The sequence below is a fragment of the Peromyscus maniculatus genome, chromosome 13 (assembly GCF_049852395.1).
Source record: "Peromyscus maniculatus bairdii isolate BWxNUB_F1_BW_parent chromosome 13, HU_Pman_BW_mat_3.1, whole genome shotgun sequence".
NCBI classification, from domain to species: Eukaryota; Metazoa; Chordata; class Mammalia; order Rodentia; family Cricetidae; genus Peromyscus; species Peromyscus maniculatus.
The window spans coordinates 9,196,427-9,266,379 of NC_134864.1; the positions used below are offsets into that span (position 1 = coordinate 9,196,427).

The 69,953-nt window shown below is 50.0% G+C and overlaps 1 protein-coding gene and 2 long non-coding RNA genes across 3 annotated transcripts; 1 reads left to right on the top strand and 2 right to left on the bottom strand.

The window, feature by feature from the left end:
• The first annotated feature begins 1,980 nt into the window (after nucleotides 1-1,980).
• Ramp1 (receptor activity modifying protein 1) lies at nucleotides 1,981-52,519 on the top strand. Its single transcript, XM_006988681.4, has 3 exons — nucleotides 1,981-2,148; nucleotides 20,779-20,917; nucleotides 51,939-52,519. Exons 1-3 carry the CDS (start codon nucleotides 2,097-2,099, stop codon nucleotides 52,192-52,194), a joined length of 447 nt encoding a protein of 148 aa, XP_006988743.1. The 5' UTR covers nucleotides 1,981-2,096; the 3' UTR covers nucleotides 52,195-52,519.
• On the bottom strand, nucleotides 22,327-26,376 carry LOC121821989 (uncharacterized). The gene is made up of 3 exons (XR_006062892.2): nucleotides 26,229-26,376; nucleotides 26,072-26,144; nucleotides 22,327-23,125 (listed from the first exon to the last, which is right to left on the bottom strand). It is a non-coding gene; the product is annotated as an uncharacterized LOC121821989 (long non-coding RNA).
• A 2,944-nt stretch (nucleotides 52,520-55,463) lies between the features above and the next one.
• Nucleotides 55,464-59,787, bottom strand: LOC121821888 (uncharacterized). The gene is made up of 3 exons (XR_013043978.1): nucleotides 59,729-59,787; nucleotides 57,247-57,386; nucleotides 55,464-56,888 (listed from the first exon to the last, which is right to left on the bottom strand). It is a non-coding gene; the product is annotated as an uncharacterized LOC121821888 (long non-coding RNA).
• Between the last annotated feature and the right edge of the window lie 10,166 nt (nucleotides 59,788-69,953).

Consider the following 69,953-nt stretch of genomic DNA (forward strand, 5'->3'; position numbering starts at 1 on the left):
TTGCCTCCATTATTGGCATCAAACAATTGCGTGCGCCGTACCTTCCTGCCTTTTCCTCATGGGGTTGGCATTCTTGAGTTTACAGCTTCGTGTGCATATTTCACGCCCCTCTTCCAGGACTACGGCCACTCAAGGTGGGGTCCCAGCCCTCTGGTGCACGGTTCTTTTGTTTCCTAAGCCTGCTGTGGCTGTAGTGGTCACATGGAGCCATGTGCTGTGTGTGGTCTTGCTTCTTGCTGTCCATCAGCTTGCACTAGAGCTGTGTTAGATTTTCCTAGTCCTGAGACAGTCCTGCTCTAGCCACCGTCTGCTGCTCTGTGTCCTTCTGGTTCCCCTCCGCTGGACGCTTCCAGACTGAGTAAGCTCTTTGGTTCTTTTCCTCGGCTCAGGCAGTGTGCTTACATCCAGGTGTGACGCCTGCAGTGGTCCTCGCAGCTCGCTCTGTTATTCAGAATTATTCCCTGGACTCTGGCTTTCCTTCCTACTATGGTCTGGAAACTTAGTGGACAGTCCCAGGCTGCCCTGTCCCTCGTGTCAGGGCTCCCCGCACCGCACCGCACTGTGACACTTGCTGAGGTTGTTACTTTACAATGGATCTGTGGAAACTTTGTGTCTATTGGAGATGTAGTGCTGACCTGAGACTGTCTGTCTTCCACCATTAATGCCGTCCAGCATTTAGCCTCTCTTCCTCTGCCAGTGTTTAACCTGCTGTCAGCACACAGACCTCCCTGTGGGAGGGGAGATCTGAGGCTGCCCATTACGAGTTGCAGTGTAAGTCATCGACTTCAAGGGGCCAGCCTGTGTTCCCAGGGCAGCCTCACTAAGGCTCCTTTATGTGTGAATTGGGAGAAATGCGTGGCAATTACGGGGGAACCTCTTAGGCTAGATTCTCATCTGCAGACATGAGTCACCCATCAGATTCTTGACTGCAAGGCAGGGCCCAGCAGCTTCCCAACACTGACTTGCCAGTACTCTATGTCTGTCAATGCAGGGAGGCTGGCATCATAAGGTTCAAAACGGAAGGCTGGCCAAGTCAAAGAATGTGTTTCCTTTTTCATGTCCCCTTGACATTAGGACGTTTGGGGCCCCCAAGTCTTAGGTATGCAGATTCCAAATGTCCTGGCCTGTGTTGAAGATACCAAGCTTGCTGTGACTGTGACGGGTCCTGAGCGCTTGGCCAGAAGGTGGCAGCAACCTCTTACTTAGTCTTGTTCCATTTCTTCTGAGGAATGTTGGTCACCCAACAGTCTTGTCCGCTGGCCCCTGAGTGTAGCCTCTGCCATTGCCTCTGCCATTGCATGGGGCCGGTGATAGTCTGCTCAGTTGCAGGGTACTGCAGGCCGGCCACCAGTGAAGCCTCAGAATGCAGCCATACTCTGACAGTCTGAGCTCTCAGCTGCTGCCTCCAGGACTCCAGCTCAGGCCCTACCCTGTACTTAGGGCATCTGCCCCAGGTTTCTCAGCCTGCCAGTGTTACACAGCCTTTCTTGCTTATATTAACACACCCAAGATTCCTACCACTACTGGTCCATTCTGTGTGCAGTCATGGCCAGTAGCCAAGCCCAACCGAAGTCTGTCACCTCTTTACCTAGCCGTTCCTTTTGTCCATAGTTGAGTATTTATGGACTCTGCTGCCCTACCCTGGCCTATCACCAGCTGCTGGCAAGTGCACCTTTGTCCCTCTGAGGAGCCTTGTTCCTGAGGGTTCCACCCCTTGTCCTGCAGATGTTGGCAGGGCTGGTTTTTGTCCCCACCACTCCAGCACTCCCACGGGAAAAGGAGATGGGCAACTGGCTTTTTGCAGAGCAGACCACAGGATAAAGCTGCCGAAGCCGGCCCTCAGGGAGAGGTGCCGGGTCTAAGGACCTGGAGACCCTCCAAGCCCATTCGCCCCAGAGACATTCCAGGAACCTCCCCTCCAGTCCCAGCTGCGCTCCAGCCTCAGGTGCCGCCCGCCAGCTTCCGCCCTCGACAGCGGGCGTGGGAGCCGCCGTGGGTCGGGCGCGGCCTCTTTCCCTAGCTCCCGCCCCCGGCGCGTCTCCAGCGGGCTCAGAGCTCGGCGAGGCGCTGGGACGGCCGCCGGGGCTCTGCTTGCCATGGCCCCCGGCCTGCGTAGCCTCCCGCGGCGCGGCCTCTGGCTACTGCTGGGTGAGTAGCCCGGGCTGGCGGTGACCTGGGGCCGGGAGGGCAACACCTGAATGCACCTTTCACCTTAGAGCGCAGGCTCCGCCAGGGCAGAAGAGCGGTGATGCGGGCAGGGGGCTGCACCACCTGACGCTACCGCGGAGACGGGACGGCTTGGGCACATCACCCAGCCGGCCATCTGAAGGCACCAGCAACTTTTGTCCATACAATGGACAGCTTGCTTTCCGGGAGGGATGGGAGCGCGGGGGATCGCTTGAGTTCTCTGGCGGGCTCCAAGGTGATGCAAGCTCCCTGAGCGGGCAGCAGCTTGCAGATGTGTTTGACTTCATCAGAGCCACAGCTTAGGGATCTGGACACTAGCTATAACTGGAAACCTGACTGTCACCTACAGCAGTTGCTTGTTGAGGCCGTTTCCACGGGGAGTTTGTTGTTGGCTAGATAACTTGGCACTTGTGGCTAATAAAAATTAGAGGTGGCAGACTTGCTGGGTTTCTGTTTTAGAGTGATCACGAACTACAGCCCAGGGGTGGCCGACAAAAAACTACTCATCTCACTTCCCTTGTCTGTAATGCGGCAGAGTGCTGTCAGGACCCTGGGCTGCCATCCCTATTGAATAGATTTCAGGTGCACAGCTACCTTTTAATGAGAGCAAAACAAGGAGTCCGTCTGTGTCCCTGGAAAGGCCTTGTGATTGAATGGTTCTTGTGGTCTTTACCACACCCGAGGTATTGGTCAGAGGCACCTGCTGCTCTGGCTCTGGTGCTGGTAGAGGCTGGCCACAGGCATGTTTATAGACAAGGAAGCCGCTCGGGACAGTGTGGCCTGTCCGGGGAGCCTGGGCAGGAACGGCACTGAGAGACCTTCCATTTGTGAGCAGATCTCACTCATTTGTAAACCTCGCCAAGGAGTGTCGGGTCTGCAGAAAAAGTCTGTCTCTGTGTGAGAGAATCTGAAGGTGGATCTTGCTCCTTCCATGTCTCAGCTACACTCACATGAAAAGCAAAACCTTATAATAATATTGCTGTCTTCAGCTGTGTTAAGATCCTCTTGGCTTGCTATGGAATTTTAGCTTCAATTTCCGAAGAAATGAACATTTCTGTATTAGCAAGGCAGAGAGCTGGTGGAGCAATTTTTTCTTTTTTTAAGAATAAGCAAATAAATAAAAGTTCTTTACCAGTGCACCAGAGTCTACACCCTGGAAGGCTTGTGTAAATAGAAGACTATGTCTGACCACATATAAGGACCTCCCGTGTTTACCAGGAAGAGGACTCTTCTCGCAGTCCAATGTCCTGTGCTCCTGACATAGCCCTGAGTGGCCTGGCGATGTTATGTCTTGGAGAACAAGCACAACTTTATGAGGTTATCGGTGAATTAATGTCTTTGGAGCCCAGCTGTGACGAGTGGAATCTCTGAGCTCACACTGTTCTTCCCGGGCCCTGCTACTGGCCAGATCTCCTTGGTGATAGAGTTTGGTATCCTGAATGGCTGTGTGGAAGGGTTTCTGTTTTTACTTTGAAGTTATCGAATCTTCAGGGCTAAGATCTTATCTGGGACAATTTTATAAACAAGCTAGTTCTTTTCTTATTCTACCTGCTGGCTTTATTTGTAGTTTTCAAAATATCAGCAGATATATCGTTTTCTTTTCTCCCTGAGTACTGTGTGTGCCATTGTGTTTACAGAAGCCATCTCCTGGAAGACCACGTGCATTTTTTTTTAATTTCATATATAATCATCAAAAAGTTCATCAGCAGTCAGCAAAGATGTGAGCTGTGCGGTTACAGGGCAGACCAGCTTGGACGACTTTGGTGACTGCTTGGCAAGCCGCCCCTGTTTTTGCAAACTTCACTTGGGGCATGCCAGCCGTGGGCATGATCAGCTCCCAAACTTCTGTACCCGAGGTTCTATACCATGCCTCTCTTGTCTATCACACTGGGAACCTAGGAGGGGGGATTTGAGAGTCTGTTTGAGAAGCGGGGAGTTGAGAGACTATTTGTTAAACTACAAGTGAAGCGAGCATCCCAGGAAGCCAGAGTGTGGCTATGATGCTGTTTTTATCTGGATGTAGTTCTAGCAGCCAGAGTCCAGATCCAGGCTCCCACTTGCTAATCAAATCACCATGTCTGTTTGCTATGACTGTGAGCTTGGAGGCAGAGTAGGATTCTCGGGTGTTTGTCCTTCCCTGCACACATACTGGATCCGTGTGAGGATTGTCAGTCTAGCCCAGGGCTGCAGAACAGTATTTTCGTCCATGCTGGGCTACAGGGAGTCGTAACATAGGGAACTGTTTTTAGATGCAATCCTTACTTGGGGCAAATAGTTTATTGGAAAAGTCTGGTGATTTCCCCACACACGCGCCCCAGAATGAACCAATTTCATTGTTTCTGATCAATCTTAAGCTGGCACCTAGTAGTGTGTGTGACGTGGGTACCACATGTGGTAGGAATTCTGGTGAAAACGCTGAATCAGGGAGTGCCTTCCTAAAGGCACCCCTCCCTCAGGCCACAGCCCCTCCTCCCTGAGATTCCATGTGTCCTGCTGGCCTATACCTTCAGTGGGGGCACTGGCCACTGGGATGGTCACAGGCTGGACAGGCAGTTTTTTTCCTGGGGCCCTGGAAAAGGTGGGTCTGTTTTCAGAGTGGATCTGAGTACCAGTTGCCAGTGTACAGCCTGCAGGCCACAGGCTTCCCAGCCAAGAGTCAGAGAGACAGATGTACTCCTCATAACTTGTGAGCCCCAGTTAGAACCCACTCCAAGAACCCATCCAGTTTGGGCCAAGTATCCAACCTTCTACAGGTCCCATAGCTCAGAGGTCAAACAATGTCAACACAAGGAGGGCTAGAAGCCTGGGTGCTGCTCAATAGCTCTCCTCAGCTGTGCCCTACAGCACACGACATGCCCCACTCCTCTGACAGAGTGCTGTGTCCCCAAATGTCCATGATGCCAAGGTGGAGAAATGCCCCGTTTCAACCATGAAGTTGCCCCCTGCCCTCACCTCTTTATCTGCTACAACCGGCCATGTGGTCAACATGCTTTTTAACTGGGAATGGCGGCCCACGCCTGTAATCCCAGCACTCAGGCTGAGACCGAAGGATCACAGAACAGACCAGCTTGGACAACATAGGGAGACCTTGTCTCAAATAATCCAGATGTATCAACAACAAAAATACCGCAGAACTTGGAAAGATGGCGTGCTGGGTAAAAGCATGGCTGTACATGTCTGAGAACCCGGGTTTGAGTCCCCAGAACCCACATACAATCCAGACACACGGCTCAAAGGTCTGTCATGGCAGTGCTCTTAGGGAGATGGGAGACAAGGGAGGCTGGACGTTCTCAGGCATGCTGGTCTGCCAGATGCCACAGAAAGGCAACAGATCTGCCTCCACTCGGGAAGTTGGTAAACACCAGTGCCGGAGGTTGTCCTCTGATCTCCACACACCTGTGTTCACACCAGTGTGCATACCCACAGTCCCCTTGCAACTAAACAAGTACAGATTGAGATATATAGCATAACAATTATTCCCATAGCATTTATATTGCATTATGCATTCTAAGCCACTTCAAGATTATTAAAACAGTAGACAGCTGGATTTGCGGTTTGTAAGTAAACACCACTCCATTTTCCCCGAGGGTCTCGTGCATCTGGGAATCTGAGTATCAGCAAGTTCCTAAAAACCAGTGTCTGGAACCCAGGGGGTGACCGAGTGCAATGTGTGTAGCAGGCTGTGAGGAGGAGACCTGGTGAACACAGCTGAGGGGTTGGAAGAACTCTGAGGAACTTCAGCACTGGAGGGGGATGCAAAGAACCTGCTTCTGGAAGCCATGTTGACTGAGGTAAAGCTAGAGGGGGTTGAGCCATTGAGGCTCCCTTGGCACTTAGAGGACAATGAGAGCTTGAAGGAAAAGTATGCTGACTGAGCTGTCTTACAGGAGCCCTGGGCTACACCCCATCGTGGGCTGATAGGCTACAGGTGCTGAAGCTGGCTAGACCTGGGTGGGGAATGACCCCGGAGCCCCAAGGTAAAGGTGTAGGACAGGAGCCTTGGGTAAACTGGAGTTTCAGACAGGTGTTTCAGATTATCCTGTGTTGTGCAATATTTGGGGGGCATACTCATACTTTTAAGATTCTCTGAAATTTGAATTGAGAGGAGGCATTCTGTCATTTATTTGCTGAATGTAACAGTTCGTCCATGCATCCTGGAGGCAGGTCCCCTTAGAAAGTGGGGCAGACTTTGAGATCTTTGCCAGCAATTAACCATGCAGCTCACACACGATTGTTAATGAGTATTCAGTGACGGGTAATGACTGGGGGGCACTCACCATCCTAAGACAGAGCACCTGTGTGGCCTGGGCAGGCGTCTCCATGATGAGTAAGGTGACCTGCTGATGTCCCACACAACCCAAGTCAGAAGCTCATTTTTTAATAAAAGGGGGACCTGCAGGGCCCTGGCCCCTGTTTTGGGTAACTGTTGCCTTGCTTGCTGACCTTGACCTTGATATCCTCCCAATGCTAATTTCCTGCCAGGTTCCACCCTCCTGAATGCTTAAGGGAAGTTCCTTGTCTGTGTATGGTGAATAATGGGCGTTAACAGCTTAGATGCAAGATTGTAAAACATCAGTAGCGAACTTCTCCCCTCCGGGATCCTCCCATTGTGCTGTAAGCCTGTAATTAAGGCCTCCTACCCCCTTCAAGAAATGACATTTGACATTTAAAATTATATATATATATATTTGAATGTATATATGTATATATATATATAATTGAATGAATACTGCAAATGTAATCTATGAATATCACAAATGTGATTAATATGAGTGTAATTTTAGAAAGAAAGAAAGGAAGGAAGGAAGGAAGGAAGGAAGAAAGAAAGAAAGAAAGAAAGAAAGAAAGGAAGGAAGAAAGGAAGAAAGGAAGAAAGGAAGAAAGGAAGAAAGGAAGAAAGGAAGGAAGGAAGAAAGGAAGGAAGAAAGAGGGGCAGTAGCTGGTAGACAGGTGTCTATGTGAATCGAGGGTTCATAGAAAGAGGCATGGTCAGGAAAGATACTTAGGGCCTTATCTAGGTCAATGTCAAAGCCTCAGGCAGATGGGGTCAACTACATGGTGGTTGGAGACAGACCCTGGCTTTTGTGCAAGCCTGTGGAGGGGAGGCCAAGTTCACTGAGTCAAGTGAAGGCCCCAGAGAAAGGAGTGTCCACAGCTTCTCCCTCTGCTCCAGCAGCCTCAGGAGGATAGGCTGAGACAATCCCAGGTGTCACTGGGCACCTTGACAAGTCAGGAGGGATCAAAACAGGTAACTGGGTCACACGTGGAAGGGGGTAATTCCCATCGTGATTTCCCGTGTTACCCTTTAACAAACTCACGCAGACCTTTGCTCACGGGTGATTCTCTAGTGATGGCCTCAGTGGCTAGACTTTGGGGAGGGATGGTGACTTATTGGGAATGGCATTGAACTTAAGCATCAAAAGACGCTGGCGTTGAGACCCTCTGTCCAAGAGTCCACCCTTCGACTGCATCTTCAGCCAAGGATTTTTTTTTAAATAACTTATTTATTTTTATTTTATATACATCGGTATTTTGCCTGTGTGAGGGTGTCAGATCTTGGAGTTACAGATAGTTGTGAGCTGCCATGTAGGTGCTGGGGATTGAACATGGGTCCTCTGGAAGAGCAGTCAGTGCTCTTAACCACTGAGCCAGCTTTCCAGCCCCTCAGCCAAGGAGTTACGGACTGGCTCCTTTCTGCGGGTGACTTCTTTGGAGTCCTGTGCTTTTGGCTGCCGCTATGAATGAATGAACCGTGCTCCCTTATTCATTCCTGAGTGAGGCTGAGCTAAAAAACACACTTTAAAAAAAGGATTCATTTTTTAAAAATGTATTCATTTTCCTGCATGTGTGCGGAGGGGGGCAAGTGTGTCATGGTTGACAACTGGAGGTAGAGGCCAACTTTCGGGAGTTGGCACTCTCTTTCCACCACGCAGGTCCCCAGGCGTGGTGACAGTGCCTTTGCCTCCTAAGCAATGTCCTAAGGCCCAATAGACACTGTGTGTGTGTGTGTGTGTGTGTGTGTGTGTGTGTGTGTGTGTGTGTGTGTGTGTCCTATGTGGTATCTCCCTTCTCTTTGTGTTTCTTGTTTTGTATTTGAGCCCCTCCCAAAGCTTTCCAAACAGGGCACTGTGCCAGCTACTGTGACAAGTGACCTCACCACCGCCTCCCAGGCGTCATGGGTTTTGGTTTTGATTTTTTTTTTCCACACATCGGAGTAGGGGACTGGCCACAGCAGCCTTCCTCTCCTGTAGGGGTTGGCAGTAAATCTGCCTTTCTCCTGTGGCACAAAGGCTTTTCATCTCACTGTCTATAGCCAAGAGGACAGAAGGATGGAGGATACATCGTCTTCCCGTGTATGAAACATTGTTTTGTCACATTAAAGAAGAACCATTAGCATGCACAGAGCAGCTTGACCTGCTGGCCTGCTGAGAGTGATAATAGAGAGCTACAGGACGCTTCTCCCTTCCAGGCTGAGCAGGGCTCCTAAAGCCCAGCTGCTCAGGAGTTCCTGCTTGTTCTTGCCTTTATTATTCAGTATTCCTAAGTGAGGTTGCTCGGCACTTTCCTCCATAGCTTTATCTCTAGGATTGAGGTTCCCTTCCACACCTCTGACCCTAGGTACCAAAACAGGCTGCTGGCAGGATGAGGCCATTCCTGGGAGACCTGAGAGTCCTTTTTCCTTGGGGACTGTGGCTGACCACCTTGGAGGGATTTTCCACAACTGTCTTGCTGCTTGGGATTTTGTATCTTCTTTGCAGTTACATCTGTTTGCTTGCCTAGGGCTGTGTCCATTCCGCGACCCCCATCATATTCTGCAGGTGGTCCCTGACTTACCGCGGTTTGACTTAAGATTTTTTTTTCTTCCAATGATGCAGAAGCAATTCCCCACTGAGTAGAAACCACACTTCAGATCTTGAATCTGGACCCTTAGCTGGATCAGCAATTATTGATCTAGTCCCTCAAGCTGCAAGCATAGTCTCCAAACAGCTCTCAATCCCAAAGGAACAACCAACACTGTATAGTGTACCCTTCGATAAACACCCTGACCCAAAACAACATGGAGAGGGATGGGTATAGTCCTCACCTCGTAGGCTCAGGCTGGCTCCACTCCACAGCTGCTGCTGTTCTTGGCAGTCATCCCATAGAGCTGGCATCTCCAAAATGCTCCAGGGCGACTGAATCTGAACCTCTGCTAGAAGCCTCTCCCAGCCTCTCTTCTGGGACTCCAGCCCTGCCACCCAGCGCCACGCCTCAGCTGCTCTCCATGACTCCTTCGTGCCTTCAAACCTGATCCACCTGGGTGACTCGTACACTACCTAGTTCAGCTGCCAGCATGAGACACAGCCTCAGCCCCCTCTGGACCACAGCTTCTGTATGCTGACCCTGAGCAAATCCTCCCAGATTTACAGTCCTCAATAACATTGGTCCCTTCTTAACCACCGCTCCAGCTCACCAGCATCTATTGTCTCAGCAAAGCAAAAGCTTTCACTTCAAGCTTGGCGGTGGTGGCACACACCTTTAATCCCAGCACTCCTGTGGTGGAGGCCAGCCTGGTCTACAGAGTGAGTTCCAGGACAGGCAGAGCTGTCACACAGAGAAACCCTGTCTCGGAAAACCAAAAACCAAAACCAAAAAAAAAAAAAAAAAAGGAAGATACATTTGATGATTGATATGGGTCCCAGCTTACTATGTGTTATGCCATCCTTGAGTTGGTGGTCCTGGGCACCTGGGTCCTTGTTTAGAAAACAGCCATGAGGAGTAAACCCATGAGCAGCACCCCTCCATGGCCTCTGTGTCGGTTCCTGCCTGACTTCCTTAAACAATGGGCTATAAGCTGGAAGATGAAATAGGAATACAGAAATGAAAGTAAAGAACAGATAAGAAGACTTCATAGAGAAAATATGACAAACCACAACATATTAACATGCATAGAAATAGAAAAAGAGGCTAAGACCGGGCTGTGGTAGCGCATGCCTTTAATCCCAGCACTCAGGAGGCAGAGGCAGGCAGATCTTTGTGAGTTCGAGGCCAGCCTGGGCTACAGAGTGAGATCTAGGACAGGAACCAAAACTACACAGGGAAACCCTTTCTCAAAAACAAAAAAGTCTCACTTCAGTGATGTGGGTCTCTTGTTAATCACAGCTGGTCCTTGAGCCTCAGCCGAGCAGAACCACAGTTTCTTATTTCGAAACATTAAATGGTCCCAATAGCGTCTCACTTCCCTCTCCAACTGTGCAAGCCGAGTCTCTGTCACCTGCCCTGCTCCTCCGTTCGTTTGTCTTGGTTCTCACAGCAGCTCACTGAGCTCTGAACACTCAGTGACTTTTCCAGGCCAAAAAGACTCCCACAGTTCTCCCCCAAACACACAGCCATGCTTGTCACCGCGATATCCCACTCTTGGTACCAATTTCTGTCTTAGTTAGGTTTCTATTGCTATGATGAAACACTGTGCCCAAAAACAACTTGGGGAGAAAAGGGTTTATTTCATCTTCCAGCTTATAGCCCATCGTTTAAGGAAGTCAGGCAGGAACCGACACAGAGGCCATGGAGGGGTGCTGCTCACGGGTTTACTCCTAATGGCTGTTTTCTAAACAAGGGCCCAGGTGCCCAGGACCACCAACTCAAGGTTGGCATAACACACAGTAAGCTGGGACCCACATCAATCATCAACCAAGAAAATGCTCCACGGGCTTGTCCACAGGCAGGTCTGCTGGGAACATTTTCTCAGTTGAGGTTTCCTCTTCTCAAATGACTCTAACTTGTGTCAAGTTGACATGAAACTAGGCAGCATGGCTGATGTTTCATCCCTGTGACAAAATCCCTAACAAAGCCAACTTAAAGGAGGAAGGATCTGTTCTGGTTCAGGCTCTCAGAGGTTTCAGCCTGTAGTCACATGGTCGTATTACCTCTGGACGGTGCTGAGGCAGACTATGGCAGCAGGAACATGTAATAAACACAGCTGCACAGCTCATGGCAGACAGGAAGCTGAGGGAGATGAGGAGGAAAGGGTCTAGGGACAGGATCTAGCCCCCAAGGATCTACTCTCTTCAAAGTTTTCATCAATTCCAAGAGTCTGCCAAAATAGCAACCCATCACTGCCCCACCCAGAAACCACACCTCAATACTGCGACATCAGTCATTGGGACATTCCACATCTAAACTCTAGCACAGGGGTTAAGGCAGCACCTTCGTTCTCTATTCTGTGACATTTTCAGGTTATTATGTCCTCCATCTATAAAGCTATAAGTCCATTGTATGTCTGGGAGTGCGTGTATACGGTCACTTCTCAAACTCCATCCATATTAGTGGGTGTTTGCCTTTCTTGGTCCGCTCTTGTGATCTCGTATTTTTTAGTTTCAGGACAGACACTGCCTAGTGTCTTAGTGCTTTTCCCTCTGAAGAGTCAGTACTGAAGATCACCTGATCGATTTTCTTTGAATGCTTTATCCACCTGGGTGAGCAAGCGTGCTCAGTCTGTCCTCTGCTTGACTGAGTTTGGTGAGTTTTTGTCTGTCTTGTGCCCGCCGTTGGCGTCTTCAGAAGTTTCTGTTTGTAGTTTCTGTTTCCTTTTGACACAGAAAGCATTTGGAAAACAGTTTTTAAGACTCCCAGTAGCTCAGGCTTTGGGGATCCCAGACAGTCATTATGGGTTTCATTGCACCATGGTTGGGAGACAGATCTGCCATAGCCACCCACTTAGCTTGACCTGTAGGTGACTTCTTACCCCTACACATTGACTTTTGTAAACAGCCATGAGCCGCTAGGAAGAACGTAGCAGTTTTGTGTTGATTCTCATTCTTTAATTAAAACTCCTAGCCACTGGGAGTCTTAAAAATTGTTTTCCAAATGCTTTCTGTGTCAAAGAGGGAATAGAAACCACAAACAAAAACTTCTGAAGATGCCAACAGCGGGCACAAGACAGACAAAAACTCACAGAATTCAGTCAAGCAGAGGACTGACTGAGCACGCTCGCTCACACAAGCGGAGAGGACATTCCTTGTGTTAGGTTAAAAACCTCAGTCCTGTGTGTCCTTGTTCACTTTACTTGTCCAGATCTGTGAGCTTTGTAGACCCCACACTGAGGAACTATCCATTCTTCCTGTCACTAAGATGTGTGCAGGAGACAGACGGGGGCTTATGCACATAAAAGCCAACAGTCACTGCAGCATGGAGCTCAAAGCACCACCTTCTCTGCCCACACGGTGCTTTTGACATTTTATTTTTAACTGTGCCTGTCTTAGTCACGGCTCTCTAGAGGAGCAGAACAGATAGCATGAATTCATGTCATGGAAGGGGACTTCCTAAATTGCCGTGTACACATGTGTTGGGTAGTGCAGAAACAGCTGACTATGTGCTGAAGAGGCTGAGCACCTGCTAGCTACCCGATCCACAAGACTGAAAGCCTCAGTAGTACCAATCTGGTACCTAAGGCCTGAGAAAATCCCTGGAGAGCCCCTGGTCTTCAGTCTACGTTGGAATGCCAAAGCAACCAGAGTCTGGTGAAAGATGGCGGTAAGCGTGGCAGCAGCAGAGCAGATGCCCTCACCAGCAAGAGGGAAAGGCAGGCCAAGAAGCAGTGGCTTTTCCCCACGATCTCTGTGTATACGGACCACGGCTGGAAGGTGTTGTGTACTCTGCGGGGAGCCTTTTCTTTTCTCAGTTAATCCCTTTCAAAAATATCCCTGCACAGGCCTGCCCAGAAAGAAGCACATCTCTTAGTTGATTCCAGATCCAATCAAACTAATAACCAAGTTCCCTAAAGTATGTCTCAAGTTCACTTTCAAGTGTACGGTTACATGCACTAGGTATATTCATGGAGTCTTCAGCCCAGAGACCTCCAGAATGACTGAAAATCTGTCCTCATTAAACACTAACCACTGATTCCCTCTTCCTCCATCTCCAAGGCACTGGCAGCCTCCACTCTTCTTTCTATCTCTGATTGTCTTAGTGTGGGTTTCTATTGCTGTGAAGAGACACCATGACCATGGCAGCTCTTATCAAGGAAAACATTTCATTAGGGTGTTCACTTACAGTTCAGAGGTTTAGTCCATTATCATCATGGCGGGACATGGCAGCAGGCAGGCAGACATGGTGCTGGAGAGGAGCTGAGAGTTCTACATCTTGATCCAAAGGGAACAGGAAGTGGACTGACACTGGGCATAGCTTGGGTATAGGAGACCTCAGAGCCCGCCCCCACAGTGATACACCTCCTCCAACAAAGCCATACTTATTCCAATAAAGCCACACCTCCTAAGAGTGCCACTCCTTTTGAGCTTATGGGGGCCAATTACATTCAAACTACCACAATGATTTTAACTATATTCCACAGTATCTTATGGAATAGAATCATGTGGAATTTATTCTTCAGCATATGTTCTCAAGCTTCATCCAGATTATAGTGTGAGTCAAGTTTTCCTTCCTCTGGAAGGTCAAATAGAATTCCACTGCATAGACATACCACATCCTGATTATTTCTCCATCCAAGGAAAAGCATTTCTACTAGTCACATGTGCAAATGCCTCTTTGAGGTCTCTTGGACATTCACTCAGAATAGGGGGTGTTGCATCACGTGGTGATTTTATCTTTGCTTTTTTTAGGAGCCACTGTTCTGTGTTCCACCACAGCCATGACACTCCACACTCTTGCCAACAGTCCACGGAGCCTCCTTCCACTCTCCCCTCATCCTCACCAGCCATTGTTCCCTTCTGGTTCTGCTGTTCACAGCAGCCATCCTGAAGGCACCATCTGCTACTCTACAGAATTGCATGCATTGGCATGTGTGTGTGTGTGTGCGCGCGCTTTGCATACATGCATCTTCACATGGCATGTGTATATGCACACAGACACAGAATAAAGAAGAATGGGCATACTTGCCTCATTCTGATATTGGAGGAGATGCCTTTAGCTTCTGTTGTATACAGCCTTTATCTTGTTAAGATCTGCTCCTTCGGTTCCTAGTTTCCTCATGAAGCAGCGCTGAACTTTCTCAAAGGTCTTTACTGCATCTACTGAGATGACTCGGTGATTTTTATCCTTAATTGTGTTTCTGTGTTGTGTTACATTTATTGGTTTGCATATGCTGAATCAACCTTGCATCCCTGGGTTAACTTGATCAAGATGTATAATCTTAATATGTTCTTGAATTCTATATGCAGGGTTTTGGTTATTTTGGTTTTTGTTTGTTTGGTTTGGTTTGGTTTTTCAAGGCAAGGGTTCTCTGTGTAGCCTGGCTGTTCTGGAACTTGCTTTGTAGACCAGGCTGGCTTCAAACTCACAGAGATCCACCTACCTCTGCCTCCAGAGTGCTGGATTCAAGGTGTGCGCCACCACACCCAACTGTATGCAGGTATTTTATTGAACATTTTTCATGTTCAATTCATCAAGGTAATTGACTATAGTTTTATTTTGAGACAGGGCCTCACTATGTAGCCCTTGTTGGCCTGGGACTCACAGAAACCCACCTGCCTTTGCCTCCCAAGTGCTGGGACTAGAGGTGTGAGCATGCCAGTGGGTCTCCCCAACAGGTATGCGAAAGTGTGTTGTCCAGTCTGAGTAGTTGTGTAGTTTCTGTGGTTTAGCTTGCTTTTTTTTTCTAGTTTTATTCTACTGCTATCTAATAAGATACTAGAAATTCTCAGTTCTATTTGCTAAGACTTGCTTTGTGGCCTTGAAGGTGGTCTAATTTAGACACAGTCCTTCAGGCTGCCAAGATGCATATTTTGCATCCTCTACTAGGTAAAAAACTCCAGACAAACCTCTTTAAAAAGCTGGGTTGCCCCAAACCCAGAAAGACAGTTATGGTATGTACTTACTCATAGATGGATTCTAGATATAAAATAAAGAACAATCAAACCACAACCCATAGAACCATAGAGGCTATATATATAGCATGGAGGTCCCTAGGACGACTGTGGCTTATAATAAATTTCAGTTTTACTCAATTATTGAAAAAACCAGCCAAATGAATGGAAACACATGAACTATGAACCAAAGGCTGAGGGGCCCCCAGCTGGATCAGGCCCTCTGAATAGGTGAGACAGTTGGTTGGCTTGATCAGTTTGGGAGGCAACTAGGCAGTGGGACCAAGTCCTGTGCTCATTGCATGAGTTGGCTGTTTGAAACCTGGAGTTTATGCAGGGACACTTGGCTCAGTCTGGGAGGAAGGGACTGGACCTCCCTGGACTGAGTCTACCAGGTTGATCGCAGTCCTCGGGGGAGGACTTGTCCTGGAGGAGGTGGGAATGGAGGGTAGGCTGGGAGTAAGGGGAGGGGGTGGGAGGGGGGAGAATAGGGGAACCCATGGCTGATAGGTAGAACTGAATGGTATTGTAAAATATATATATAAAGGAAAGGAACCCTTCTGCTTCCTGCTTCCTGGTGTGATCAAACTGCCAGGAGGGTTCGCTCCTAGTCAGATCAGAGGACTACTTCAGCTGTTTACTCAGTTCTGTATTCATGAGTGTATTTTCTCAATTTATCTTAATAAATTTCCCTAATACTCCTTTAAAAAAAAAGCTGGGTTGCCAGCATTAGTGTCAAATGATGAAAACCCTTTGTTGTCCTGGGACTGTGTAGGATGAGCCTTAGGGATGTCAGAGCCACCCACACAGATGGAAGATGCCCTGGAGACCTGGTATGGGGGCAGAGATGGGGCAGAGGATTATTATCCCCTTGCCCTCGTGTTCTCCGGATGTCCTTGTTCTCGTCACCTCCAATTCATCTGTGGCTCATCTGTCACTGAGGGTAGTGGAGTGCAAGTGTTGTTTCCTGGTACCTGGTAACTGCTGGGCATCACTGTGACATGGCAGTGACCATCATCTCCTGGGACTCTCCTATGGTTCCAGAGCCTCTGAGGACGAAGTTATCCTAGCTCTGGGGATGGCTGCTGTCTGAGAGGCCCTGAGCCCACATCTCCAGGGCTTCTGAGACAGGCACACCATCACTCCTGGTCTCCTAGGCCTGTGGTAGCTTCTATCTGTGTGTGATGCTATTTAGGCTCAGTTGGGGCATTTTCCAGTAGGAGAGAGAAGGAGCCGAGTCACAATATGAAATTCTTAAGTTATCACAGCCTAGGGGAGTGCCTGCTGTGACAGGAAGCTGAGGGAGCCATATTGCCTCAGTCTGGGTTTCAGAAAACAGCGGTCCTCAGTGATTACATTTGCCAACACACAGAATGGGCCCTTTGGCTCCAAGGGGTGAGTTTCAAGCTTGGGGCAGTTTTACTATTTTCTGTTGCCTGTCCTTTAAGAAAGATTAGGGTACTCTTCTGACTACAAAATGAAGCTGCTCTCCAGATCTGCCTGTAGAACTGCCCATGGCCACAATCCAGATGTGGACTCTGCACTCTCCAAGGCAGGAAAGGATGAGATTAGCAGAAGGACAATGGGGCTGGGCAAGCAGGTCCTCCTTTAGGAGGTGGAGGGATGACTTGAGGAAAATGGGGCGGGGGGGGGGGGGGGGGGGGGACAAGGGCCAGGCCAGGTAGGATCAGTTCTGTGGGCAGACCAGGGAGACACTAAACTAGCCAGGAGATCTTGGTTTTGAAGGCAAAAGGTCGGGGAGGGGAGCATCCCCCAGGGAGTATGGAATGGATATGGTTGGTCCTTCTGGTCCCCAGCACCAATTCTGGTCTTAGCACTGGTTTTCCTGTTGGGGACCACTTCTCCACAGGAAGCAGCACAGCCTCTCTGGAGAAACTGGCTCTGTGCATCTCCTGGTTCCCTGGCCCCTTCACTTGGAAACACCAGGTCTCCGTAGCAGATCTCAGGGCTGCTGTCAGCACACATTGGGTTCTAATGTCATGTCACCCAGAACCTTCCCTGAGACATCCCCTTCTCTGCCCTAACATTGACTCTTCCAGAGTGCCACAGGCACCCTTGCCCTTCTTGGTCAGTCCCTTGCACCAGGGATGGCCTCGGGCACCTGGCTTCCATCCCTGTCGCTGTTCCCTGACAGTTGAGTGTGGGTATCTCAGGCATTTGATGACAATTGATGGGCCGCTCTGCTGAGTGCCAGGGAGGGCAACCTGTGAGTCAGAAATGAGTGGGAGGTGAAAGCATGGCCAAGTGGTTCGGAGAAGGAGCCTTTGCCCCTCACCGTGAGCACCCAGGATGTGGTTGTGGCTGTGGAGGGTGTGGTGGCTTCCTCAAGCTTTGGGCAGCTGGAGGACACCTTGGAGCATAGAGTTCATGGGAGGAGGGGTCAGATGAGGCACAGGCCAAGTCTGGGTGCCCAGGAGCCGTGAACTGTAGGGGACAAATGGAGAGAGGACCCCTGACGCTCACATGAGGCTGTGGGTTCTCATCCAGCCCCGGGAGCTTGCTGTGTACCTGGTACCTCCTGTCTACCACAGGAAGGCTTCCACGGGAGATCCTGCGGGGACAAAGGCGGCGAGTTACCCCTTCCCCAGTCTCCCCTGATGCTGTCATTGTCATCAAATGTGCACAGCAGGTTCAGAGGTCCCCAGGCTCTCGTTGTACCCCCGTGGCCTGGGCATCCATACACTGAGCTGCTGCAGGAGTTAAAGTGGGGGCAGAGACTTACCAGGGAGTGGGGGTGGGGTCTGGCTGCCCACTGAGCTTCCCCAGACTCCGAGTGGGGCCCAGGACACTTCCAGCAGCCCCTCCATGGCCCCTCACTGATGGAGGTTTCATGATGAAGGCTGTATGCTGAATCTTCTCTGGAGTGCCTCCCAGGAGCGATTTCCATCTGTCAGCCTTCCCCTTGGGCAGGTCTCCCACCCACGACTACTCCAGAGCTTTTCCTAAAAGCCCCCAGCATCTCCCTTGGTTCTCGGGACTCTGGTGTGTCCCAGCACCTACCCCCTTCCTGGCCAGTCCTAGCTCAGAGCTGTGATCATCTCTGTGCTAAGCTGACTGTCCAGACACGACCTCCAGGCTCTCTTCCTGAGCAGCTGGCCTTCCAGGGTACCCTGCCTTACCTGCCCTAGACCTATTGGTGGGTGATCTCCCTATGGGGAGACTCAGGCCAGCAGGCACTAGTCTGTGGCAGGTCCTCCAGCATGAGAGATAGCCCAGGTTTGTAGAGCTCTGCCACCAGCCCTCACATGGCTCTTCAAGCTGGGCTGTTGTGTGTTATTTATTTGTTTGTTTGTTTGTGATTTTTGTGGGGGAGGTTGTTTGTTTTTTTTTTGTTTTTGTTTTTTTTTTTGAGACAGAGTTTCTTTATGTAGCTTTGCACCTTTCCTGGATCTCGCTCTGTAGACCAGGCTGGCCTCGAACTCACAAAGATCCGCCTGCCTCTGCCTCCCAAGTGCTGGAATTAAAGGCGTGAGCCACCACTGCCTGGCTGGGTTTGTATTTTTAATTGAACATAAGGCTTCACTTTCATTGCTTTGACCACACTGTCAGGAGACATGGTCCTGGGGCTGTTATCGCCATATGAGGAGGGCTCCTATGCCCAGCTCACTTCCCAGGGAATTCACTGTGTGCCCCCTCTGGCCTGCTCTGTGCCACTCTGCCCCAGCTTCAGAGACATTGGCCCTAACCACGTGGGGCACCCTGTCCAGGCTCAGGCAGTCCTATGCTAGTCCTTTTTCCTAGACCTTGGTGGGGCAAGCAAGTGAAGGTAGGGATTGTTTCCTAAGGGATGTTCCAGTTTCTGCTGTGTGGCTGCCCACCCCATCCCCCACCCCCACCACCCCCACCCCTGCCAACCACCCCCTCACCCCTGTGAATATCACATTGCCTGGGGTCAAGCTGTCCTTGTCAGGTAGCTGATGGCTCTGTTGCCTATGACCAGGACTCTTTCTCCTCCTGTTCCTCTCCCAACCTGAACCCCCTGGCCCTCTGTGAGCCACTGAATGCAACTGCCATGTCTGTGACCTCAGCGTCCACATCTGGGCTGGCAGGTGCCAGATCTGCATCCATGGAACTCACCATCTGTCCACCCTGTAATGTCCCCCTCCGGGCACACTGGGGACAGCACCCTCCAGTCTCTCTGTTCTCCACCTTCTCTGTGCCCCCCATTTCCTTCCCTGCCCCTCATGACAGCCTCAAAGGACAGGTCATACTCTTCGGCTGCACTCCAAGCTTCCCTGGGGCCCCATCTCAAGCCAGGCAGCACCAGGGCCACATCTTGGGCTGCGGGGAGCCAACCACGTTCAGCTCTGGTCTGCACCGCCTCAGCACCGCTGAGACTTCAACTCATTTCTGATGTGAGGCCTCGGTTTTTCCATCAGTAAATAGGTGGTCACAGTAAGACTGCCCTTCAGCATGGAAGTGTACCAGAATGCGGGGGACCCAACAGTTCAGAAAAGCCCAGCACTGGCTCCTCTGTGCTCTCTGGATCCTCCAGGTCCTGGGTCTCCACCCTCTCCAAGCCATGCTCCCAAGCCTGAGACCTCCAGCTGCCCACCCACAGGCTCAGTTCTTAGGTCACCCATTGCTGCAGTGGGATCCTTGGTCCCCAGAGCAGTGAGGAACAACTTGATGCTCTCCTGAGATGGGATGCTAATGAGATGAGGCTTTCCCCCATCCCACATCTCTCTGGTGAGGACCAACAAGGATCTCACAGAGCCCTGTGCAGTCCTGCATCCCTCTGAACCCCTTCCAGAGATAGGAAATGACAAGACTGGTGAATGGAGCTGGGTCCTATCAGGAGAAGTGCCCAGCATCATCTGGGAGATCAAGTGTGCCCAGGGACCCGGGTAGTGCGGTACAGCTCCAGGTGCTAAATTAACAAAGTAGACCAGGACCCTCTTCTGAAGCCCACGTGGGGCAGCAATGATTCCTCCCCCTCATATTTGGGACACTACCTGACTGAGGTCAGCCCTTGGATTTGGAGGTTGGCAGGCCTGGGCTCAATCCCAGCAAGTTGTGCCTGCTGCCTGGGTTTCTGTAGCTATGCAGATGTTAGGAGAAACATGCAGGGGGATGAAACAGCGTGAGGCCAATGCCTGGTGCAATGCCTGGTGCCAATGCCTGGTGCCAATGCCCAGGGTAAGCTTGGAGAAAATGGAGGCCATCACCAGCAGCAGAAAGTGCATCCAAAGACCTGGTGGGTCCCATTGTCAGCAGGTGGGGTCTTCACAGATACACAAAGTGACTAAGGAGAGAGTCCACCAGGAGCCTTGGGCACAGTGGTAGTTTAAGTTATCAACCTGACGTGATACAGAAATTCCCTGTGAAGAGAGTCTCTTCTACATTGGGTTGACCTGCGGGTGTGTCTGTGGGTGGCTGTGTTAAGTTCATTGCTGTGGGATGACTCATGCCACTGTGGGCAGCACCATTCCCTAGGGTCCTGAGCTAAGTAAGAGTGGAGAAACTGAGCAGAGCACCAGCAAGTGAGCGTGTGCACACTCACTTCTCTCTGCTCTTGCCTGTGGGTGTGATGTGACCATCTGTGCTAAGTTCCTTCCTCCTGAGTGGCTTTTGTCTGGGGAGGGGGGGAGGGGTGGCGGGGGCAGGTATTTTATGCCAATAAAATGAAACTAGTGACAGGTGTTGTCTCCTGGTCACACCGATGCACGTGGCCCCTGAGGAGGGCTGGCGATGGGTGGGGAGGCAATGGGAGAGGCTGCCCACAGGAAGGAGACCCAGTAGGTGACAGTCCCCGGATGGTCTTTTGCAGCTCACCACGTCTTCATGGTCACTGCGTGCCGGGATCCTGACTATGGCATTCTCATCCAGGAGCTGTGCTTCACCCGCTTCAAGGAGAACATGGAGGCCATCGGGAAGACTCTGTGGTGTGACTGGGGGAAGACCATAGGGTGAGTCCTGTCAGAGGCTGGGAGGCATGCCCTCTCCTTTATAGTGGGGCATCAGGCCACTGGTCTCGGGGAAAGCCAGAGTCTAAAAGGACAGGATTGAGGGAGTACCAGTCATTGACGGGTGGACTCGAGCATGAGTGTGGGAGGAGCTGGGTCCTCAATGACTGTCAACGTGGCCATGGGTACCAAGGGGACAGGAGATGTGGGTTCAGGGTTAGATATCTATAACAGCCAAGTGCAGGTACCTGGGAGCAGTTGAGCCCCATTCAATGCCAGAACCCTGAGTGACTGTCTTGTGACAGAAGCCAGGACTCCAGGGATCTCCCTGCTGGCTCCTTTTATTCTTTTGTCAAGCCAGAGCTGTCCTCCCCATCTCTCTGCCCCGCCCACCCTGGTCAGGGTTCAGAACATTAGAGGCAGGCTGTCACTGAAGGGATGAAGGGGTGGCCCATAGCCCCACCAAGGTGGCACCCATTGAACCTATCCCCTGTCAGACCCAGATTTTTATCCCAAAGGCCCTTCTTCCGACCACAGTGTTTGCTCACTGTCTCTCAACCCCCAGGCACCCCACAGCAGGCATGGGGGTTCTCGCTGCTGGGGCCTTTCCACCAGCAAGAGCAAGGATCAAAGCTTGGTGTGGCCATGATGCATTTTCTAGGCTTTGCTTCTACTTCATTGTGTAGGGTTGGGAGCATCCTGTGGCTCTGGTGGGTAAGTAGGTGAGTGTAGGGGTGTGCGTGTGCGTGTGCGTGTGCGTGTGCGTGTGCGTGTGCGTGCGTGTGTGTGTGTGTGTGTGTGTGTGTGTGTAGTGCGCTCCATGTGAGATTAGAGTATTACAGAAGCCCCGCCCTCAGACAGTAAGTGTTCAAGAGATGAAGAGAGCCTTTGACTCGAGGCCACAGAACAGAAGGAAGGAGTCAGCTTCTCCAGTGCAGGGAGTCAGGGCAGAAATGTCAACAGAGAGAGAGAGGGGTAAGAGGTGGGGATGCTCGTGTATTTTCTGGGAATCCGAAACACTCTTCTAGAAACTCAGATGCCGCTACCTGCCGCCGCCACTGCTGCTGCTGCCACAGCCGCCCCCACAGCCACCCCTCCTCCTCCTCCTTCTCCTCCCCCCCCCCCCCCAGTTTCTAGTCAGAGTGTCTGGTAGGTGTCTTTAGTCTCAAAAGAAAGATCAGCATCCAAGCAAATCTAGGTCAAATTCACTCTGTACTATGGCCAGGACAAAACGCTTTTCAAATGATCCACATACCATCCACCTATACAGCTAAGTGGAATCTGACCCAGAGCTTGAGGCAGCAAAGGAGGCAGACACAATATGGAGTCAGAGACCCCAAGCCTCTTTCCCAGATCCAGACTCTTGGCATCTACAGGTCATGGGAAGGCAGTGTCGTCAGCAGAAGCCCCTCGGGTCCCTGGGAAGCGATCTGGACGGCAGTCACCACCACACAGCAGAGTGGCTGTCTGCAGCTGAGCTCCCAGGAACCCAGCTCTATGGCCTCTAAGCCATGTGATCTAGGCAGCTACAAGCGAGTGAAGCTCAGAGATCTGTCTAGATTTTTCTCTGGTCGCACAAGGAATAGATTCATGATGAATGAACTGTGACAGGCTGCCTGGCATCTGAATGAATTCTGAGACTGATTGAGGCCATTCCACAGAACAGGGTTTTTCCTCCATCACCAAGCATAATACATAATAGGTGTGCAGTCTCAGTGTCCTATGATAACAGACACTTTCTTCCAGTGCCTGAGAGAAAAGAGAGGGAGTTTTGAGGGATCCATGGAGGGGAAGAGGAGGGGGACAGGAAGATCCTTGGGAGGATCTCCACAGGGCAATCGAGGAGTCGCACAAAGAGTGTACTTGGTGATGTCTCCAGAGGCCTCGATGGGGCTCCTGCTGAAGGCCAGACATGTTCTGTGGGATGATGAGGCCCTCTGTGAGCTCCAGAGCCTCCCTGGTAGAGGGAGGCTGGAGAGCATGGGGTGTGGAGCACAGGTTCATGGGGCAGGCCCCACTTTCCCTCGTGAGCCTGGGTTCAGACTTATCTCACCCTCAAGCCCTCCCTGCCCTGCGGAGGCTCCTTTTCTCTTACCGAGGGCAATGACCTTCCCCTGCTCTCTGGGGACAGAGTCTTTGCCTTCTTCCCTGGGAGATCCTTTGCCCCAGCAGGGTTATGGTCCATGCACACTTGTTGAAGACAGTCTCTACCTTGGGAGTTGAAAATGGAAAAAATAGTTTTTTTATGTTGTTGCTGTGATTTAAAAAAAAAAAATTAGCCGGGCGGTGGTGGCGCACGCCTTTAATCCCAGCACTCGGGAGGCAGAGCCAGGCGGATCTCTGTGAGTTCGAGGCCAGCCTGGGCTACCAAGTGAGTCCCAGGAAAGGCGCAAAGCTACACAGAGAAACCCTGTCTCGAAAAAACCAAAAAAAAAAAAAAAAAAAAAATTAACCTGATAGAAAGCAACTTAGGGGAGAAGGGGTTTATCCGGCTTACAGTTCCAGGCTATAGTGATCACCGTAGGAAGTTAAGGCGGGAACTTCCCATCCTAATCATATCCCATCCACAGAGCAGAGAGAACTGAGCCCATGCATGCTCACTGGCTAGCTTGCCCATGCTCAACTCGATTTCCCCACTCTTATACAGTTCAGGGCCTCCTGCCTAGGGAATGATGCCACCCACAGTGGGCTGGGTCTTTTTACATCAATTAACGATCCAGATCATCCCCCATGTGGGCCAACCTGATCTGGACAATGTTTCCGTTAAGACTCTGTTTCCAGGTGATTCTAGGTTGTGTCAAGTTAATGGTTAAAACCAATCATCCCAGCATGAGATGTCTGCAATCATGGTGCAAAACTAAGGTTTGAATTATGCACCAGTGCTCCATCTCCTCTGTCCAAGCTCAAGATGGAGAGTTGTCCCCAGCTCAGATGGGCTATCTAAGCTCAGGCCCTTTGGCTCAGGACCTATGTCCCTGTAGACACAGGTGTCCAGAGGCCCCCAGGAAAGCCCCATGGGCTTCAGTGGAGCACTCAGGGTCTTTATCCATCATCTTTTACTGTGCCCTTCTGGGCTTGGAGACATCTGGCCTCCTCTTCTAAACTGAGGAATGAATCAGGAGTTGGAAAAGGAGAAAGGACAGGTTGTTAAAATCAGAACAGCCTGTTCTTGGGTCTAATTGGCTTCCTGTCTCGGCTGAGCAGTTTGTATTTAAATGAAAGTTGCATTTATTATGATCTAGGGAAGACACAGTAGGGCCCTGAGGAAAAGCACTTGCTGCCTACCCTACATAGATCAGTGATTGCTCATACCTGCAGACTGACAGCCAGGGGAAGCCTGGCAGGGATGATAGAGACATGGGCAGCGTGGCACGAGGATGTTCTGAAGAAGCAGAGGCCGTGGGCCATACATGTGAAAGTAGGAATGATTGGCACCAAGCCAAGGAGAAGTGACCATGGTCAGAGCCTTGGGGTTGTGCAGGTGGGAGAGTCCCCATCACAGCAGCACCCCAACAGATCATCTCAGGCCTGCCAGATCCAGGTCTACGGTCTACACAGTCATGGCTCTAGTCATGTCCCTGCCCTCCTCTCTGGGCCCTGGAAGCCTGTTGCATTCCACAGTGAGGGGGACTTAAATTTCAGGTAGAGCTGAAGACACGAGCCTGATGTTTATAATGTAGGGAGATCATTCTGGGATTCCCAGGTGGGCAGGGTTAATCCAGGGCTCCCTGAGTTGATGCAGGCTCTTGCACAGCAGGGCTTTCAGACTGGCTTTTGCTCTTTGACAACACTGGTCCTTGTCTGAACCCTTCCTTGCCTTTCCAGGTTTCTCTTTTAAGGCGCAGGCTAGGAATCAGCCATCCCTTCAAGGGACCCTCATTGCTTCTATCAGGGTACGAAATTTAGGAATCCAGATATGCATTTTAGAGTCCACGCATACACAACCCCATATTGTGCACACAAATACATGTGTGTACACTCGCAGACACTGGATTAGATGGGACCAGGGTGACTGCATGGGGTTAGAAGGAAACATGGTTAGCTCCTTTTTGTAGGGACTTTACGAACTGGCTTGTGGGGCCGAGAAGATGGCTCAGTGGGTAGGAACACTTGCTGTGCATGTATAAGGACCTGAGTTTAGACCTCCCTGAAAAAAAACCACAAACCACACATGGCTGTACACACTTGTAACCCCAGCATGGGGGAACAGAGACAGGGTTGCTGGGGCTTAGTGGCTGCTGGTTTAGCTGTTGGGAAAAACAATGAGACCCAGGCTCAGTGAGAGACCTTGTCTGGAAGGAAACAGCGGGGAGCACAGAGGAAGGCAGCTGTCTGCTCAGGCCTCTGTCTGCTCAGACATACACAGACACCAACACAAAAATAATAACAATTAAAAGAAAAAAAGAATTGGGGGGCTGGAGAGATGGCTCAGTGGTTAAGAGCACTTGCTGCTCTTTTAGAGGGTCCAAGTCAGGTTTACAATATCCACATTGGGTAGCTTATAACTGCCTGTAATCCCAGCTTCTGGGGATCTGACTTTTTCTGGCCTCCTTGGATACCCATACACATGTGTCATATACACACACATGCACGCGCGCGCACACACACACACACACACACACACACACACACACACACACGTGCGCACGCATGCACACACAGGAAAGAATTGGCCTACACAGTTGCAGTTTGGCAGAATCCACAGGGCAGGCAGTAGGCTGAGAATGTATACAATAGGCCTTGCAGATATGGGGACTCCAAGCCTCAGAATTCTTCCCGGGGATCAGGTAAGGCCCACACACATCACCAGGATTGCTCACTGGATTATGAGCACCAAGCATACTCCCCAAATTCCCTCCACAGCACCCAGACCGGTGACTGATTTTACTAACTGGGTCCCAGGCCTGGCCATGTGGACACACTGGGTGAAGTAAGAGGTCCCTCCTGCCATCTGCCCTTAGTCCTCTGTCCCACCCACTTCCTATGGTTAATGCCTCATTGTCCTCTCCTGGCTCCTTCCTGTGTTTCTTTTGCACGAATGAGCAAATGTGTGTGCTTTTCTTATATCTCCACTCTTACGTAAGGACAGCATATAACAACTCCCCATGCACTTCAGCCCACTCGTCTACTTAGCAGTATGTCCCGGAACTTCCTCACCAGCAGGACAGGAAGAGCCTCTCTGTTTCCGTAACGGCCTAGTCTTCCACGGTGCAGTTTCCCAGCTGTCTCCCTGTGAGAGGCAGCACTCTGTCACTCAAACAGCATTCACACAGGCATCTAGCCCTTCCCACCCAGCCCTCTGTCGGGCAGATACCTAGGCTCACAAGGTCAGAAGGTGTGTCGTGAGGATGGCACTTTCCATGGTGTGCACCCCCGATGCAGCGCCAGGGACACCTGTGTTCCCAAGGCTTTGCCAGCAGAGTGTACCGTCCTGTTAAAACTGTCACCGTCGGAGAAGTGGCGCCCCTGGTCACTGAATGTCGTTCACATTTCAAGGGTCAAGGTTCATTCTCTTTTGGGACTTGTTTGTCCAGCTCTTTTTTTTTTTTTTAAATCGTGTTTCCAGTGCTTTCTGAGGAGATCTGTGAATGCTAAGGAGACGCCACACACGTCTCTCTGACTGCCTTCTGTTGTTAGCCATCTTTGGACATACCTTTTGTTGACATACATTCTTTTGGAGGGGGGTGTTCAAGACAGAGTTTCTCTGTGTAATAGTCCTGGATGTCCTGGAACTCACTTTGTAGACTGGGCTAGCCTGAAACTCACAGAGATCTGCCTGCCTCGGCCTCCCATGTGCTGGGATTAAAGGAATGTGCCACCACTACCCAGCAGCAACATGTGTTTTTTAACTCAATCAGATTCGTCACTCTTTCTCATGGCTGAGTTCAAACCATGGTGGGAAAGCTCTTCCTTACACTGGCTTTTCTTTTGAGCTTATGTAGTTCTGCTGGCAGCAGCTACAATCTGTGCCAGGCTGGAGTTTATCCTGTGTACAGATGTGAAGTGGGAATCAAATTCTATCTTTTCCTGGGTTGTTTCAATTATTACGAAATCTGTCTTTGGCTGGTGGCTTGAGATGTGTCCTTCATAGGACACAGAAACTATACTGGGAAGGTTGGTGTGATTTCAAACAGGTCTCTGAGTCTGCCCGATAGTCCGCAGCCCTCGACAAACCAGGCAGAAAGGAGGACCCCTGCCTGGAAGGAGGGGGTCATTGAATTATTTTTAAAAGTACTCTGTGGCCCAGGGGTGTGGCTCAGTGGTGGAGCATGTACCTGTTTCTGGAAGGCCCTGGGCTCCATCCCAAGCAACACACATGTACATGCACACACACACACACACACACACACACACACACACACACACACACACACGTGCACTCGAGGGGAAGCAGCTCTGTGTGTCTCAGAGACAGAAATTGCCAAGTAACAGCACAGAGCAGCCATTAGCATTCAGGATACTTTCCCACAAGCAGAAGGCTTGCTGGAGTGGCCACTCAACCTGTGGCCTGATCTGATTTTCCACGGTCAAGGTATGCAACTATTCGGGTTTTGTTATTATTATTGTTTTTAAAGGCAGTCTTACTCTGTAGTCCAGGCTGACACAGAACATGCTACATAGACCTGGCTGGCCTTGAACTTGTGGCAATCCTCTCAGCTCTGTCCTGAGTGCAGGGAGCACATACCTGGCAAAGTATGTAACAAAGTTACCTGAGCGCCTAGCTACTCCCATCAGCCCAGGGCTCAGCAGCAGCCTCCACTTTGACGGTGACCCCCACAGCCCTGCTTTTCATCCATTACTTCCTGGGTGGATCTGTCAGGATGCCTGCTGGGAGAGAGGTTCAGGATTACCCTGAGTCCTTGGCAGCAGCACAGGGCATCTCAGGGTCAGCAGCACCCAGAAGTACCTGCAAAGCACATGAGCTCGGAGCATCACTGTGTGTTGGGCTGAGAGCTGTCTTTACTGGGGTTATCTTATTAAACCACAGCCCTGGTCTACCAATAGAAACATAATGTCATCTAGCGTATTAACTGGGAATCTAATCCAACTAGGGAAGGTAGAAAGAACATGGAAAAAAGTGTCATGGGAAATACCATCCTCACTGCAGGTGTTGGGAGAAAGAGAAGTCAAAACAACAGGAGGATCTGGAACTTGCCAGATCCAGCTAGAAAGCAGATGCTTTGTAGCTTTGTAACCTATTTTTTAATTTTTATTTATCATTATTATTGTGGGGGGGGGACATCTATGCCATGACCCATTTGTGGAGGTCAGGGGTCAAGTTGTCACTTGCTGAAGTTGGTTCTCCCCTTCTACCTTGTAGGTCCCCAGAATTGAACTCGGGTTGTCAGGCTTGGCAGCAGGTGCCTCTACCCGCTGAGCCGTTCTGTCAGCCCTAACCTGTTTTATAACTGGTACATAGAAACATAGAGATAGGCCAGGCAGTGGTGGCGCACGCCTTTAATCCCAGCACTCGGGAGGCAGAGCCAGGTGGATCTCTGTGAGTTCGAGGCCAGCCTGGTCTCCAAAGTGAGTTCTAGGAAAGGCGCAAAGCTACACAGAGAAACCCTGTCTCAAAAAAACAAAAAATAGAGACAGTACCTGCCAGGTGGGTACCAAGTCACGTTTGCTGCACCTGTCTCAAGCATTTATCCCACTCCCCTCAGTTTTCCAGGACAAGGTTTCTCTGTGCAGCCCTGGCTGGCCTGGAATTCTCTCTGTAGACCAGGCTGGCCCCAAGCTCACAGAGATCTGTTTGCCTCTTAAGGCTCTTTTCCCCTCTCTTTCTTCTTCTTTGGTTCTCAAGACAGGGTTTCTCTGTGTAGCCCTGGCTGTCCTGGAACTCACCGAGATCCACCTGCCTCTGCCTCTGAGTGCTGGAATTAAAGGCGTGTGCCACCACCACCACCACCACCACCACCACCACCACCACCACCACCGCTGCCACCGCTGGGTTCATTCCTTCCTCTCTTTATTTTTATTTTTTTAATTAATTTATGTATTATCTATACAAGAAGAGGGTGCCAGATCTCATCACAGACGGTTGTGAGCCACCATGTGGGTGCTGGGAATCGAACTCAGGACCTCTGGAAGAGCAGCCAGTGTTCTTAACCTCTAAGTCATCTCTCCAGCCCCTATTTCTATTTTTTTAAAGATTTATTTATTTATGTATGTATACAGTATTCTGCCTACATGTGTCCTTGCAGGCCAGAAGAGGGCACCAGATCTCATTACAAATGGTTGTGAGCCACCATGTGGTTGCTGGGAATTGAACTCAGGACCTCTGGAAGAGCAGCCAGTGTTCTTAACCTCTAAGTCATCTCTCCAGCCCCTCCCTCTCTTTAAACAGTGCTGTGGTTCCTGCTCTCTCTAGGCGCCCCACTGTGCAATCACAGGCCATCATTCCTTGCTCCTGTCTGTTACTTAACTCCAGTCTTTGCCCTTTCCTCCCTGCCCTGTCAGCCCACCGTTTGATCATGAGCCCCCTGTTCTCATCTGCCTTGTGGCCAGTGTGTGAGATCCTGTGTGTGAGTGAGATCATGTGACTGTCTTTCTGTGCCTGGCTTTCGTCACTTAAAGATTCAGTTCCATCCCTGTCAAAAATGGCGGCATTAGTTCCTCCTGAGGGCTGAGTAGTGTCCAGTCACATGTTTGTATCACTTTGTATTTTCTCAGTAGTCCAGTGATGGATGTTCCTCAGCCGGTGTGACCAGTGCCTCAGAAAACACGTGAGCACAGAGATCTATTCAACAGAACGTCATTTCTAGACAAACCAGAAATAGAATTGCTGAACTGCATGGTAGTTCTGTCTTCAATTTTTCAAAGAAATTTGCTGGTTTCTCACCTCATGAAAAATACTACGTTGGTGCACGGTTTTTCTCTCTATTGCCATAATAAAGAGCATGACCAAAAGCGCTCACAGAGGAGAGGGTTTATTTCAGCTTACAGTTTATAGTCCATCATCCAGCGAAGTTAGGTCAGCAACTCAAGCGAGGCAGGAACCTGGAGGCAGGAACTGAAGCAGGGGCCATGGAGGAGTGGCTTGATCTCCCTTGCTTCCTGACACCTCCCAGGACCACCTGCCCAGGTTGGCACCACCCACCGTGGGCTGGGCCCCACATCAATCAGGAAAATTCCCCCACAGGCTCGCCTCCCGGCCAGTCTGATGGAAGCGTTTTTTCTCAGTTGTGGCTGTGTCTTCTGGATGACCTAGTTTGTGTCAGACAGACTGAGGAAAGAGCTAAACAGCATGGTTGGTTAAGAGAGGAAGCAGCCCGCCTCCTTCCTTCCTGAACAGCTTCAGGCTGCGAAGTGTCACCTTAGCCAAGAGAGAGACGTTAAAGAAAGACAGATAGCAATCTCTACGGGGCCACCACCTGCCGTGGCCTACTCACCATAATTTGATGGCACCCTAGAGCACTGTTAGCTCCACGGCGTGTCGGTCGGCGGTCGAGGTGCCGGCTCTCTGTGTAAGCCATTAGACTTTGTAAATGCTGGCCCTATCTGGTCCCGCTCACAGTGTCTTACAATGTTCTGATTCTAGGGGGCCGTTTGCCAAGGACCTGTCAGTCTGTGAAGCTCAGGACCTAAGGATGCTTACAAGGGGCGTGGCTCTGACTCACTGACCCCAGTCTGAGTCATGAGACCCTCCAGGTGGTCTAGAACCTGTGGGGTTATGGGTAGGGTTGCCCGGGTCCCCAGGAGTAAGGTTGGCCCCACTATCCGTTAACAGAAGGACAAATGGCTGAGACCAGCAGGGCACGGCTACCCAGAATCCTGTGCTCTGAGTAGGAAACACCATATCCAGGTCGCCACCGTTTCAGATCATTGATTTAGTTAGGCAGGGGGCGATGACCCGCGTGTCCTGCTGGGGCCTGCTGCCCGCCCTGCTGTGCTGGAGCACACAGCCTCCTTTGTGTGTTAGTTGAGGCAGGAAACTCTCTGCTCCCAGAGGTCTGGAGGGGTTGCTTCTGTTTTGAATTTCAACAGGAACTGAGAGGGAGGCTTCTTCTTAGGCCTACAGTGAAATGGTAATGGAGCAGCAGGCAAGCGCGTGAGCTTCTCCAGGCTCATACTCTCCTTGCCTATACTACCCAGGGCAGGGGAATGAAGTTTCCCCATGTGCTCCACAGGGCAGTCAGGTTGCCAGAAGCCTAGTACAGGAGGCTGCCCATTGGCCCGCATCCTTCCCACCCTGCCACCTTGAGGCTACCTCAGTTACCATTCGGAGGTACCCACAGAGGCACCCACTCTGGAACTTGGCATGTGCCAGTGAGTACTGAGGTCACATTGTGCTGAGCCTGGTGGTCTGGGGCTGATGAGCTCATGTGTGATGGTGGGAAGTTAGGGGTGCCATAGAAGGGCCTCCTGGCTTAGCAGGACCAATGGATGGGTACCCCGGGAGATCAGGTGTTGCAGGATCTAAAGCAGATCTGCCTTGGCCAAGGCTACTTCCTTCCCACCACCATACTTTCAGGCTCTGTGTTTCTCTTTGGCAGGGTAAAGATAGAGAAAAAAAAAAAAGCCTTACCTGCCTCAAAGGTGACGACCAGTTGGAACTGTAGAAATAGCTAATGATGTGTTACATGGCATAAAACGCTAGTACCCTGTCCACTGGGACCTGCGGTCCAGATCCAGGTCTGAACAGCAGAACTACCCTTTAGGGATGGGACTTGCTGGAAGAAGAAGGGGGCAGAGCCAGGGGCTTTCTGTATCCAGGTCTAGGGTCACAAAGGAGGCAGAGAAGGAGCAGAGGATCACCATCTGCACCATGCACCAGATCCAACCCTGCAGCAGACAGTGAGTACCAAGGAAGAGTTGCAGGAGACCACAGTCCAAGCCATGTGGCTCACAGTCTACCCCGCCCAGATCCGTTTTTACCCTGCCAGCCCCTGCCCCTCTCCTGGGACTCCAGGCTGAAGGAATTATCTTTATTTTGAGAGTGACAGGAAGCCCTCATGAGTTGAGATCACCTCACTGAATACTGTATGCCTGTCCCAAGTGAGTTCCAGCGAAGATCCCCAGAGAGTCTGTGGAGCCAGCCTGCTGGGCTGAGAAGACAGGAAGGGGAACCCCATTTCCTTCTTCAGTTTCCTGAGAGGGGTTGTTGGCAGCCATTCCTTTGTGCCCAATGGTCATTGCATCATTCTCGGGTCCCTTTTGTCCCAGTTTTTAGGTATCTTCCTTGTGGGAGATGGGGCTAAGGGAGTGGCACGGGATGTGGATACCTCCGTGGGCATGGTGGCCACTAGTGTGGGCTGTAGCGCCAAGCACTCTCTGTTGCCACATCCATCTGCCTTGTTTTAAATTCTCAGATGTAGGGCGCAGTCTGACTCTGTCCAAAAGTAAAAAGTTGAGACTTTGGACACCACTGAACAGTTCCCACCCGGTGGAAGGCAAGCAGGTGGCTTGTATCCAGTGATGTAAACTTGCTACACTTCCCTGTGGACACATTGTTTCCTGGCCCTCACTCAGAAAGCCCCAGAGCCATCCGGGCTGTGCAGACTAAAGCAGCCAGGTGCTCACACTGGGCTTCAGTGAGCCTCCTCCCTGGCTGCCTTCTTAGGCTCCCGTGGTGGACAAGATGAATACACGATCCTGATGCCTCCGCATCATGTGTGTTGTCGGATAGCCGAGTGGGTGGAGCTGGTAACCAATGTCCCTTCCATATGCTTCCCTTCACCCCAGCCATCCTCAAGCCAGAAATCAGATTCTCCCCAAATCTCCCCTCTCATTACTCAGTTGGTGGGCCTTTCTCGGAGTCACAGGAAGGGACACTATCAATCTTTTGTGGGAGACTCCCATTATGGTACCGCATAGCAGCAGCCTTCCCTGGGTATATTTTGAAGCTCCCTTTTCCCATAAGGGACTTTTGAGACTTAAAGACTTTATCCACTGAGCATCTTTCCTACCCTTCAGTCCCCTCTCCTCTTGAAGTGGGCTGCAGAGTGAGTTCCAGGACAGGCTCCAAGCTACACAGAGAAGCCCTGTCTCAAAAAACCAAGTGTGTGTGTGTGTGTGTGTGTGTGTGTGTGTATTTTTAATTAAGAAAATTAAAGAGAAATGAGGAGACCGATTGCTTCAGAGCTGAGTGGAATAATCTGAAAGGCAGGCTGGGCTTCAGAGAATGGCGTCATTAAATGGCGATTTTTACTTTAACTTTTATCATTCACTTTACCCTTAAAAAAAAGTGTAGGAGCTGGGGAGATGGCTCAGTGGGTAAAGTGTTTATTGAGCAAGCATGAGGATCTGAGTTTGGATCCCCAGCAGCCACGTGAGAGCTGGGTGTGGCCAAGCATGCCTGGAACCTTGATGTTGGAGGAGTCTGAGACGGGAGGATGCCAGGGCTCACTGGTCCACCACCCTAGCTGAAACCTCCAGCTCCAGATGCCGTCCAAGACTCTGCCTCAAAACTTAAGAGAGGAAGATACCAGGTGTCTACCTGTAGCCTCCACAGTGGGCAGACACTCGTACACACATGTACATGCACATGTATCAATCCAAACATAATTTTAAAAGATGGTTTGGTTTTTTTTTTTTGGTTTTTTTTTCCCCTAAGATTTAGTTGTTCCCCACTCTCACCTGCCCCAAGGTTATATTTTTGTACTTTTAAATACTAGTAAAGCCATTTAAAGCCATGATATTTTTCTTTCCTTTTTTCCCCTCTTTTGATTGATTGGTTGGTTGGTTTGGGTTGGAGGATTTTTGGAAAGAATGTAAAAAGTGTGTAGCCATGGCCTCTTTTTCTTTTTTCTTTCTGGTTTTTTGAGACAGGGTTTCTCCGTGTAGTTTTGGTGTCTGTCCTGGATCTCACTCTGTAGCCCAGGCTGGCCTCGAACTCACAGAGATCTGCTTGGCTCTGCCTTTCGAGTGCTGGAATTAAAGGTGTGCGCCACCACCACCCGGCCCTGGCCTCTTTTTCTATGCATGTTAATATGTTGTGGTTTGTCATATTTTCTCTATGAAGTCTTCTTATCTGTCCTCTACTTCCATTACTGTATTCCTGACTTTCCTTAGGCAAATGTATCTTCCTCTTTTTTTGGTTTTTGGTTTTGTTTTTTGAGACAGGATTTCTCTGTGTAACAGCCCTGCCTGTCTACTCTGTAGACCAGGCTGGCCTCCACCTCCAGAGTGCTGGGATTAAAGGTGTGTGCCACTACCACCCAGTGGCAAATGTATCTTAATCCTCACAGGGTCAGGTTTTTATGCTCTCCTGTCCAATCCTCCTCACTGAATCCAGGGCCCTCCCCAGGCTGGGCAAGTGCTCTGCCTCTGAGCCACATCAGCCCACACACTGTTCTTAATTTCGTCTCCTGATGTAGAAAGAGGAGACAGGCCAGGTGAGTTGAGCATTTGCCTTTCTTTTGAGGTTCTCCGTGGCCTCCAACCTGAAGATCTTCTGTGAACCCAAGAAACATTGGACTATGAAGTCTGCTTTCTTCTCTTAATCCCCAGAACAAGTGTGAGTGTTGATCTCTGTGCTCGGGAGTCCCTTCTTCTGTGCTGGAGAGTGGACATTAGTCAATTCTAGTCTTTAAAATCATTCCCTGTTATTCTTCTATCGGTCATTGGCATGTGCGTTCTGCTGTGTCCTGGGCATGCCACGATGTGGCCGGCTGCTGTCAAGGCTGCCCCTTAGCTCTCCTTGTCAGAGGATCGCTTAGCTGTAGATGACACTTGGTCTCCTGTTGACAGTGACAGCCCCACAGGCCGATGGCTGGTGATCCACTCACGCTTTGGTCTTCCTTGTGTTCCTGTTTGCAGGATCTCCCGCGCTCAGCACTTACTGCCTGATTTTATTTCCATGTGGAGGGCAATAAAGGTCCTTCCAGAGGCGTCCATGGGGAGTTTGCACCTTGGTTCTCTCAGTCACTCTGCTTTTTGTCTTCTTAGTCTTTTTCCTATGGTCCTTGCCCCCCATTGTTGTGACATGATGTAGTTTCTCTTTCTGAAGTGAGACTGTAATATTGACGAGCTGTTTTAACCCAACCAACCATGACATGTGAAGCACACATAGTCGTATGCTTGTGTCTATTTTCTTACTTGTCAATCCACACAAGTTGGGTGTCTCTCCTTGAAAGAGCAGCAAGCTCTGATTTCCACCCCCCTCTCCCTCCCTCCCGCTCTCCTTCTCTCCCTCCCTCCACCTCTACCTTTTCTCTCCTCTCTCTTTCCCCTCCCACTTCTCCCTGACTGTAGTTATGTGTTCTCACACCTGCCCCCCTCTGTGTCCTCTGTCTGGTTTGACTTTTTCCACTGGGTCTGTCTCTGACAGTCACAGCACTGAGTTGGCATTTCATCCTGGCAACCCGGGCTCTGTTCTGGCTTTTGTTCACTTTGCAAATGGGCTGTTAATTTCCACATGTCTTATTATTTTTAACACCATCATTCCCTCTCATCCAGATCTTTTAAATTCAGGCTGTTATTTGAAGTACCTCCGAGAAATAAACTGTGTGCTTAAGACAGTCACAGAATTCAGATTGCCTAAGGTTAAGTTGCTTCCTGATGCCTCTGTGTGGGAGTGACAGCTTGGCAGGGTAACAAGCCTGCACTTCTCTGAAGTTCCTCTCCCCAGGTTCTACTACATTAGCAGACAAAGCGGAGCAATTACAGTTGATTGACCGGCTGATTGATGGATAGGTGGTTGGCAGTTAAAATCTTCGTGAAACCTTTCAGTGGTGGCTTCCTTCAACTATGGGGACATCAGCCAGGGCAGCAGCCCCTAGCTCCGGTCCCCAAAGGATGGACATTCTCCTCACACTGTCAGCCTAGGCCTCTGCAAACCCAGCCCTTTCTGCCACCTCTCGGCCCTTTTCAGTGTGTGTGTGTGTGTGTGTGTGTGTGTGTGTGTGTGTGTGTGTCTTTGGTCACATCCCACACTCTTTTCACTCCTGACTGCTCCATCCTCTCTCTGGTTGTCTTCTTCCAGATAATGTGGAAGATTCTGTTTCTGGCCTTTCACATTTTAGCAAGCATTTCCTGTTGGATGTTGCAATGGCTGTCAGTTGTCACCACAGTGCCATGGGCTGACCTTTGCCACTCCCCAGACCCGAGGACAGTCTCCACCATTGCTGTCGTGGTGGAACAAGGGGTGGCCCCCTGGAGCATTGACAGCGTGGAAGCTCTGCCTGGTCTTCATGACTCCAGGGCCCAAGGGGTGGCAGCATTTTAACGGCCTCCTCCCTGGAGACATGGCCAGGCAAGAGGGGCAAACAGAGCCTGGTACCTGCGTAGAGGACCCCTGTGAATCGGGGGGATGTGGCTGATTAGCAACACAGGCACGTGAGTCCCTCTCCCCAGCTGGCCCTGGATGGGAGTAAGCCCCCCAAGCCAGGTGGGTCTAAGGCTCTGTGAATCTTGGTACATGCAGCTCTCCTGTGACCCAGCTTACCTCCAGGGTGGTTTTGGTTAGCAGAGACCTCCCCTGAAGCTGGCATCTTCTCCCTTTCAGTGGGGACAGTAGCTCCCCAGTGTGCCTGGCATGTTCAAAGGCTGAAGAGAGACCTTTGTAGGAACTGAGATGTCGGGTACAGTATGGCCATCACCCTGTGTGGAGTGGGTCTCTTCTGACAAGTTAGGTAAGGGTCTGGGTACCTGAGAGGGCTTTAGAGATAGCTCCCTGCCGGGGATGTGGCAGGCACATGGCCAATGGTGCTGGCCACAAGGACTAAGCAGGACAGAGCCTCCTTTGCCCTCGCAGAGCCGTGTCCCCTACTCCCCAACCTCAGAAGAACCCATATGCTTCCCTGGGATCTGACTCAACGGCGGGTGGGGATGGACCCCATCACTCCTCACCAGCTCACGGCCCCGCCCACCACGCTGGCCCTGCCTCCTGTCTGGATCAAGGAAGCGAAAGGCCACAGAGAAACCACAGCCAGTATCCCTTCTTCTCGGGGCTTTAACCTCAAGTCCCTTCCTGTTTCTCTCCGGGACAACTCCTTCCCTGTCTCATGTCCCCAGACCTTGACCGGAGTCAAGGACAGTCCCTCCCTCCAGCTAGTCACTGCAGAGACGGTGAGCACCAGTGGGTTCCTACCTCAGTGTCTCAGCTGTCACTTTCGGCTCTGACAACTCTTGCTGTACATCTGTCCCACTGGGACAGCCCAGCTCCCTGGCTGGGTTTATGTCCTGGGAGCAGAGCCCGAGTAAATGCCTCCTTTACATCCTTCGAACTGGTCTGCTGTCTTCCACGCCTGACTTGGAAGCTTCTCACATCCGTGGCAGCCAGTGCAGTGCCAGGCTCTATCCCGAATCCCGGGACAAATGCTCTCGCATCCTGGTGTGTCTCAGGGACTCAGTGAGTTAGCAAGAGGTGGAAGACCGCATCATAAATAGCATAAAACCGGAGACGGGGTTACCCAGGACACAGGGACCCTCAGTGGAGGTTGTCAGTACAAGCTGCCGGCAACCAGTGACCCTTGAACCCCTTTAAAGCTGAAAACACCAAGACTTTGTGAATAGTAGCTTGCTATCTTTTTTTTTCAGATTTATTTATTTATTTATTATGTATACAGAAGAGGGTGCCAGATCTCATAGATGGTTGTGAGCCACCATGTGGGTGCTGGGAATTGAACTCAGGACCTCTGGAAGGGCGGTCGGTGCCCTTAACCTCTGAGCCATCTCTCCAGCCCAGTAGCTTGCTATCTCAAAGTCACATTGAGAGTGGACACTCCAGGAGAATGTTCCAGACCCTTCCCTTTTCCCCCCACACTCAGGACTTCTCTAATCCCTGAAAGAGGTTGGGTCAGGACAGGGGGTACAGAATTGGCACAGGGGACAGCAAGTTGGTGACATGTTGGGGTACAGCAGAGAGGACAGATCAAGGACACATTCACGAAGCCCTGCAGATATCCACTGGCTGCAGGAAGATGTAGGGTTTCTTGAGAAGAAAGGAATGGGAAGAGCCAGGCTCTGGATGGCTGCCCGGACGCTGGGATGGAGGGTAGACTGGAGGAGACTGCCCCTCCTTCCAGCTACCATTGCGTGCTTCCTAAGGACAACAGCCCCGAATGGCTGCATCCAAATATAGCATCCCGGCTGTCACGCCTAATCCCAGGCTTGGACACATGCATGTCTCCAAGACCTGTGGGGCCGCACCCTCCCTGAGTATAGACCCTGCTCCCTACCCCTCCTCAGCTGGGCTCAAGGTCAGCTTCTCCTATCTAGACAGAGAGCCCCTGTGGCAGGGGTCCCAAGAGCGCTCGCTCTAGTAAATTGCCACAGGGAAGGCACACGTACCCAGCCACAGGAACTCAGTAGTCAGCCACTGTGCCCTGTGTCCCCCAGGGCTGGACTCACTGGCATAGAATAGCCCCCTGTCCAGACCCTGATGCCAGTGCTGGCAAAGAAGTCTGCAACTTTGCCTTGGACGCTGGCTGCATGCTAACACGGCTTCGTCTCACAGCCCCAGGAGCTGGTTCCTGACCAGGCCTGTTCTCAGAGGTGGCATTGTGCCCACCCTCCTGGTGGGGCCTCTCCACGGGGAGCTGGCTTGGCAGCTATGGGCTGCATCTGTGCCAGAGCCAGCTGCATGTGGGGCCAGTGATGGATTTAGAATCTTCTCTTCCTCTGAGCCTGGGCAGAGGCGCCCGACTCCTCCGTGGCCTGGGGCCTTAAGAGTAGGAATGGTGGAGGAAGGGCAGGGGACAAGGTGCCGGGACAGAAGAGCCCTCCCAGGGGACAGAGGAAGCAGCTTCATCAGTAGAAGAAGGTTCTGCACTGGTCCTCTATGATCTCTCTGTAGGTCTCTTCAGCAAGTACCCTGGTGTGTAGAGGAAACATATATACCTACACAACGCTGGGTGAGGAGTGAGCCCACCATGGTACCAGTTACCCTGGTTCCCTGCCCTCTGAAAGGCAAGACTTAGCCATCTCAGGAATCTATGTGTGAACAAGTCAGCCACGAGGGTGTAAGAGACTGTAACCCCAGCCTAAGTGAGTCCCATTCCACATGCATGAGGTGTCCACCAGTCCCAAGTGGTGCAGACTTGGCCTGCCTGGGCCTCAGCAGCCCTCCCGGCATCCATCTTTCTCCACATCCCTGTTACCATGAACCCTCACAGCCCCTCTTGGCCTTTCCTCCTAGACCCTCCTCTCTTCAGGCTGGACTTTGCTGAGGAAGCCTGGCAGGTCATCGGGGAGTAAGTGTTTGAGCTCCAACCGCCCTGTGGCCAGAGGAGCCCCAGGCCTGGGTTTGGAGCGGGTGTGTGATAGCCCTGTACCACGCCTTCCTCCAACCTGTGTCTCCATCCCCAGAAACGTAAGAGCAAAGCGCAGGACCTCCGGACTGTGGCAGTCCCCTTGGATGGGCGCTTCTCTTTATGGGGACAGTGGGGGCCCTCCCAGGCTCTGCTCAGTGGCCTCCCACTTAGCCCTGGGGACATTATCCCAGATGAGCATGCAGCTCAGTAGTCACACGGATGACATCACTTGCAGAGGTGGGGAACAGCAAACTTCGTTAACTGAGCAAGCCCAAGACCCTGTGGGGGAGACAGACACCCTCCTCCTCCAAACATGGGCAGAGCTGGCAGACAGCAGGGATGGGTCAGGATTGCTCCACTGAGAAACAGGCCCCCAATGCCCCCCACTTTCTCCATGCCCTCAGACCTTCCTTCCCCTGGGATCAAAGAGGCATTCCCAGCTCTGAGTATGCAGAATGTGGGCTGCATTCCCAACAGGTTGGTGAGTTGGAGACTCACACACACACACACCCCACCCCACACGCCCAACTGCCACCCCCCACCCCCGCAGACCAGGTGCTCACACAGAAGTTCCAGAGTTCCCCTGAGCTCCTCTGCCCAGGCCTAAAGACCAGAATGGTGCCCTCTGGTGGGCACTGGGATCTCAGACACCATTCTTCTTCATTGTTCACTGGGCCTCTATGTGCTTACAGGGCTTCTATGGGGGCACCTGTGGCCCAGCGGGGAGTCCCCCTCTTGCCACTGGGACCTTTCCAGAGTTCCTTCTCCCAGGCTTTGGCCCTTTTCTTAATCTCTCCAAAGGAGAGATGCCAGCAGCGGTCAATGGGTGCCGTGTGCGCATGTGTGGGGCAAGTGACTTCAGACTCGAGAGGCTCTGCACCAGGCCTGTAGTGATGTTGCTGGTTATCGACCTACGGGTCTCGGCAGCCTGGCCCATGCTGCCATGTCTTGGACAATACCCAAGCTGGCAAATGCCTTGTACAGCCTGGGAAATGGCTTTGCTTCAATGGCAGAAGTCTCTTACACAGCTCTGGGCAACGTCATCTTAAAACAGTCATTTGCCAGCCACGTGGTTAACGGAATGCTCAGGCTGGAGAGAGCACAGGGACCTCTTGATACTCAGCTCCCCTCTGAGTATCCCGACCCGGGGAGGGATCACTTGCGGAGTGATCCGTCTTCTCCCTCCCCCCGCTGCGCATCCCAGTGGACCAGCCACACCATGTGAATCTCCAAAAGATACGGCTGGTTCAGATCCCAGCAGCCCAGCACAGGTTTCCCTAGCCTAGGAAGTGTTGAAGTGCTTTAGTCCAACAATTAGCAAGACTTCCTTATACGTCTGCCCAGTGTCTAGGGGAAAATAAAAAGCTCTGTTGTCTACTGCCTCCTACAGCACCAGGCAGCTCCCTGGCTTGTCTGAACACCACCAGTAACGCGGGTAGAATGTGTTCTCCTGCGCTGGAGTGGAGACCTGTGCAGACCGGCTGCTCAGGTAGCTCTGGCTGTTCCCTCCATTCCTGACCATGCTGAACTAAGGACGTCAGGACTTTCTGCAGTCGTGGAAGCAAACTCTGTCCACTGCAGAAAGTCCCTGCTGCCTATTTTTGGAATCTTGGGTAGGCATTCTGCCGCCACAGGCAGAAACCACCATCCAGAGGGCAGCTAAGTGCTTCAGAAGGATCATCTTCTTCCTGACTGACTGACGGAGTAGTTCCAGACACCACGAACAAGCAGGTGCTGGCTGAGGGCAAGGGCCTCTTCACGGAGAGAACCTGGACAACATAATAAGACTCTGTCTCAACATAGTAGAAGAAATGAGTTTTTGTTGTTTTTGTTGTTGTTTTGATTTTGAGGCAGGGTTTCTCTGTGTAGTTTTGGTGCCTGTCCTGGATCTTGCTCTGTAGACCAGGCTGGCTTTGAACTCACAGAGATCCACCTGGCTATGCCTCCCGAGGCATGCACCACTACCACCAGGCTAAGAAACAAGGTTTATCAAAAGCTTCCCAGCATTTGATGGTATTATCCAATGGCATGTTGAGGTGTGACTTTATGGTGGCAGATGCAAAGCTGTCCTTTAACATGGTCTGCACAGCTGGATGAAGCCCGTGAGCACTTTGCAGAGGCCTTCTGTGCCTCTCCATTCTTCCTTTCTCTTCTTGTCTTTTTCTTTTTCTTGCTTATTTTTTGAGACAAGGTTTCAAACGTAGGCCAGACCGGCTTCAAGCTTATAGCTGGCCTCTTGCCCTGCATCTGGAGCTCTGGGATTCAAGGTGTGCTCACCACGCCCAGCACACTGTATGCTGTTTACATGTTAGCCTGGTGCCTTCTCTAATTAACTTGCTGCTTTTATAGTTGATGCCTTCTGCTTTTTTCCCCCTTATATTAGACGCTTCAGAATCATGCCTGTTTTGTTGGAGCATTTTGTTTTGTTTTTTTCTAGACTGGGTTTCTCTGTGTAGCCCTGGCTCTCTGGGAACTCACTGTGTAAACCAGGCTGGTCTTGCACTCAGAGATTGGCCTGCCTCTGACTCCCCAGTGCTGGGACTAAAGGCATGAGCCACCATGCCCAGCTATTGTAGCTATTTTAAAGAATCAACTTTTGAATTTTCTTATCCATGTTACTGTTTTTAATGCATCAGTAAGTTAGTTTTAAGTAGTCATTAATGGTTTTAAATGCACACACACACACACACACACACACACACACACACACACACACGTATGGACTATGTATATATAGCCCACACTGCCTTGAACTCACAAGGTAGCCAAGGCTGGCCTTCACCTCCCAGTGATCCTTCTGCCTCAGCCTTCAGGGTTCTAGGTTAGAGGGTGATATGTCACCACTCCTGGCTTTTTGTTTGGTTTTATATTTATATCACAATAATAGTTTGCAACTATACATTCTTCTCAGAATTCATTTTGGAGCTGATTTCATTAACTTTTACATGCATGAAATACTGTTGTATTTCCATAGCTGCCTGTAATTGAATGTTATAACTCTCGGGTGACCCTCGAACTTGGGTGACCCTCAAACTACTTGGCACCTTTCATTTCTAGAGACGACATTCTTTAAAAATTGTCCTTTTCTTGGCAGCATTTTAGGTTTTTTGTTTATTTGTTTGTTTGTATTTTTGTGATTTTTTTTTTTTTTTTTTTTTTGAGATAGGGTTTCTCTATGTAACAGCCCTAGCTGTCCTGTCCTGGAACTCACTTTGTAGACCAGGCTGGTCTTGAACACACAGAGATCCACCTGCCCCTGCCTCCTGAATACTGGGTTTAAAGGCATGCGCCACTAAGCCTGGCAGCATTTTAGTTTTTAACATTGGAGCCAAGGGATATTATCCTGTGACTTTTACTTCGGGAATTCGTTGGCTTTTTCTCTGCTGCCTAATAAGGATCTGGGGATTTTTGACAAAATTGTTGATTGTTGTAGAATCACAAGGTCACTTATTTTATATTCATTTCACATTCTTTTGAACTAAATTGTGGAGGCATACTAAGACCCCTCTTCTATGAAGATGGGAAGATGTACATATGTCTGTCAGACCCCCAACACACACACACACACACACACACACACACTCACACACACATGCACACGCACACAGGGATTTGCAGGCTCTGGTGCTGTAGATGCCCCTCTGCCCAGGTCTACTCTGCAGTGCAGTGTGCTGCCCCACAGCAACCCCACGGCTGCTTTCCTACCTGCCTGGCATCTGCTTTTATTCTCCTTTGTTTTTACCGTGACTGTTCTGAACAGGCTAAGTAAGATCAGGTCACAGCAGTGGGAACTGGAAAAGGGGAGCTGAGATGTCCAAAGTGGATCAGAGCCCGGTTGTGAGTGAGGGTCACAGCGGTCCGTTGTGGCAGCCCAGGACCCACATGTCTTAGCTTGGGAGGTAAGGGCACTGGCAGGGAACTCCTGTTTGAGGGTCTCAGGAGAGGACAGAGAAGAAGGCAGGAGTTTTGTGGAAAGGAGGCCTCCACAGCCCACCCCCTGCCCTGCCCCATCCCAGGCAGCCCCAGTCTCCCAGGAGGCCACTGAGACCTCCCGATTCAGGGAAGCAGGAAGGAGGCTGTCCCATGTGGTACACCACCGCCCACCTCCTGCTGTCCCAGAAATGAGGCACTGATTAGCAATGCAGTGGCCTCAGATGCAGTCTTCTTCCTAAAATAAACTTCTGTGAAACCATGAAAACAACGTATCCTAACTGCAGAAAACCACAGCCTACTGTCCCTTCGTTGGGAGGAGCCCTAGAAGGTTGACTCTCCTACGGGGACACACTCAACCAGAACTGAAGGCTTTAGGCTGCCATGTGGACCAATCCACTTTCTTTGCTCAGCACCTTTACACAAAGAAGTACCTGATGGTACCCTAGAATTCTTCCTGAAAGCTGTCTTCATAATAGAAGCCCCTCCAAGTGCCTCTGCAGTGTGTCAGTTTCTGCTTTTCATGATCTTGGCCTCAGCTGCACACCTCCTCTTACTGCCCTTGTCCACATCGCATGCATTCTGTCTTGTTGTGAGATAGATTCTCATGTAGCCCAGGCTGGCCTCAAACTCACTATGTAGCCAAGGGTGGCCTTGAACTCCTGATCCTCTGCCTGCACTTCCCAAGTTCTAGATTACAGGCATGTACTGCAAGAATCAGTTTCTGCAATACTGGGGATGGAACCCATGCCTTAAGACATTTTTTAAGACAGGCTATTCCTATGTAGTGTAGGGTGGCTTTGAACTTGTGATCGATCCTCCTTTCTTGGCCTCTTGAGTGTTGGGATTACAGGTGTCCCCTCCACACCAGGCTTCCTTTGTTTCCTTATAAGTGAGGCTGAGTTCTTCTGATATGCTTATTTATAAGTCATTTCTACTTGCAGAAGAAATATGTAGTCAGCCAGCCATGGGCCTCCCTGTCTGCATGTTTTCAGGCTCCCACACTCTCCCTATCAGTCCTGACAGCTGGCGTCTTGCCAGGCTCTTGAGGCTAGCCCCAAGTGGGTCAACTGGGGGTGGGAAGCATAGCACTGAACCAACAGTATGGAAGCTGCTAGAGCCTCCAGACTGTGACTGTCCTGGGGGAGGGCAGCAAAGGCTAGTGCCAAGACAGTGAACTAAATCGGAACGTTTCTCCTTGGAGTTTCTGAGGAGTTAGACACTCCGCATCAGTCAGCTCTGTCAAGAGTTTATAGGACATGAAGCATGCACAGTGAGCCTTACCACTAGTGGTTGCCAGGGAAGAGGCAAGGAGAAAACTTGTAGCTATGAGGTACCCATTCTGTCAGGCCCTTTACCACAGGTAATTAGACCTGTCCAGTCACCTGGGGAGGGAGCTGTTCATCATTTTAAAGTGAGGCTACCAATGCATGAACATGTGAGATGAAGTCCTTAGGGTTGCTAAGAGGTAAAGCCAGCACAGAAACCCGGGTGGTGGGTGGCAGGACACGGGCTCAGACGCTTGGCCAGAAGAGGAACAACTACAACCTTAAGGTGTCCCCAGAAGAGCAGACTCACTGTGTGCATCAGTGGGCAGCAGGTCAGAAGCCGTGAACCATGGGGCCCAAAGCCATGGCTTGAGACCCAGAAGTTTGGAAAACTCCCACTGCCGTGTTCAGGAACATTCCAAGCAAAGTTTGCTGAGGGGCCCAGAATAGCAAGTCCTAGCCAAAAAAGGATAATTATTCAGTTACATGAGAACTGAAAATTAGGGAGTTAGAGCCAGAACACGCTTCGTAACTATTTTGAGTCCTCTAGCTATCTCTGTGTTCTTTGAACAGAAGCATGTCCGCCCTCCAAAGGGAATTCTTTTATCTCATCTCACTGATAGAACACGCACAATAGTTAGTGAAAGCTTCAGCTGTCACTTCTGCATAAACAAATGGGATGCATCGGGCAGCCATCCTCACAGTGCAGATATTTTTAGAGAGAGGTGGCTTCCATCTAGCAGGCTAATGTATCAGGGAGAGAGAGTCCAGGTCCCAGAATAGCAGGGCCACACACTCGGCCTCCTGCAGTCTTAGTGTGCAGTCTGTGGTGACCTAGCTTCCAGAATCAGGGACTCCTAACTATTCCAGTCAGCTGAGAAAGAGAAGGCACCTCCTGCCAGGCTACATCCCCAGACTACAGAGGACTTTGTTCCGGGTGATTTGTCACCAGAACTATCTCTGGGTTTGGGTGGACAAGGACAGTCTACCCCACTAGTGCCTAGTTGACCAACATCAGCTCCAAATGTGGTCTTTGACTTTAAACAGGACACATTGAGTACTTGCTGTGTTTGGAGTCTTTCCTGATGAGATCCAGGCTGCTCCAACTTTCTACGGCTTTTCCCACTTGTGTTCTCTAACTGAACCATGAGTCCTTTGCTTGCTTAGAAAGATCAAGCTCCCTTGGCCCAGGGGGTCTCTGGCTTGCCTGTCCCTGGAGGAAAGTCAGCATTAATTACTATAGGCATTGCTATTCCTGTGTGTTTTTATGCCTGAGGCTCTTTCTCGGGCACTCAGGCTTTGATGCATGTTTGATAGTCTCTGTGTATTTGTTGTTTGTTGCTATGGAATAATCCTTGTGTACACTGTGAAAATGTGTTGCTCTCATTGTTAATAAAAAGCTGATTGGTCCATAGCTAGGCAGAATTTTCGGGGCAGAGAGAAGCCTGGGAAGAAGGGCGGAATCTTGGGAGTCTCACCAGACTCCGAAGAAGCAACATGGGAAGTTTGTAGATGAGGTAAACGAGCCTCAGGGCAGCACACGGATGAACAGAAATGGGTTAATTTAAGTTGGAAGAGCTGGCTGGAGACAAGCCTAGGCTATTGACCGAGCATGTATAATTAATATTAAGTCTCTGAGTGGTTATTCGGAAAGTGGCTGGTAGAACAGAGCTGATCCTGGTCCCAAAAAAAAACTCCACCTACAGGTCGTTGCTTTGTTTTGAATCCTGCTTGGGGCTCTCTGACTTTGAGTTTTTTATTTAATGTCTTTCATTCATTTGGGACACTTCTCTGGCCATTATCTTATCAAATATATCTTCTGCTGCATTCCCCTCCCACCTCTGGGGCTAACCGGCAAGCTGGAATTGATATCACACATGGTGGTATGATGTGCCCATTGGATCCCTCTGCAATGCCTTCCCATCTTTTTCCTCATTGTGTTCCAGTTGGTGTAATTTCTCCCCTCCTGTCCTCCATCTCTCAGACTCTTCCTCTAGCCATGCAGTCTACTGCTGAGCAGCCCAGCCAAAGACTGGTCTTTTAAAAATTAGATTTATTTGCCAGGTGGTAATGGCACATACCTTTAATACTAGCATTCGGGAGGCAGAGCCAGGCAGATCTCCGTGAGTTCAAGGCAAGCCTGGTCTACAGAGTGAGATCCAGGACAGACACCAAAACTACACAGAGAAACCCTGTCTCGAAAAAAAAAAAATAGATGTATTCATTGTGTTTTATGCATGACTGTTTTGCCTGCACATATGTGTGTATACCATATGTATGCTTGGTGCCAAGTAAGTGATGATTGTGAACCACCATGTGGGTGCTGGGAATCGAAACCCAGTCCTCTGAAAGAGCAGCAAGTGCTTGGAAGTATGATCTTTGACGTTTCTAATCCCAGCAATCTTCCTTCCCACGGCTTCCTCCTCCTCCCTTTCCTCTTCCTGTTTCTCCCCCAGTCTCATTTTGAGATAGGATCTCACTAGGCTGGCCTGGGACTCACAGTTCTCCTTCCTCTGCTTCCCAAGTGCTGAGATGGCAAGCCTACACACCACACCCAGAACGTTCTGACTCTCTAGGTTTCCAGCTCTGCTGAAGTCCCGTGTCTGTTTATGTGTAGTCCCTTCCTTTCTTGCTAGACCCTTTATTGTCCTAGTCATTGTAAAACACTTGTCTTGCCTTACCACGATGAAATGCTAAGGTAGGCTAGTTAGCCCATAGTTTTGGAGGTTCTGGCGAGGGACCTGTGGCAAATGGCAATGGTAGGGGTATGTATGTTCAGAAGCAATGGTAGGGGTATGTATGTTCCGAAGCAAGTGCTGCCATGCCAGTCAGAAAGGTGGGGCTAGGCTCAGGCTCCTGCAGCCACCCTCCTGTGAGACCATCCTAATCCCTGACCTGAGAAGACCCCTGGTTAGTGCCAGCTCCAAACAGCACTACACCACAGCACTGTCTGATCATCACAGGCTAGGTCATCCATCTCTCCTCTTGTTCTTGCTGTTTTCAGGCAAAATGCTTCACAGTTTTCAGTTGACTGCTGAGCATTCCTGCGTGATAGACGCTGAGGTAAAAAGAATTCGTATGTGGAAAGAGGCAAGCCCCCTCTGGCCGTCGGCTAGGTAGGATTCCAGTCATTCTGACAGGAGTCGCGGTAGGTAAAGGATTTATTGTTGCTGTGGTCATCTTTAGTGCCCCATAGGCTTTAGATCTCCCTGCAGATGGGCTGACATTGCTGTGTTCAGGGAAGGATTCAGGCACTGAAGGACAGTTCCCCAGTGTGGCCCTCAGCCTCCAGCTGTCCCCTATGTGCCGTGACACCATTCCCGAGGAGATACTATACAAACATCTACTCAGCCCAGATAGGAAGCCTATGACAGACCGAGGTAAGGCTAGCTCCAAAGTCCATCTTAGTGGGGGGAAAAGTTTGTTGGGTTACATAGAGTAATACAGGTGAAGACCTACTTCAAGAGTATGGTGACTCAGAAACAGCCACATTACCAAAGCCACCCCAGCATAGGTGGATCCTTGGAGCTCACTGCATGACTCAGAGGCAGCTGGACAACTCAGAGAGTGTCTTCTAGGAAGTTTTGCTGATCTGAGCCTGGTCGAGTCTCCTCAGCAGGCGTTATAGCTTATATAAGCTTGGGGAAGGAGAGACCTAGTGCATCTGATCAGCTTCAGGGACTTCCTGAGTTGGGTTTTTTTTTTGTTTTTTTGTTTTGTTTTGTTTTGTTTTTTTTGAGTCAGGGTCTTGCTTTGTGGCTGGCCCTGGCTGGCTTCAAGTTTGCTTTTTTTTTTTTTTTAAATATTTTTTTTAAAGATTTATTTATTTATTATGTATGCAGCATGTATGACTGTAGGCCAGAAGAGGGCACCAGATCTCATTACAGGTGGTTGTGAGCCACCATATGGTTGCTGGGAATTGAACTCAGGTCCTCTGGAAGAGCAGTCAGTGCTCTTAACCTCTGAGCCATCTCTCCAGCCCCTCAAGCTTGCTTTGGAGACCAAGCTGGCCTTGAACTCACAGAGATCCACCTGAATCCAGACAACTTTTTTGCATTTTTTTTTTTTAGATTTTATTTATTTTATGGGTATAGGTGTTTTGCCTTCATATACATTAGTGTACCACATGCATGCAATGCCCACGGAGGTCAGAAGAGGACATCAGATCCTCTGGAACTAGAGTTACAGACGGCTGTGAGCCACCATGTAGATACTGAGACGTGAACCTGGGTCCTCCACAAGAGCAACAAGTGCTCTTAACTACTGAGCCATCACTACTGAGCCGTCTCTCCAGCCCTGAACTTGCTGGCTCTCAATGAGCTTCTGGCTTTAGAGGAAATTGCTACACAACACCTGGGCCTGTGTCACCCTGTGAAGCGCCCCAGCTGTCCACAGCACAGATCACCGCCTCCAGAGTCACTAGGGAATGGGAGAGGCCTCTATCATCATCAGCCATCATCAGTTTAGATGTGCCCTCAGCCACAGCATCTGCCACAGCTGTGCTCTGCCTGCTGTCTGGGGCCAGGAGATGAGTGGGGTGGAGGGCAGGGCTCTACAGAGTCTCCTGATCCCCCCTACACCCCCACTCCCCCACTCCCTCACTCCCCCACCCCCCCACCCCCCCACCCCCGCTGTAGGAAAAAACCTTGGCCTGGCATCCTGCAGGGTGCTAGGCCCACACCAGGAGGGCAGCAGCGATGCCGTTCCAGCAGGACTCGGGGATGCGTGGTGTGCTGTGCCTGTTCCCCGCCCCCCCCCCCCTCCTTATCACCAGCATCCACTGGAATCTTTCTCATGGAAACAGGCGCGTCGGCAGGCCTGCCGGAGTTTCAGGCCCCAGCAACTCTACCCAGGCTCCAGCCCGGGTGCTGTCAGCCTGCTACATGGAGCAGGGCCCCCACTTTCTCTTTCTTTTCTTCCTCCACTTGGCCACAGTTCTGTGCTCGATCATAAAGTAGGGTGACTCGGAGCTCTACAGCCCAGCTCTGGTGGGTCCCAGCAAGCGTGAGGTTTTGTGGTTGTCCAGTGAGAATGGTGACACTTGCACACCCTAACTGGAAACAGCAGGGGGTCACCTTATATTCTCTCTCTCTCTCTCTCTCTCTCTCTCTCTCTCTCTCTCTCCCTCTCTCTCTCTCTCATGTGAGTATGTGTTTGTGTATGTGTGTGTGTGTGTATGTGTGTGTGTGTGTGTGTGTGAGAGAGAGAGAGAGACAGAGAGAGACAGAGAACGCGTGTGTGAGACAGAGAGAATGTGTGTGTATGAGAGAGAGTGTTGGTGAGAGAAGAGTGTGTGTGTGAGTGTGTCTGTGAGAGAGAATGTGTGAGAGTGTGTGTGTGAGTGTGTGTATGTGAGAGAGTGAGCATGTGACTGTGAGTGTGTGTGTGAGTATGAGTGTGTGTGTATGACAGAGAGAGTGTGATAGAGTGTGTGTGTATGTGAGAGTGTGTGTGAACATGTGTGTGAGTGTGTGTGCATGAGTGTGCGAGTGTGTATGTGAGAGTGTGTGTGAGTGTGTGTGCATGAGTGTGTGTGAGTGTGTATGTGACAGAGATAGTGTGTGTGAGAGAGAGAGACAGAGACGGAGACAGAGAGACACAGAGAGAGAGTGTTTGGTATACGCATGTGTACACAGGTGGGTACAGGCACACTTGCCTGTGTGTGCACACATGGAAGCCAGGGGTCAACATCAAGTGTTTTCCTCTTTGGTTCTCCACTTCATTTTTTGAGGCACAATCTCTCACTGAACCTGGAGATCCCAGCTTCAGCTATACTGGCTGGCCCACCAGGCCTCCAGGATCTGCCTGCCTGTCTACCCTCGGGTCCAAACTCCAGTCCTCACGCTTCCACAGCTGGACTTTACCTACTGGGCCACCTCCCCAGCTCCGCCCCACCTTGTTTTCTTTTCCATTGTCATGTGGGGAATGGCTGAGGTCCCTGGCCTGATGCACAGTCTGGTGTTGCCATTTCGGCTTGCTCATGTTTGCAGAAAAGTGTCTCATGGATGTTGGAGCCACTGGTCTCCTCAGGCATGTGTGCCCCATGACAGACAACTGTATTTAGGGGTCACCATGTAGACTCACATGAAACTCATTCCTGCCTCCAGGCTTCATGATGCATGCTCAGCCGCATGAGCCCATGTTACAGGTCATCTCAGGCCTGCCTGCTCTGCACAGTTTTCCTAAACATGCACATCTGAGATTTCATGACAGTCCTGATGGGCACCTGTTCCGGCCTGCCAGTCACCACACCTGCGCTGTGGACGTACAGAAGCAGAGGGAACCCGAGGGGAGCTTGGGAACACCCACAGGGCAGGATCTCATTAAGAACCTGTGCTATCCTTGTGGCTGAGGCCCGCTGTGGCTTCCAAACCTCCCAGCGAGTGAGATTTGGACCCAGACAAGGAAGGTCCAGCATTCAACCAGATCTAGGACCTGGAGCCAGATGGCAAGAGGGGAAAAGTGCGGACCCTTTGGCCAGCCTGTAGCCTCATGTCCCTGTCCTCCTATACAGCTCCAGTTCCTCTTCTGGAAGGTCTCGAGTCCCAGAATACCCCGGAGCAAATGAGGCCACACCCAGAACCTGCTGGCCCCGTGTCTGGCACACATGAGCACCCAGGGGATGTTGGCAGCTGTAGTCATTGTCATGGGGATGTCTACAAAGACCCATGAGGCCATCAGTTCCTTAGGACAGCCACTGCCCCCAAACCCTATAAAGACCTCTCTTCTTATGTCATCTATCCAGAAGAGGCCTGGGGTGGGGGGAATGTGAGTTGGGGAGGCAGATGGAGTCCATGCCTTTTTCCTCCACTTCAAGGGGGTATTGGATTCTCACGTTCTAGCCTGGAAGGTGACTTGGGAGAACGCCAAAGGGCAGGATTCCCTTGGGAATGATTGGTTCTGCTTCATTTAAGGAGGAGAGTCCATGACCACAAGCTCTTCAGAACCAGCCTTCACCGGCTCTCCCTAGGGAGCCTTGCCTCCTTGTACCGTGGTGACAGGGAGCCCCGAGACATCCAGAGGGGCCTAGAATGAGCTTGCTTAGTGTCGGCTTCGGGGCTCCGGTGTCTCCGGCAGAAGTGAATCCCCATGGCCTCCTTCAATCCCCAGAACCCACATTGTGGGGAGAGAATCAATTCCTACAAGTCATTCTCTCACATCCACATCCACATGGTCTCGCTCACACATGCTCACTAAAGAAACAAAAAATAAATAACTGAAAGAAGCCAGGGACTTTGCCTAAGCCAGCTCCTTGTCCACAGCCTCGTCTTCCCTACTGATGGCCCACTGTCATTGAGTCAGGAGGTGACCAGCTTAGTGGGGACCTTTGGTAGGCTAAGAGGAGCAGGAATGGGTGCGAGGCCTGTCTGTCAGCTTTGTCCTCGGTCTCTTGGCCTAAGGCTATAGCAGGCACCTGTCACCTCCCCCTCTAATAACTGGGCTAATGGCCCAGTAAAGGACATCTGGGACTGACCTGGAACTACCTAGGGTCCTCACTTGCTGGACCCGGACCTTTGCCTTGGGGCCTGGGCTTCTGGAAGGAGGGGAAAGACTGCTTTGCCACTGGCTAGACCAGACTGAGTCCCAGCTGGGTCCCCTGACAGCCTCTTTTTTTTTTTGTACCCACAGGAGCTACGGGGAGCTGACTTACTGCACCAAGCATGTGGCAGACAAGATTGGCTGTTTCTGGCCCAATCCAGAAGTGGACAAATTCTTCATCGCCGTCCACCATCACTACTTCAGCAAATGCCCCATCTCGGGCAGAGCACTGCGGGACCCTCCCAACAGCATCCTCTGCCCTTTCATCATGCTCCCCATCACCGTCACGCTGCTCATGACTGCACTGGTGGTCTGGAGGAGCAAACGCACAGAGGGCATTGTATAGGTACCCCAGGCAGTGGGGAGTTGGGGTATCATGGGCCTGGCCTAGCAACAGCATCAGGGGCTGATAACAAGGCAGGCCCCACATTGCATCCTGCTCTAACCTAGTTAGCACAGGACTTCCAAGTGGCTCTGCATTAAGCTGAACATGGCTCTAGCTGAAGGCCTCTAGCAAGGGAACCGGGGCATGCTTCTACTTACCTCTGAAAGAATTCTAAGTGCCAGATCTCCGGTATACTCCTCACTGTTGTGGACCTTCTGACCTCCAAGCAAGACTGCATAGATGTGTTTGTGGATGCATAGTTTGTGATTAAAAGAGTATTCTTAAACTTGGGACGTGTTCTAAATTCTGGGTAGAAATAACCTATACATGCCGGCCGGGCGGTGGTGGTGCACACACCTTTAATCCCAACACTCAGGAGGCAGAGGCAGGCAGATCTTTGTGAGTTTGAGGCCAGCCTGGTCTACAGAGCAAGCTCCAGGACAGGCACCAAAACTACACAGAGAAGCCCTGTCTGGAAAAAAGAAAAAGAAATAACCTCTACAAGGAGGCAAAGAGTGGAAGAAAATCAAGCCACCTCTGCAGGTCTGTATTTTATCTTGGGGCCTCTGACCAGATGATACTCAGTCCAAGGTCCCCTGTGTATGCTCAGGGGTTCCCAAGTGATCAAGTGGTTCTGATGCCTTTGGTATCTATTTCACAGTCCCTGATTTCTTTCTTTCTTTCTTTCTTTCTTTCTTTCTTTCTTTCTTTCTTTCTTTCTTTCTTTCTTTCTTTCTTTCTTTCTTTCTTTCTTTTCCAGGACAGGGTTTCTCTGTGTAGCCCTAGCTGTCCTGGAACTCAATCTGTAGACCAGGCTGGCCTCAAACTCATAGCGATCCGCCTGCCTCTGCCTCCCGAGTGCTGCGATTAAAGGTGTGTGCCCTGCCACCACCTGGCACAGTCCTTGTTTTTAGTCCTTGGAGGAAATAATCATCCATTTGAGACTATCAAGAACACCTACCACAAGCCAGAACCAAGGGCCCTTGATCATAGTACCTTCCCTAAGAAAACCCCAATACACAGGATAAGTGAAGGCCAAGAGGTGCCGGGATGGGATTTCCTCTTCTGCTCAAGCACTGGCCTCCCTGGGAGGCCACGGGCAGCAGTGACAGTATTAAAAAATAAGATTGAAGGCATGCCTGGAATCGAAGCACTTTTGGGGGCTGAGGTTGGAGAATTATTGTGAGTTTGGGGCCAGCCTGGGCTACTGAGCGGGAAGGGAAAGAAGGAAGAGAGGGAGGGACGAAGGAGATTAGATTCATTTGTAACCTGAACTGGAAACCAGAGTGCCTTCCAGAACTTGACAAGGAAATCTACAAGAAGGGGGGGGAGGGGATGACGGGGACAGGCGGGGGACGATAACGACAAGACTCTCGTAAGTCACAGAATCCAAAAGCAGTGAGAGAACTGGGGAGCTCAGCTTGAGAAACCGAGCTGACCCAGTCAGTGTTTTGTTCCCGGAGCTGCTTATATTAATGAGCTCGCAGGGTTTCCGGTAAACTAAGAAGGCTGGAGATTGAGGTCATCTTCAAAGCTGTGCTCGCCTAAGCAGGAGGCAGGCAGGGAAGCCCTGAGCCAAGACGCCTTGCCTATCAGCCTTCTAGGGAAGCCTGGTCCACTGGGAGTGGATCTTGATCCATTCGTCAAAAAAGAGCGTTAGTGGTGTCCTCCTGAAGACAAGTCAGAAGTGTGGACCAGAAGTCTTGAGTACTTGTTCTCAGTGACTTCTCTTCTAGGAATCCATCCCAAGTACGTAATTAGACATGTGCAAAATGGCCCATGGGGCCCAGGAGCGGAAGAGAGGAGACACCCTCAGTGGCCTGACCGAGGACCGCTCCATCAAATTAACTCCAGATGACACAAGGCAACTAACTCAGTTTCCTTAAATGACATACTTGGGGAGAGGGGGAGGTGGTGTTTCACAGGACATGGAGTTCATTGAAAAGAGCAGATTTTAAAACAGGAAATCAAGGTGACCTCTATGTTGGGTTTGTTTACACATACAGTCCTGTTGGGTTTGTTTACACATACAGTCCCTGTCCCCAGGCCACATTACGCTGGGAGAAAGTCATGTAATAGGCCTCCCCGAAGACAGAGCACCACACTCAGGTCCGCATCTGGCTGCTACCATCCCAGCGGCTGGACGTCATTTCCTGGTGAAGGGTGATATGGTCCAACCCAAACTGGCTGTTCTAGCTGTGTGTGTCCTTGAGCAACTATCTCATCTCTGGTACCCATGGGGGAGATGACTTGGAGTATGTGAACCATCTGCCTTTTCCCAGTGATGGTGTTTGATCTCCTGAGAGACCAAGTAGCCAGTCAGAGGAGCCCCGTCCTTAGGGCCAGGCAGGAAGAGTGATGTCCGAGGCAAGACTGGCAGCTGAGAACAGGGAGGCTGTGAAACAGATTTTTTAAAAGATTTCAAAAATTGTATTTATATACAATTCAGAACCCCTTCAGGACCCCTGGAGGTTACAGATGGTTGTGAGCTGCCCTGTGGGTGCTGGAAATGGAACCTGGGTTCTCTGCCAGAGCAGTAAGAGTTGGACTGAGCCACCTCTCCAGGCCTGGGATACTTTTCTCTGCAGTTCACCTCTGTGGTGAGCACAGAAGATCTACAGCACAGCACAGAAGAGCAAATTCCTCATGGGACTAAGCCAAGACAGGCTATGGGGTTGCTGACTTTACTCTGTCCATCCACAAATGGTAGAGATAGAAAGTCCCTGAGAGGGGCTGGAGAGATGGCCAGAGGTTAAGAGCACTGGCTGCTCTTCCAGAGGTCCTGAGTTCAATTCCCAGCAACCACATGGTGGCTCACAACCGTCTGTAATGAGATCTGGTGCCCACTTCTGGCCTGCAGGCATACATGGAGACAGAACACTGTATACATAATAAATAAATAAACCTTTAAAAAGAAAGTCCCTGAGAGAGGCAGCTTGGGAAATAAATGGTCTCTCTTCTTGAACCCACCCCAGCCACACTTCCTGCCTATCCACACACCATGCAGGACTTTCTCCAACACTTGCCAAGAGGCTGGGAAAACTTGTTTTCCGGTCCCCCTGGGGTTGGAGCAGGAGATAGGCAGGGGTGCCGGAGGGCAAGGGCAGGTGGTAACTGCTGTTCACGCTCAGTACGTGCTGCCGTGATGGTGTCTGCACCCATGCTCAGTACAGACTGTCAGGATAGCGTCTGCACCCCGCACAGGCTCAACCCACCCAAGGCACAGAGAGACGCAGTCAGACTTTTATTCCAGCATCTTCTTTTAAGGAGTTCCACATTTACAAAGGGGGACAAGAGATGGCTCAGTTGGTCAAGTGCCGTGCAAGCATGGGGACCTCAGTTCAATCCCCAGAACCCATAATGAAAAACAAAAACAAACAGGCCCAGTGGTGCCCGCTGGTAATCCCGGTGCTGAGAAGGCAGAGACAGGTGACTCTTGGGGCCACTGGCCAGCGAGCCAACCCAAACCAATGAGACTTTCATGTGCATATCTGCGTGCCCCAACCCCATACACAAATGCAAAACTGCCATGTACAAGGGACTGCCTGGATAGCAAACTGCCTGGGTCAAATCAGATGCCAGCTCCACTACTGTCGAGGCAAGCCAATCAAATCAGATGCCAGCTCTGCCAGCGGGGAGGCAAGCCAATGGCTCCCTGCCCCTCTGTTTCCTACCTACCAAGGAATGATTGAGGGCCTTAGACAGTTGAGTATTTGCAAACAGAGCCCTTGACATGCCCCAGGATATCACAAGTGGTCTTTTCACTTTGGCCATGGGGACTCGCCTTTGTACAGGGTTCTGTGCCCTGACTACTGCATGTATGTGACTGCCCCCCTGGGTGTACCTTTCTATCTCTCAACATGCCATTGTCTGTCACCTAGAGGCTGGAAGGTGAGTGGATGAGGACACTCACTGACGGTAACAACAGGAACTACTAAGACCGTGGAGGACTTTCCTCCTTCCCTTCTGCATCAGGCAGACTGCAACAGTCCCTGGTGGCTGCACTGCAGACCCCACAGGCCTCTGCTTGTGGAGCAGCAGTTCTTTAGGCTAGAAACCTGACATCCAGGTGTCATCAGGCTTAGCCCCTCCTGGGGGCTTGCATCCGCAAGTCACTGGGATGGGGCCCATCCAACGACCTCACCTGCCCATAACTACCTCTTTAGAGACCCTCCCTCAAAACAGGGATCCGAGGTCCTGCAGCTTAGGACCTTGGCATATGAATTTGGGTGTATGTTGGAGGGGACAACTTGCCCATGACAAAACCCCATCTCCCCAACTGCCAGATGGCTCACTGCAGCCAGTTACGTTATGGGTCCAAATCTGTTCTGAGCCTGTGTTGTAAATCTCCATGAAAACCAGTGGAAAACAACTCCGGCCAGAAGTGCTCCAGAGACCTCGAAAGAGGGAACAGAAACCTGCTTCTCATCAAAGCCCATCAGCACGCATTCTTGTCAGGAAACTCGAGGCTCAATTAGGAAGGCGGGTGGTGGGGAGGGTCTCAGGGGAGACTCCCTGGAAAATTCCAGAGCCCATGTTCCTGGCTTTCATTTTGTCTCATTTTCAGAGAAATAAGCAGGGCTTCTCTCCTGATGCCATGTTTCCGACCAGATAATGTTTCTTGTTCCTGAGCAGTTACTGTTTCTCCCCACCACCTAGATAAGAAATAACAAGATGAGGGCAGAGGGAAGAAAAAAGAGAAAATTTGTCAGGTGGTGGCGGTGCATGTAGTTTTAATCCCAGCACTAAGAAGGCAGAGGCAGGTGGATCTCTGTGAGTTCCAGGCCAGCCAGAGCTACACAGAGAAACCCCATCTCGAAAAACAAGAAAAGAGAAAGACAAGAAATTTTTTTGTTTTTCCTTGACTTAACTGGGTCAGCTGTTGGGAAATCGGGGTTGGGGGAGGGGAGAGGTGGAGAATGTTCAGGAATGTGGAGGAGGTAAGAAAAGTGCCCGTGGGTCAGGCAGGAAGAAAACCCTGGTGTGGAGTCTTCCGGAAGCATCGCCACTTACCTCTGCTCCCTGTCCTCCTCACTCAGAGGATGTTTGAGGCACAGACCCGCTGCGGCATGTGCTTGGGTGTCTCCCAGCATGATGGCCGAGGCCTGGGGCCCTCTTTGCTCATGAACCTGTGCTGCCCTCTTCTGTTAGAACTGGGGAAAAAGAAACAAAACAAAACAAACAAAAAACCCCAGATATTGGGCTTGGCAGGGGATGGAGATGGGGAGTCATAGTTGCCTTTCCTTCCTTCCTTCCTTCCTTCCTTCCTTCCTTCCTTCCTTCCTTCCTTCCTTCCTTCCTTCCTTCCTTCCTTTCTTTCTTTCTTTCTTTCTTTCTTTTTGTCTCTGCACACCCTCTGCCCCAAACAAGGTTTCTCTGTGTAGCCCTGGCTGTCCTGGAACTCACTCTGTAGATCAGGCTGGTCTCAAACTCAGAGATCCACCTGCCTCTGCCTCCCCAGTGCTGGGATTAAAAACTTACACCATCACTGCCTGGCTAGCTGAGTGTTTTCGACCCAGGTACCAAAAGACCAAGTGGGACGTCCTCTGCAGGATGACAAGTCCTTTCATGTCCAAGCTTTCCAGTCCAGGCTCTCCTGCAGACTTCACACACACGTTTGGAAGCCTCACTTACACTTATGATGCGTGATGCTTTCTGCCTCTGTTTCCTGAGCCCCAGGAAGACTGAATGGCTGGACCCCTGATCAGAATGAGCTGTTTGGTGTGTCCCAAGCCCGTCATCATGCTAACCCTAAGATGCTCTGCTGTCACTGTCCCCAAGCCCCCACCTTACCCCAGACTGCCCACTGAATCAAAATGAGGACGTGACTGCTCCTAGGCATGGTGGAGGAGAAGGGGTTTATTGTAAATATGAGGGAGAGTTCAGCCAGAGGCATCTGGAGGCGTCCGGACTGAACCCAGCTATGAGAGGGGGTTGGGAGGACACAGACACGACACACAGGAGAGGAAGAGAAGAGGAGAGAGGGCAAGGAGACGGAGAGAGGAACCAAGGACCGGGAGGCTGAGAGGGAACAAATAACCAAGAGAGCATGTGACCAAAATATCTGGGTTCTGTAGGAAAGAGAAGCTGGGTGAAGGGAAGGGAAGCTCAGTGAAGAGGTTTAGGGTGTGGGGCGGGGATGAGAAGCACTGAGGGGAGCCAGGACTCTGTAGCGGTGCTGCCATGACCGAGAAAGCCTGGCAGCCAACACCTGCTTTGAGAAGTGAGTGGGCTCCTCAGTTAGCCATTCATCCTGAGTTTCTTTGGGACCCTCACACCCACGGAACCAAGCTGCCCATCCACTTCCTTTCTTCCCAACTGCCCAATCGATCATTCCTTTACAAAGCGAGTCCTTCAGTTGTTCCGAGCAGATCAGGGGCTCCTGGTGACGGGTGGAAGGACTTTCCTCGTAGCTTTACAAAGAGAGCCTAGCGCTCTTGCCCTTGCGCAAGACCGGGAGTGACTGGGCATGATTTGGAGCCTCAGAGATGGGCGAGTTCAGCTGACTCAGCGGTTGCCTGGCTCTGGAGCGCCGTTCCCACGGCCATGTGTGGTGGGTGGGCACCTCACTGCAGAGGCTGTTCAAGGACCGCGGCGCTCAGCCTGGCTGCTGGGTGACAGGGCCCTAGAAGGAAAACTCGGAGCACAGGGAAGCCAGAGAGACTCTGCCTTGGCTGGCCACTAGAACACTGGAGGCAGAGGAGCCGCCAGGACCGCTAAGGAGGTGGGCTCACTTCCGCGGGGCACTGCTTCCTCCTTTGTTTACTCTCTTCCTTCCTTTTATCTGTTTTGTTTGTTTTAAATTTCTTGCTTTCTATTTCCACAAGTACAACAGAGAACAATCAAAGACTTTCTAATGCTTGAAATGGTGTTGGGTAGGTGCTCAGAAAGTGTGTATTTAATTTGCTGCTGCTGATTAATATGTCAGCAGCCACAGCTTGGCTCTTCGTCCCTCCATGGCTAAACGTTTAACTGGGGTGACAGCCAGATGTCATGCACAGTTCTACTTAAAACACCTTCTTGGGCTGGGAAGATGGGTTGGTAGGTGAAGCACTCTCTATGCCAGCTCAAGGGCACTGTTAAACCTGAGATTCCAGAGAAAGTTGAAGCAAGCTTTAATTAAATACTGGCCAGGATGATGGACTCTGCCTAGGTCCACTCCTGGGTTCCCAGAAAATGGTGATGGGTCACATTTTGCAGAGGCTTGAAAGGGCCAAACCCACAAGGCCACCGTATTTCCAATCAGGTCCAATCAGGGGCAAGAATATATCCTAAATGTGTATCTTGCCTGCATACTTCCCTCCTACATCCAATCAGGAGCAAGCATACATCCTGACATATTTCCTCCCACTTACATGTGATCAGACACATCCGGTGCAGCCGAGTCAAACTTGTTCAGGGGGATGAAAGCATGTGGCTTGTCATCCTCCATAAACAACAGCCTCCAGCATTTCAGGAAGTATCCGTCCTTGAGCAAGTGGGGCTGACAGCTTACCTTTGGCCCTGACACGTGATCTCCTGAACCAACATAAATCTGGATGCAGTGGTGCCCATCTGTAATCCCAACAGAGACAGGAAGAGCGTGAGCATTGACACAGGCCAGGCAATATCATGACAGGCCCCTAATAACTCAGTTAAGAACTAGGCCTGGACCAAACCCCTTCCCACCAACAGGTAATAACCAAACAAGGACAGAGCCTGGAGTTTGCCCAGACTTGCCCTAGAATGGAAAAGCTATAGCCTTAAACCCACCTCTGCTACCCCTAACCAATTAGGAATGTACTAACATAATTGCCATTCCCTTAAGCCAATTGTAGGTAAAATGACCCAATGATCTAACTGCCCTAGGAACTCCCCTTAGCTGTGCTTAAAAGGAGCCCATACATCTCTCTCAAGGTCGTCGCCATTTTGTACAGGTGAGTGACCCCCACATATATGTGGTATAATAAACGCTCTTACTGATTGCATCGTGACTGGTGGTCTTTTTTTGGAACTTCTCGTGGACCCTAACAAAAAACTTGCCTCAAGCAAGGTAGGAGATTGTTCTCTGATTTCCACATGTAAGCTGTGGCACATATTCTCAAACACACACACACACACACACATACTTTAAAAAACAAAAACTTGTTTTACTGTGGAAGTATTCTGCAAATTGAGCAAGTCACAGATAAACTGTGGGGACGGGGGGGGGGGGGGGGGGGGGGCCGCGGGGGACAGGACACAGCTTGACCACACTGCTGCTGTGACAGGCTTAGAGGCTGAGACACAGCTTCTGGCAGGCAACACCTGGACCCAGGAAAAGCCATAAGCTGACCCCACCCAGTGGGGCCTGCATCTAAGAGGAAATACCTGACATTCCAAACATTCCCTATACCTAGACAAATGTCAACCAATCAGGGTCCTGAACTCTGGGAATCCCCTCACCCCAACCTCTGCTATGATAAAATCCCCACTTTGTCTGGGCTCTAGGCTCTCTGCTCTCACCGGTCCAAGCTCTGAGGGTCTAAGCTCTGAGCTTGAAAATAAAGGCTCTTTGCTTTTACATGTAGGATTTGGTCTCTGTGGTGGTCTTTTGGGGTTATTGATCCCCGCAATCTGGGCATAACAAAACAAGCAAACAACAAAACAAAACACAGAGTCTTAATTCCTAGCACTAAGATAACTTTTAGTATTCATTTTGCTACATACTGTCCAAACTTTAATTTGTTCTTAGGTACATGGATAATAGATACTTAAAAAAGAAAAATTGGCTCATTCTACTTCATAAATAAAGGTTTCAATTTAAAAATATATTATTAAAAAATATATCAATTTTTTTTAATGACCACAGAGTTTCTAGACGTCTCAAAGGCAAGGGCTCTATCCTTTTTGTTTATATTGTTTATAAATAATGCTTCCTTATTTCCGCCCTTAACACAAATGTTTAGACTGGTGGGTCAAGGGGATCCTTGTGCTTTGAGTAAACACTGCCAGGTTCATTCCAAATGCTTGTGTCATCCAGTCACCAAGGCCAACTAGATCTCCTACCAAGGGGTTTGCCTAAAAGGGGCATGATTTATTTTCGTTAGTAAATGGCAAAGTCAGTTGGGTGAGAGAAGATGTTCTCAACATGCATGTCTGACTATAGAATGAGCAACCTGTCGCCTCTGGATACTGACCATAGGAAGTCTCAGTGAATTACCATGCAGATCCTTATCCCCAACAAATTCCTCCTCTCTCTACAAGAGCCCTCCACTCACAGGCTGACCGTGTTCACGTTTTATGCACAAAATTCGGCTTTCTTTAGCATTTTTTTTAACATCAAAACTGAATTTGTAGTTCTTTTAAAAAGTTGTGTATTCCTCGGGATTTTGTGAGCTATTCTGTTCATGTTTATTGTGAAGTAGATTAGAAACTTTCATCTTATTCTGTGCCCTAAGTGGTTTGTGGAGCATGAGAAACACAGAGAAGGACATGGAAATGCTTGATAGAATCAGAGAGATACCTCACCTCTCAGCTGTAAGTGGTGCACACAGACAAATGTTGAAGAGGATGAGGCAAGAGGATCACCCGGGTAGGGGGCCAGCCTGGGCTAGACTGTAAGCTAGGTGTGGTGGTACCTGCCTTTCATCCTCAGCTTCATAGCAAGGGCAAGGCCAACTTCCACTACAAGAGATCCTGTTCTGAAAACAAACGACAACAAAAATATCAACAACAAAAACCAAGAAACCCCACAAGGTGGTCAGGAGATGTAGATGAAAGCAAGAATGGAATGCCATTTTGTGTCTGTCATATGGTCAGTTGTAGTCGGAGGGTTTCTCTGGTCCTGCCAGGCCCCCACAGTCCCATGGCCTGCTTATAAAATAATCACTCAGAAGCTTATATTAAATATAATTGCTCAGCCTTATTACTGACTAGCTCTTACGCTTAAATTAACACATAATTCTTATATGTGTTTAATCATGTGGCTTGGTACCTTTTCTCAGGTCTTCCTTGTCATCTTGCTTCCTCTGTGTCTGGCTGGCGACTCCTGACTCTGCCCTTCCTCTTCCCAGAATTCCCCTCATCTGTTTGCCTGCTTATACTTCCTGCCTGGCTACTGGACAATAATAATTTTATTTATCAACCAATCAGAGCAATGCATATTCACAGAATACAGAACAACATCCCACAGCACTTCTCCTTTTCTGTCTAATCAAAAAGGAAGGTTTTAACTTTAACATAGTAATTATATATAATAGACCAGTTATCAAGCAATAATTACAGTTACAATACCTAGCCTATTTGTATTTGGCAAAATTAAAGAAAATATTATATCTATCCTATATTTGTGAGTCTAAAGTTTCATATCTAATTTATCTTTTATCATAACCAAGGAAAATTATAATTATAACTATCTAGTCTTCACCTACATCAAAGACCTCAGAAGGATATATTACCTAAATAAACAGGAAGAGCATTGTAAGCAACTTCCAAAAATCTAGAATGACAGAGACAGCTGCCTGCCTGGACAGTCATCCAAAGTTCCTCTGTAATGTTAGGGCATCCATCTTCAGCCAATAGGCCTAGAGTTTTTTAATCATTTCTCCCCATGTCCTGTAGAATATTTGGCAGTCTCCTCTGTGAAGCAGGAACCTGAAGAACCATCTCATCTTGCAAAGTTCAGTGGTCATTTTTCCATGGGTCCTGCATATCCAGTCAATACAACATTTTGTCAAGCAGTCCAGGCTTCCCCAAATGGCTAACTTTTGCCAAGAAGAAAATAAACTCCATATGGAGTATCTTCAATGCCCATCATCTTCCCTGAAGTAATTGGTGCTGCCAGAAGCAGATGCATCTCATTGTCCAGAAAAGTCTAAGTTTTTAAAACATTTTAAATGCCATATTCTGTAGGTCTTAGAAGTGTTTGAAGATTACCTACCTAAATGAAATATATCTATGTATACCTAGAAAACTCCATTAATATGACTATAAGTGTGATTATCATGGATGACTATTAATCTGTATTTCTTAATTATACATTACAATTTCAATGAGCTGCACAAACATAATACCTTAAACAAGAGTAGAAATATACATACAGTATAACAAAATTAACTTTAAATGTGTATCAATAAACTAAAATCCATAGCAATGTAAAACATTTTTAAACAAGTTGTTGCTCTTTAAAAAAGTAGGTTCAATAATCTACCCTTTCATCCTATCATATCTATATTGGCAGTTTTTAAAGTGATAAAAAAAAACGTGATGACAATTGTACAATTGTAATCAAGCTGTCGAGTGCAGCCTTTGGCAAGATCAAAATATCAGATCCTATCAAACTTCTTTTTTTTAACATTTACTTATTTTATGGGAAAGGGTGTAGGGAGCCGCCATTCTAAGATGGCGCTGGCTTCCTGGTAGCCCAGCTGTAAACAACTCCATATTTGGCTATGCTCCTAGGACTACATGTCCCGAGGCCTGCGCATGCGCGAGTATGGTAATTGACCTTATGTCTTCAGCCTATCCCGTGGCTCCCCGTGCTAGCATTCTGGCGGGACCCAATCACAGTACGGCACATTTACCTGATTCCCTATATAAGCAGCTGCAGTTTAGTCCTCGGGGCCCCTCACCTCCCGTTTTCCCTTAATCAAGAGGCGCTCCAATAAAGTGTGATCTGAGAAGAATCCTCGAGTGGTGGTCGTTCTTCCTCGCTGGCCGAGGAGCTCACCGCAAAAGGGTATGGGTGAAATAACTGTGACTGTCAGGAAGCTGACTGCAATGAAGGTGATACTGAGAGGGTCGGGCAAATATCATGACAGGCTCCTAATAACTCAGTTAAGAAATAGGCCTCGGTTCTTTTTTTTTTTTTTTTTTTTTTGCTGGATATTGGAATGGATACATTTATTCTCTATATATTTTATTTTACAATACCATTCAGCCATGGGTTCCCCTATTCTCCCCCCTCCCACCCCCTCCCCTTACTCCCAGCCTACCCTCCATTCCCACCTCCTCCAGGACAAGTCCTCCCCCCGAGGACTGCGATCAACCTGGTAGACTCAGTCCAGGGAGGTCCAGTCTCTTTCTCCCAGACTGAGCCAAGTGTCCCTGCATAAGCTCCAGGTTTCAAACAGCCAACTCATGCAATGAGCATAGGACTTGGTCCCACTGCCTAGTTGCCTCCCAAACTGATCAAGCCAACCAACTGTCTCACCTATTCAGAGGGCCTGATCCAGCTGGGGGCCCCTCAGCCTTTGGTTCATAGTTCATGTGTTTCCATTCATTTGGCTAGTTTTTTCAATAATTGAGTAAAACTGAAATTTATTATAAGCCACAGTCGTCCTAGGGACCTCCATGCTATATATATAGCCTCTATGGTTCTATGGGTTGTGGTCTGATTGTTCTTTATTTTATATCTAGAATCCACCTATGAGTGAGTACATACCATGACTGTCTTTCTGGGTTTGGGTTACCTCACTCAGGATGATTTTTTTCTAGTTCCATCCATTTTAGGCCTTGGTTCTTAACAAAGGACAATCAACCACCCACGCCCCTGACACTGGAGAGGCCAACTCCCCTTCCTCCCGCCACAGGTAATTACTAAATAAGGACAACACCTAGGACTTGTCCAGACTTGCCCGAGAATGGAAAAGCTATAGCCTTAGCCCACCCCTGCTAGCCCTAACCAATTAGAAATGTACTTGTATGACTGCCACTTGCGTAAGCCCATCCAAAATAGAATGGTCACGCTGCTTTTAAAATTCCTTTGGTTGTGCTTAAAAGAAACCTTTGAGCTTGTCTCGGGGATGCTGTTTTGCCTTTTTGTCAGATGTGAGGCCCCAATATATGGTACCTTTACTCTCCAGATTGTAAATGCTCTTGCTGATAGCATGTGTCTGGTGGTCTTTTACAGGACTGTTCACAGACCCTAACAGAAACCTTGCTTGGTTTGTACTTGGACGATAGGAAAAGTACCTTCATAACAAGACCCTATCCACCATCAAAGCACCATGGCGTGAACATGACAGCTTACTTGAAGGGTTTTCATTTAAAAAGAGAATGTCTGAGAAGATAGATCCTCCAGGCAGCCAGCTCCAATGGGGCTATGTTGGAGATGTTTTCCCAGGTTCAGTGATGCAGGGATTCAGTGTGGCCCAAAGAGCCCAGACTACACCTCCCATTCACAATAGGTTTGGCATTGTCTGCACGGTGCTGGTCTTGCAAGCGTGCCTACAGTCGGGTGTGAGGAGCAGCAGGCTCCCTTATCCAGGCATTGCTAGATGGAGTGATTTCAGCAGCAAGTCTGAAATGTTTTCTTCTTATGGATTTGAAGGCCCTTCCTGTTGGTTTAAAAAATGATAAGCGGTGCTGGTTACTGTGCAGAAAGGTCATGAGGCATGAGCCACCACAAAACCCAGTGGGCAAAAGAACCAGGCCTGGGGAGAAGCACGTGCAGAGAGCAGAGAGAAAGAACAGAGAAGAGACAGTGAGGGGAAGAGAGGACAGAGAAGTGGGGGAGGGGTCTGTGTCTGGCGATTTTTTTTTGTTTTTGTTTGTTTGTTTGTTTTTTGAGACAGGGTTTCTCTGTGTAGTTTTGGTGCCTGTCCTGGATCTCGCTCTGTAGACCAGGCTGGCCTTGAACTCACAGAAATCTGCCTCCCGAGTGCTGGGATTAAAGGCGAGTGCCACCACAGCTTGGCCTATATCTGGCTTTTTAAGGGTTCCCGTGAACATGCACAAGTGGGCTTACAGCTACACCACACATGCGCTGACTTCGTGACCACACTGCAGGCACGTAATCACCAGTGCGTGTTGACGACCTAGGACGCAAGACCCCTTACTTAGCTCATGAACTGCGCATGTGTAGTCATGCAGCTGGAGTGGCAGCAGAATCTCAACACTTCCTCAGTGCTGGATCAGATCTTGTGTCTAGTGCACAAGATGCCAAACATACAAAAACAACAATAAACCTCTTGGGTAGCTTGTCTTTAGTTAGCTTTGAGTATTGTTTCTTTTGCCATACAAAAATCTTAAAAATTACAAAGTCAACTTTATCAGTCATTTCTCCATATTTATACTGTCTTTCCTTTGTTTAAAATAAAAAGACATTTATTTTATGTACATAAGTGTTTGCTTGCATGTATGTCGGTGTACCATGTGAGTGCAGTACCCACAGAGGCCAGAAAAAGGCATGGGATCCCCTCCAAGAGGACCCAGTCCTGTGCTGTGAAGAGCAGCTTGTCACTTCCTTCAAGGCTGAGAATGCCTTTTCCCTACCATGCAACCATTTCAGTTGTGGGGACAGGCCCCAGGAGGCTTCCACCCCACAGACTCTAAGTGTAACCATTTGCTACTGCAAATAACCAGGAGCCACCAACACGGGACATACACAACCATAGGAATTTGACGGTGAGTTTAAAGGCCAAACCGTGAGTCTGTTGCACTTGGCCATGAGTGGAGCTGCTGGGCTGTCAAGGGAACATTCGCTGGCCAGTGTTGGTAACAGCAGCCTGTTTTCCAAAGCTGAAGAACCAATTTCCACCACCGTTGGTAGTTAGTGTATCTATCTTTTCTGGACTCCTGGTTGTGCAAGAGGCAGGTCAGCTGGTCCTTCCCTGTGTCTAGTGAGGAGGCACAAATGTCGTGGGTGGTAAGCTTTTGTAATGGGCCCAGTAACATCTGCTGCTGGTTTTCTTTAGGAATTTGCCTGTTAATTCATGGTCTTCCTAAGACCTAGGGGGCGCTATGCTCCATACACAAATCCTTTCTGTATGTGTATCCTAGGCACTTCTACTCTGTCTTCTCTTTTGGTTTTCCTTCTTCTTCTTCTTCTTCTTCTTCTTCTTCTTCTTCTTCTTCTTCTTCTTCTTCTTCTTCTTCTTCTTCTTCTTCTTCCTCCTCCTCCTCCTCCTCCTCCTCCTCCTCCTCCTCCTCCTCCTCCTCCTTCTTCTTCTTCTTCTTCGATGTATTGTTTTATCTGTAGGAGTGCTTTTTTATTGCATATGTATATGTGCATTGTGTGTGTACTGAGTGCCCATGGAGATCAGGAGAGGTCATTGGATCCCCTGAGACTGGAATTAACAGTGATTGTGAGCCAGCATGTGGGTGCTGAGAACTGAACTCCCAGACCTCAGCAAGAGCAACAAGTGCTCTTAACTGCTGAGCCATCTCTCCAGCCCCCTTTCATTTTCCGAACTATGTCATTTGATCAAAAGAAGTTTCCTTTCTTTCTCTTTTTCCTTTTCTTTCTTCTTTCTCACCTTCTCCTCCTCCATTTTTGGTTTTTGTTTGTTGTTTTACAGAATCTCAGTATTCCAGCTTGACTTCAGCCTTGAACTTCTGATCCTCCTGTTTCCATCTCCCGAGTACCAGGATTATAGGCCTGTTCGTCCCTGCATCGTAGATCCCACAGATCAAGCCCAGGATGCTAGGCAAGCACTACCAACTAAGCTACAACCCTAGCTCCGGAAGAGAAGTTTTAAATTCAGTGTCCATGGGGTCCTTGTGCTCTTCATGGTGTGTGTGTGTGTGTGTGTGTGAAGGAATCTTTGCCTTTCTGAAGGTAGCATTCCTCTGGTAAACTCTCCAGGAGCTGGGAAAGCTTACTGTTTTAGCTTTCATGCTTAGATCTACAAACCACTTGGAAACTAAACCCCTTCATAATCTCTGCCTTGAAATAGTGAGCAGGGGGGTCCTGAGAGTTGAGGTTCAGGCCCACAGAGCTCCCCAGCCAAAGTGTAACTTCTCTACAAGAGGGACTTCCTGGGCTTTGCTTGGTCCGTGTCCTTGGGTTGCCCCCTGGAGGCTGGAGTTGTGTTGCAGCCGGATCCTTCAGCCTTGCTGTGCCCCAGCAGCATTGCGGGGCACAACTCTCCCTGGGGACCCTGCAGGCTTTAAGAACTGCGGCCTGGGTGGCAGCTAGTAGCACAGGACCTAGGGACCAGGCGGACTCAGAGAATTCACCCTCTGCACCTCATCCACATGAGCGCATCATCCACATGAGTGCATCATCCACATGAGCGCACCATCCACATGAGCGCCACCCCCTCACTCCCATGTTTCAACCTGAAACCTGGGCAAGGCCACCAAAGTTCACCATCCAAAGGGAAGCAGAGGAGAGGAGCCTCAGTCACATGACAATGTATGTCCTGCTTCAGTCCAGTGGGCCACATGTGACTTATGTGGTAATATAGGGCCCTGGTCTCCTCCCATATTGAGTAAAGCCGTTGCCTGCTTGCTGACCTTGACCAGATGTCCTCCCTATGATAATTCCCCGCCGGTATCCACCCTTCTGAATGCTTAAGGGAAGTTCCTTGTTTGTGTATCCTGCATATTGGGTGTTAACAGCTTAGATGCAAGATTGTAAACATCAATAGCGAACTTCTGCCCTCCGGGGATCCTCTATTTATTGCTGTAAGCCTGTATTTAAGGTTCCCTCCCTCTTTCAATAAACGGCATTCAGCATTCTACTGAGGCGAATGACCCACTGTCTCTTGTCTCTTATTTTTTAATCCGCAGCCCCTCGCTCGGACATGGTCAACGGGTATCGGTAACGCGGGCGTTACCGCAATATGGTAACCTTGTTCTGGGCAGCCATGACCAGTGTATACCCCCTGGTCCCTTGTAACAGCAGGAATCTGGGGGGAAGGTAATCTGTTTAACCATACCTAGTCCTGCTCTTGTGACGGTAGCTGTCTGCCCTTTGCCACTATGCTTCGTCCCAGGGAAGGACAGTCCTCAGCCTGGACACTTGACCCTCAGGACAAAGTAAAGCAGATCAGGGCTCTGCTCCAGCCCAACCGTCGCGACTAAAGTTGAGGTGGAGAGGAAGGACCCAGAAGGAACAGTCACTTTCCGCAGTGCAGGGCCTACAATGCCTGAGTAGTTACAGAGTTCTGCAATCGCCAACACACCCATGACCCCTAGGGGGCCACGTTAATGAAGTCTCCTCCTGGCGCTGGCCTGCAGGTGTCTCTATGAAATCAGGTGAGGTAGCGGGTGTCTAAGTCCAGTTGGAGCTGGGTGATGGCTTCTCCATATGAAGGGAAACTGCAGCTGGGGGTGAAGATTGTCTGCACAGAGGTAGCAACACCCCACCCTCCAGTGAACCCATCTGGAAGGGCTGATCTGGCATGCCCCTAGCTGTCTGTACTTCAACCTCAGAGAAAGAACAGATACCAAAGTGCTGGAGACAGGGGGAAGGGATGTCCGCCCTAGGACCTTTGGTATCCCAGACCTCTTCCAGAGGCTTCTGTGAGATCCCCACAGTATCAGGGGATGTATTGTAGTGAGCAGCCGCTACCTTTCTTGGGGTACCACAGCTCTGCCGTTCATGCCTATGCCTCCCACTGGATTGGAACTGGAGATGGGGAGAGGAGCCTAAGAGGTCCTTTCGCTGGGTGAGCCCCTGTCAACTTGTAACAACCTTGACAGGTGTAACCAAGGTTTGAAGGCGATCCTTGGCACCTATCAATCACTCTTGCAAGCGAATCAGAATTATTCCGGGTTCTCCTATTCTCACCTCTCCCCTTACTGTTACCTGAGCGATGGTCAGCAGGCAGATGCTACCCATGGCTTATGACTTGAACTGTAGCCCCACCCTGAATTCAAGTGTAGAGGTTTTCACCCCAGAACCTTGGGAGATAATCTAATTTTTAAGGTATGAGGTCTCTGCAGAAGTAACCAGTTAAGTTGAGGCTCAAATCTCATCTGCCAGGTGTCTTTAACTAACAGAGAGGAGGAGGGGAAGATTTTGAGACCCT

Coding starts and splice junctions, on each gene's coding strand:
- Ramp1 (XM_006988681.4), top strand. CDS start 2,097: ATGGCCCCCGGCCTGCGTAGCCTCCCGCGGCGCGGCCTCTGGCTACTG. Junction 2,149..20,778: donor CGGCCTCTGGCTACTGCTGG/GTGAGTAGCCCG, acceptor GGTCTTTTGCAG/CTCACCACGTCTTCATGGTC. Junction 20,918..51,938: donor GACTGGGGGAAGACCATAGG/GTGAGTCCTGTC, acceptor TTGTACCCACAG/GAGCTACGGGGAGCTGACTT.